The sequence below is a fragment of the Diceros bicornis genome, chromosome 28 (genome assembly GCF_020826845.1).
Source record: "Diceros bicornis minor isolate mBicDic1 chromosome 28, mDicBic1.mat.cur, whole genome shotgun sequence".
In the NCBI taxonomy this organism is placed as follows: Eukaryota; Metazoa; Chordata; class Mammalia; order Perissodactyla; family Rhinocerotidae; genus Diceros; species Diceros bicornis.
This window is the reverse complement of record NC_080767.1, coordinates 30,102,628-30,174,716: the sequence shown is the minus strand read 5'-3', so window position 1 is coordinate 30,174,716 and position 72,089 is coordinate 30,102,628. Positions and strand designations below refer to the sequence as shown.

The window sequence follows — 72,089 nt, the reverse complement described above, 5'->3', positions numbered from 1 at the left end:
ATTAAGCCCACTGTTACGACCTACTGCTCAGAAAAAGATTCCTTTCAAAATATGACTGTTCATTGATAATGCACATGGTCACCCAAAAGCTCTGATGGAGATATATAAAGAAATTAATGTTGTTTCCGTGCCTGCTAACACAACATCCATTCTACAGCCCATGGATCAAGGAGTAATTGTGACTTTCAATTCTTATTATTTAAGAAATACATTTCATAAGGCTATAGCTGCCATCGATAGTGATTCTTCTGATGAATCTGGGCAAAGTAAATTGAAAACCTTCTGGAAGGAGCCACCATTTTAGATGCCATTAAGAACATTCATGATTCATAGGAAGAGGTCAAAATATCAACATTAACAGAAGTTTGGAAGAAGTTGATTCCAACCCTCATGGATGACTTTGAGGGGTTCAAGACTCCAGTGGAGGAAGTAACTGCAGATGTGGTGGAAATAGCAAGATAACTAGAATTAGAAGTGGAGCCTGAAGTTGCGACTGAATTGCTGCAATCTCATGATAAAACTTTAGCAGATGAGGAGTTGCCTCTTAAGGATGAGCAAAGAAAGTGGTTTCTTGAAATGGTAACTACTCATGGTGAAGATGCCATGAAGATTATTGAAATGACAACAAAGGATTTAGAATATCACATAAACTTAGTTGATGAAGGAGCAGCAGGTTTTGAGAGGATTGACTCCAATTTTGAAAGAAGTTCTACTGTGGGTAAAATGCCATCAAACAGCATTGCATGCCACAGAGAAATCGTTCATGAAAGGAAGAGTCAATCAATACAACAGACTTCATCGTTATTTTAAGAGATTGCCACAGCGACCCCAACCTTCAGCAACTACCACCCTGATCATCAGCAGCCATCAACATTGAGTCAAGACCCTCCACCAGCAAAAAGATTACAACTCAACGAGAGCTCAGATGATGCTAGCATTTTTTAGCAATAAAGTATTTTTAATTAACATATGTACATTTTTTAGACATAATGTTATTGCACACTTAATAGACTACAGTATAGTGAAAACATAACTTTTATTTGCACTGTGAAACCAAAAAATTCATGTGACTCACTTTATTGCAATATTCACTTTATTGCAGTGGTCTGGAACTGAACCTGCAATGTCTCTGAGGTACACCTGTCTGTAGTCAAGGTTCCATCACTCTGTCAATGCCTGGCTCTGCTAATCCCAGCTTGGCTTCTTCCCTCACAGTCTTTCTCCATGTGGTAAATAAGATGGCTGCTGGCAGCCCCAGGCTCACATTCTCTCAGCTTGGAATTTCAGCAGAAAGAAGATGACTCACTCTCTAAGTTCATAAATCAATCCTTGGGAAGACTATAATTGGTCCTGCTAGGAACATGTAACCATCCCCAAAAAACCTCCAAACAAGGATGAGCTACTCTGATAGAGCAGCCTGGGTCACACACCCACTCTGTGGTCTAGGTATGTTGGGAAAATGGGGGGGGGGGGCGGTGAAGGAATTCACAGTCCCATGTGGTTCACGTGGAGTTTGAGAAGAGTTTCCCAAAAGAACCATAAAATTAACAAACCACTGTGAGCAAACAAAAACCACAGCTATGTAAGCCTTTTGCAGTAACAACTAAAGTAACTATATCTGGATAACCCACTTTTCCCAGGAAAAAAGACAGGCCTACTCTGCTAGGGCAATTCTGATTGCCTTTCCAGTGTACTTTGAGAAAATGGAGAAATTACACAGTATTGCTAGTTTTCCCATTTAGAAAACCTGGGCAAATGTCCTAACTCTGAGACTGAAAAGCCAGCCGTGTGAATGTAGGCAATTCCCTCCTACTTTCTGGGGAGTCTTGGGAAAGGAATTAGAAAGAAGACCAGCACTCCCATCTCAGCTCAGAGAGAGACTTGTCTTGTGACTTTTTATCTTTCATTTTTTTCTTTTTTTGTGAGGAAGATCAAAACTGAGCTAAAATCCAATGCCAATCTTCCTCTTTTTTTTTTTTTTGCTGAGGAAGATTGGCCTTGGGCTAACATCCATGCCCATCTTCTTCTACTTTATATGTGACACTACCACAGCATGGCTTGACAAGTGGTGTGTCAGTGCTTGCCCAGCATCCAAACCTGCGAACACCAGGCCGCCGAAGCAGAGCGTGCACACTTAACTGCTGCGCCACCGGACCAGCCCCATCTTGTGACATTTTAAAAAATCACTTTTCCTTTCTGGGTCCCTATTTTCTCATCTAAGTGAGGGTAAGAGATTATCTCTAAGATACTTTCAACTTAAAAAAATAAAAATAAAACACCTGCAATTCTGATTCTTCTGGACAAATCTTCCCAGTATAGCTCATAATCTCCCAAGCCAGACACTTAAATTCCATCTCTGGTGCTAAGGAAGGTAGAGTAGAGAAGCGGAGGGTTGTGTTCACAGAGTAGGCCTGCAGTGTGTATGGTGGAAAAAAAAAGTCCAGAATCACGAGGTGCAGTTTCCAGGAAGCACCTCCAGGACACGGCAGAGCTTCAGGGCCACCCCTGGGGCCTGGTGGGCAATTCATACTTCAGCACCCACCAGTTCAGGACACTAGGACTGAAGGTCCCACCAATATAGACAGTGTTAATTTCATCTGGTGACAGCACACAGTCCCACATGTTCACATCTCCAATGTGTCCCACCAAAGACTGGTTTTCTATCAAAGCCTCCAGCAAAGAATCCTGCTCCTGCCAGGATGATGCTTGCCTCTGTCCCTACAGAATCCCTTCTCCAGACTCCTCCTCACCATGGGCTTCCCATCTACCCAGTGCTCTGCAATCTCCAAAGAAGAATCCCAGCCCACCCCAGAGGTGCTTTGGACCAGGGATCTTGAAATACATATCAAAATCTCCCACTAACCCACTATACACTTCAACCTTATCTTTAAAGAAGATCTCATTTTCTTGCCCCAGGATGTTGTATGCCTAGAGACTGCATCACAGGTGAGGTAGTACAGAATCTGACACACACTGTGAAGGCCGTGGTGGCTTCTCTAGCTGCACCTCTAGCATGGCAAAGGAATCATCTGACTCAACGGAGAACACAAAGGCTTTCCTGCTCACGTCTGTGGGAAAGAAAAGGAAATAGAGGAAAGTTTGATAACTTAGAATACAAATATTTCTTCTCTCACTTCTCTACAAAAGTGAGAGCCCTCCCCCATGCTAAGAGTTCTCTGGATTTGCTTTGAGCCACCTCATTTCTGTCAGACCATACCACAGGCACAGCCATGGGCAACCTCTACCTTCCTGGACAAAAACATTGAGGGTTGATGGGCACCAGGAAACCCAGCAACAGCTTCACCACATATACTGGCTGCTGCACATGAAATCAGGACTTGAGGATGTGTCCATGAAGAGGATGTCAGAGGTCGATGTCCCAGGGCCTGAGGGACTTGGGTGCTACCGTCTCAAGACAGACTCCTGTCTGGATTTGTATACACAGCAGTGGGGGCATCACAGCTGGTGTGTAAATGATTTCCTAGACTCACCCCCTTGGGGCCTGGAGTCAGGGCTCCAGGTCCAAAGGCAGCAGGATTATTTCAGAAAAGAGAAAGTGGATAGAGTTACTTATTAAAGGCTCCTGTGCCTGCTGCAGTTCCGACTCTGTGAGAAAGTTATTGGAAACCTGGGGAATTAGGAGCAGCCAGATGTGTTTCCGAGGTTTTGCTACACTCTACCCATGTGGCCAATCTTGGAAGCCCAGGAGGAAAAACCTGAGTCTTCACCTCTGTTTTATGGAATAAACATGCCTCTCTTCACCAAAGGCTTTGACAGGTACAGCCTGGACACTGACCCTACAGATAGGAGGAGGGAATGATCCCTAATGCAAATAATGTTTCAAAGCTGCATCATGGGTCAAGATTCAAAGTTTTATCAGAAAAGCAAACAGAATCGTTCCCCAACAGGGAGGTCCATGTGGGTTAGGTATTAGAGATTCCTGTGACCCCAGAGCTCCAGTTCCAGGTGTGCAGATTCAAAGTCAAGGAAGATTAAATGTCTCAGGGTAGGACAGAAGGAAGTCTCTGTCTCCATATTATGGCATGAATTCCCCATTTCTCCACTCCTAGGGCCATAGGGAATAACCTGAACAGAGAGCCCATGCTTCAGGGAAAAACACAATTGAACATCAGAGTTAGAAAGGACTAAAGAGGTCATCCAGCCCAACACCTCAGAGACATCAGGCAACTTGACTGAAACCACACAGCCTGGTGTTCCCGATGGTTCCAGTGCCATTGCCCTGACACTACAGGTACTCTGGCCACATTCCAGACCAGGATCCAGGAGCTGTGGTGATGGGGGTCTCCTCGAGAATGCTCACTAATAAACCACAGACCTGAAAGTACTCTTGCTTCATAACCATCTCGCCCAGTGCTCTTCTTTATAATTGAGGACCCTAAGGCCCCAACCAACAGCCCTTACATTCCTCTCACAAAACTCTATAGACTCAGCCTATTTCACTTTCTTCTTCAAAGACCTACTCAGTCTCTTGCGCTTCTCACTCAACTAGCTACAGAATCAATGTGTCTCATCTGTTCCACTCCACTTGCTTGCTTTTCCCTCTCCAAGTAAATTCACAGACTTTTCATTTTAGGTTTTGTTTTTGTTTGCTACAATAAACATTAATGAAACAGATACGAAGAAATAAAAATAACTAACATGAGAAGTTGCATGAAACCTGATAAAGCACTCATAGAAAGAGTTGTATAGATTCTTTCCAGATTCTGTCTTGGCAGGCATCATTCTTTATAGTTTTATGATTTGGTCCTCTCCAATAAGGTCACTTCATTATCTTTGGCTATAGGACTCAAGAATCATCTTACCTCCCTTCACAGGGAGGAGGGCTTGGGACTATGTACCTATGGGCAAGCTACTCCAATTTCCAGGAGATTTATTAACCGCAATATTAAATATCAGATACACACACACACACAGATTTAGTATTAAGCCTGTTCAGCATGAAGTGCAGGGCTACCCTATTGGTAATTTCTACTGAAGTCCACAGTGGTCAATTCTGTAAACTAGTTTGTTCACTCAAGACCCACATCCCCACATTCTAGCTTGCTTTCCTAATCTATCATACCTGGAAAGATCAAAGCTACATTTCTCAGATCTTTTACTTCTAAGGTTCCACATATGACATAACTTTAGCCAAGCGAGAACACTCACAAGATACTTGGGTGCACAAAGACTTTCCAAGGGAATTGATTTGCAGATCAACATCCATGTGAGTCTTTGCTGGAACTGAGCCGTCTTGAGCACACATTTGTTCCTGAGGCATCTCATAGGCTGTCCTTTCCTATCTCCTGTTTCATGATAACAAATGAAAGGCACAGTCCCACGAGAGCTAACAGACTGATTAGCTTTTAAAGTATACACCTTTCTCTTTCTTCAAATGTATGGAGAAAGTTTAGTCACAATGTCTAATGAAGTTAATGGAACGATTTCTGACTTTAATATATGATTCTGATTTCCTTACCTCCAAAAGCAAACCCCAGAGTTTGATACGTGTGTTCACACACATTTGCAAAAGAAATACCATGCTTTTTATGGTTTTGCCTCATAAAATTTTAGTCTCACATTACATCGGATTGTTACAAATTAAGTAATGAGAAAGAGCACAGTTGATATGATATCTGATTTTTATAACTTATTATAAAAATTAATAATAATATTCAATCTACATCATTCTAATCTGGACTTCACTGCTTTTGGTAATCTACACCACAAGATTCTTTCCATAATTTATTTCTTAATGGTTTTTATAACAGCCTTTGGAAATACAAATCAAAATAGTAAGATGTAGTCCTTGAAAATATATTAATTATTCATAAACAAAATATATATTGTTATTGACATATATAAAATTAAAATTCAGTCGTATATTAATTACAATGAAAGATATTGTGATGCAAATTTTTCCAATATCTGAATAATTTAATATTATTAAAACTTAGTAAAATTTCACCTTTTGATATAAACATTTTTTTATTAAATGTTGTGATGGGTTGAACTGTTTCCCCCCCCCCAAAAAATAGATATTGAAGTCCTAACCCCAAGTACCTAGAATGAGACCTTGTTTGGAAATAGGGTTGTTGCAGATGTAATTAGTTATGTTAAGATGAGTCCATACTGAAGTAGAGTAGACCTCAATCCAGCAAGGCTGGTGTTCTTGAAAGAAGACAGCCATATGAAGACAGAGACACAAAGGGAGCCATGTAACAACAAAGACAGAGACTGGAGTGATGAAGCTGCAAGCTAAGGAATGCCACAGATTGCCGGTGAACCACCAAAAGCTCGGAAGAGGCAAAGAAGGATTCCCCCACAAGTCTCAGAGGGAGTGTGGTCCTGCTGACACCTTGATTTCAGACTTCTGGACTCCAGAACTGTGAGACAACAAATTCTATTGTTTTAAGCCACCCAGTTTGTGGTACTTTGTTACAGCAGCCCTAGGAAACTAATACAGATGTATTTCACACAAATTTGATTTCAGTTTTGAATTGTACTGTCACTTTCTAGTAAAAGAAGTTAGCATCTTATATCTTTTAAATTTTTAAAAATTTGCCAATCTGTGGCTAAGATCCCAATAAGGAGGAATCAGAGTCTTGAAGAAAACAGACATGAGGATTCCCTTGGACATCATAAAGCACCATTTTGGGAGTTTTTATAAAAGAATCAAGCTCTAATAAAAATATAATGGAAGTTTTTCAACCAAAGTTCTAAGGACTATGGAAGTAGAATTGAAAGCAAACACTCATACTTAAACATAATGAATCTTACATATAACATGTATTTGTGTCTAATAACAACAACTCTGCTTTGTGGTGTTCATCATAAAACACTGTCACATGACAGTATGAAAACATTTCTAATGAAATGTACAGTAATTTATTTACAGAACATTCAGACTCTAAAAATAAGTCAATTAATTCTCTGTGAGGAAAGCTAAGGGTGCTGGTAACATTATCAGTAAGCTTAACATTTAAACACAGTGATCAGGGTTGGCTTGGAGAGCCTCGTGAGAATTAGTATTGCTCACTACTGTCACTATTTTTCCAGTGAAAAATAGAAAATCCTACATAAATGTGGAAAAGGTTATGATATCTGGTACATTGTTGATAGGAAAAGGATGTTACATGCCAGGTCTGTCACTGCCATTAAATCAATTTCCTATTCTGACATTATTGTAATTTGTATAGTGAATGAAATGATCAAATAATAACAGGAATGATCATAGCAAACAGTTCTATAGCACTCACGGTAGGACAGACACTGTTCTAAGTGCATTCCCATATTAACTCAGTCCTTACAATTCAGGATAGGTCCATTATCCCCATTTTACAGATGAGGAAACTGAGGCACTGAGAAAACTGTTTACCAGAATACGGTAAAGATTGTGGTAGACAGATTTCCTATGCCTTACAGATAGGAAAATCCACAGACGTTTCCAGTTAATAAATTGTGTCCACATTGACAGAGAAGAAAATGCATGCAGAGTGCCTTGGTGACGCTATTTTTAAAATTTGGAAAGTTTTATTCACGTTGATTCAGCTTATACTTGAATGGGACATAAGGGCATCTACACGCAAAATTGTTGTCCAGTCCAGCTCGTGGATGTGTGACTTGTACAGTCACACAGGGCCCTGCCTCAGAAGCGCCCCACCGGGAAGAGCCTGTGCTGGCTTTGAGGCTCTGTTTTTGCCATCTTAAAATACTTAATTTCTGAACAAGGAGCCCCACATTTTCATTTTACACTGGGCCCTGCAAATTATGTAACCAGTCCTGATTGTTACAATGACTATGCAGAAATTAAGTTGTATTTCTTTTATCCATGCTTTAAAATTTGCTTTAGCTTGGGAACATGATTTTATTTATAAACAAGCTTTGGTTTCAAAAAATGGAGCTCCGACTTTAGAGAGTATTGGATGTTGCCATTTAAATTGTAAATATTATAAAATCAATAGAGTTAAACTTGCATCTTTTTAAATTGATGTGTGAGGAAATGGGATCATCCCATCCCCAGCTAGTCGCTGCATTCAGCCGTGAGCTGGTTGTCATGGGAATGTATAATACCATGTTTATTTGAATTGATTATGAAGTCAGACTTTTTCTGACAGAAAAAGAAGTTGATTTGGCTCATTGGTTTGACAATGAATAGTGGCTTTGCTCATTAAATAAGGTAAACATATGTTTCAGTTTGCCCAGAGCAGTCATTGTTTATTCCTGGTGTCCTGGCGTAATTAGTAGCCCACCATCTTTAGGTTACATGGTGGATAATTTCCCTAAATTGACTGAGTTAAATCTCCAGAGCTAAGATTTTTACTCCCCCCAAAAAAGTGCGTGATAAATGTATGTTATCAAAATTAACAATGCTGTATTAAAATTAACATTCAAATTTTTCTAAACCTTTCTAAGTATATTGGGTTGAACAGATACTTCTAAAAGGCACCAGATAAGATTAAGAGTCATTTGATAAGTCTTGTTAAAGTCTTTTCCGTATAATTCAGAATAATTGAAAATCGAGAATCAAATCCTTTTGCAAGTCAGGTGTTCTTTTTATTTTTTTGTTTTCAACAAACTTAAGGAGTATCTAATCAGCTGATAGAGCATGATGTGCAATTTTTATGATAGATAATTTGTGATTTGGGGCATATAACTTGGAAGAAGATAAAAGAATTATGGATGGGGAATAGGGGGGTGGGGTTGTTGACCCCAGGGTTTTAGGAAGTGAAGCAAAGCTAACCATCACATTTCATTAAATGAGGAGGAGAGTAAGACTTTCTGTACTCTCTACCTTAAAATTTAATCCCCTCCACTTAAAACTGGAAGTGAATGGAGTAAATTTCTATTCCTTAATAGAGCCCAGAAACTAAGGAAGTGCTAAAAATAAATTAATGATAACCCACAATGATAGGGCTATGTCAAAGGGACACCACAGCCAGCTGAAAAGCTCCCATTAGCCAAAGCTAGAAAAATTTGAGCAGCAAAATAAAGTAGCATTGGATTACAGCCCAAAGTATAAAATATCTATGAGTTCATATTGATATAAATAAATGATTGAGTAAATAAATATGTAAGAAGAAGAGACAAATATCTCATGCAGAAGAATTTCAAATAATTGTATATATATACTCCACCCTCAAGGAGGGGAAGCAAAACTCCCCACTCCTTAACCATGAGCTGCACCTAGTGTCTTCCTTCCAAAGAGTGTGGAAGTTTGGCAGGGAGGAGAGTAACTTTACAGTGAAGAAACTTGACAGACACCACCTCTGCCAGGTGGTCAAAGTTAACATCAACAGTCACAAATCATGTTGATAATCTGTACTTTTGATATAATGTGGTGAGATGGCACTTTACCTCTGTGATCTTCCTCTCCAAAACCCATACCTGCAGTCTAATCATGAGAAAAAAACAAATTCCAATAGAGGAGCATCCTACAATATACCTGGCCAGTACTCTTCTAAAGTGTCAAGGTCATCAAAAACCAGGAAGGTTTGAGAAACTGTCACAGCCAAGAGGAGCCTAAAGAGACTTGACAACTAAATGTAATGTGGTACCTTGGATGCAATCTTGGAACAGAAAAAGGACATTAGGTTAAAACTAAGAAAATCTGAATAAACTATGGATTTTAGTGAATAATAATACATCAATATCGGTTCATTAATTGTAACACATGTGCCATATTAAAGTAAGATGCTCATAATAGGGGAAATTGTCAGGGGTGGGGGAGAGGATATGGGGAATTCTGTAGTATCTTCTCTATTTTTCTGTAAATCTAAAACTGTTATAAAATACAAAATCTATTATAAAAAATAGTGATAATAAAAATAAATTCAGCTTAACAATCAGAATATCTATCATTTCATTATCATTATTAAACTGGGACAAATTTCTACCTTTATATCCAACAATAATTTATAGAAAACACAGCATATGGAGGAATATATTAAATTATGCCACAGGGATCCAGTTTCTATAATAAATGAACTGTAAGGGAAAAGGGTGACAAATGGGGGGCCTATAAATTAAAAGAGATTTAGGAGACATATAAACCAATCAAATGTGAAGGCCTTATTTGGATCCTGATTTAAACAAGAAAACTTCCCCATCCCGCTTTGCTCACTGCCTCACTTGGGCTTCCTTGTTCACCTGCCTAATAAACTATCTGTACCCAAGCCCGTGTGACAGGGACTACTTTTGGAGAAACCCAAATAAAGACACCCATAATTAAGAGATTGGTTAAATAAACTACGGTATAGCCATATAATAGCTTACTGTATAATAATTTAAAATAGTGAGTTGTTAGAGCTATATGTGTTGATATGGAAATATCTTAAGAAACTTCCATAAAATATTATTCTCTTTCTATAAATGAATTAAAATAATACATGCATATGTGCTAGTATATGAATAATCATTTTTCTGTATGTTTACATAAGAAAATTAACAATGATTACCTCCGGGTAGTGGAACTTCTCATGTAGCAAAGAATTGTTGTGCTGCCAAACTGGCCCTCTGATTTAAAAATAAATAAATAAATCCCTGACTTGTAGCATTTGCTGACCTCCGTGGTGTAAATACTCCCACCATGTCTGATTTCAAGCTACCAGTGACTTAACAACAGCCTCGCAATAATTCCTGAATAACAATCCATTCTTGTGAGCCAGTAGGGGTCAGCTCCAACACACCACTGGGTGAAAATGTGCACTCTTTATTTTATAACTTTACATGCTACTTGAATTTATATAAATTACACTTTTAAATAAAAATTTTGCTTAAAAACAGAAGAAAAAACTGCTGAACACCATTGCTAAGTTTTCCATTTCCAGTTCTTGGTTACACATAGCCGTGGAAATAAGCCCAGGCCCACATTCCCCGGCCACAAAGGAAATCAGTCAGCAGAGTTCAAGATGAAGGAAATGTACCCTTCCTATGTTTTTCCTTTCTCGGCTTTCATAAGAACCTGTGTTTGTGAACAAAATAAAAGGGAGAAGAAGAAGAAACGTAGACATGCTGTGGAGGCTTCTATGGGTACCATCTTGTGGTCTTTAGTTTATTAAGATGGAAGACACTAGAAGGTGGGACCATAAACAGAAAGAGAAATGAAGAGTACTGGGAAATGTGGACAGGGGCATGACAATTTATGTGCATTTTTGTGACCCTGATCATTTCTTAAAACTAATTCAGAGCCATTTTCTCTTAGAGTGGCTACTACTGCCAGAGCATAAATCAAATAATTCTTAAATCTGCCCTAACCCTCCTATAGTTTTTCACGAAAAAATTGTCTTCTTTCTGATTACAAAAAGACTCAGTACAAAAGAGCATTTAATTAGAAAACAAGAAACCTGCATCATCATCCTAACACAGACACTCTTGTGCTGCAAAAGTCCGCACAAGTCACTTAACCTCTCTGGGCCTCAGTGTCCTCATTTACAAAATAAGAACTTTGAACTATAAGGTTTCTGAGACGCTCTTCGGTTTTAAAAATCCTGCAATTCTATTATTTATGGTGACCAACCCCCCCTTAAAGAAGCTCATTCTTCTCAAGAACTAGCTTAGATCCTCTGAAGTCCTTGGGTCAAATAGAGAGAGGGAAGAGCCAGCCCCTCAGGGTGGATGACAGTGGTATGGCATCAGAATCTGAGACAGAAGTGGGACGAGCAATGTCCAGGAGGCACCGGAAGGACCCTGCCCTCTGAGAGGACCAGGACTCCAGGACAACAGCTGGGGCTTGGGGAACACCAGCATATGCCTCGTACGTGAGCGCCCCCCAGTCCAGGACATTAGGACTAAAGACCCCACCACCATGGACAGTGTTAATCCCTTCTGGGACAAACAGTGCCTCACATGTCTGTATCTCTATTACCTCCCTCCAAAGACTGGTTCTTAAAAAGTCCCCACCAAAGAAACCTGGATCCTGCTCTAAGATCATCTTTGCCTCTGTCTCCTCAAAATGTTCTTTCTTTAGGATCTTCCTCACTAAAGCATATTCATTTGAGCAGAATTCAACAATATCTGAGGTTGGCTCTGAGCCACATAGATATAAAATAGGAACACAGGATCCTCGTGACTCTTGAAGGGTCACACACACACACACACACACACACACACAGAGATGGTATACCTAAAGGGGATGGTATTATTACTGTGGTCCCTGGTGGCAGAGGAGAACTAACTTTAGCTTACAGCAAGATTGGAGAAGACTCAGACACGGGAAAAGGCCAAGAGAAGCTTCATTAACTGTAGTTTAAAACCTCATAAGTATTAGTTGACTCTTTAAAAAGTCTAAAAGCCATTCCCCTGAGGTTTGTGGGAGAAACAAAACAGTAAAGAAAGTAATTCTCTCTAAGAGCAGAGGCCTCACTCTGTCACTAGGATTGTTAGGGAGCATAAATCCCTACCAATAATCACAAAGATTTTCATGTCACTTTTCAGAGCACAAAATGCTTTTCAGCATATTACCTAATCTGATTTTCACAACAAGCTGTGAGTTATTCTTGTCATAGGAAAAGAAGTGAGGAGTGGATCAGGAGACCTGAGCGCAGGACTGGACTCTGCTGCTTATGAGCTTGTGGCTTAAGTGAGTTACTGCCCTTAGGGCCTGTTTTTACCATCATTTGCCAGAAGAGGAAACTGAAGCTCAAAGGGGATAAGTGATTTGTCCCTACCAACAAGTGATAACATACGACAGATTGGAAAGAACAAAGACCTAAAGCAACAGCTTCTTCATTATGGGGTGTGTCATTAACATAAAAATAATATCCAAAGGCTGAGATGGGCAGGGTGAGCAGAAAGTAGGACTCATGAGGTTAACGAGATAGGAAACCCATCACTGAAAAATTAACGAGGGTTAGTGTTCTAGAGAAATGACTAAGTGTGTGAATACCAGTCCCAGTAGAATCTATAAAGAGCAAAATGAGGGGGTGATTATGACTCACACATGTGATGTCCCCTGAGCCCCAAATCTGAGGGACAACCTTGAGGCAGCCAAAGAGTCGTAGGTCCCCACATGCCAGTCATAGCCAGTCATCAAGAGTCTCATGAAACGGGTCATGTAGACACATGTTCTAGTTCTTCTGGGTACTTTGACTAGTTAAGAAGAGCAGAGACCTAGAAGTATACAGTGCAGACACCCAAGGACTCCCTGTTTAAAATAATCTCTTCTAATTTTTATCCTAAATCTACTGCTTAAAAGTTTTAAGTCATGCCTCCTACTTCTGATGGAACAGGAAATGGTGCTTTTTATGCCTACGTAATCACTTCCTGGCTAGAGATTTCCATCACATTCTTCTCAGTCTTGCTCTTTTACAGCCTGAAGAGTCCTTGGCAGAGGAATCATTTACCTGAATACTTGTGTTCCCAGAGAACTCCCTCCCCCACTCTATCATGCTGAAGCCTGAAGAAGGGGCTTTTCCCAAAAGAAAAAGGAAGAACTGGAACCAGAGCAAGAATTTCACCATAGCCATGCCCCAGGTACTCTGACAGCAGCTGAGATAGTGGGGTGGGAAGAAGCCAAGGCCACTGCTTTGTACCCTCTAGGGTGCATCATTCACAACGTATTCCTGTATTGGGCAGTACGGTATAAGCCCATCTTTCCACTTCCTGTTTTCCTGTTACAATCTCCCTATCTTGAGTTTTATTTCTTCTGGGTATTTAGGGGGAAAGGTGAAAGGCAAGTCAAAGAAATTAACGTGTATTTTTTTTTCAAATATAGCCCTTTGGGAAGTATAGCCGGTGTGACTCAGCTTTACACTAGGAAATCGTAAGTTTGCTGCTAAGGACCCCACCCCACCCTCTGTAATGCAGAAGTAACACTATGACATGATTTGGTGCTGACTCAGAGAAGGAAGAACCATTGGTCCCAAATGTCTCTGCACCACCTAACTATTGGTTTCTGTGTACAATGTGTTGTACTTGTTTAGCCTTTCTCCATTAACATTTATAGAATGTGTTTTATGCACTTCAGAGAGTCTGGTCCACTCTGCTTTACACAACTGGACAAGTCAAAAGGAAAATGCAAAGACTCATCTCAGCATTAAAAAAAAAAAAAAAAAGACAGTTATTCCACTTATGCAACAACATGGCCAAAAGATAATACACAGAATAAACATCGGCTGAGGGATATGGTAAGTGTATGCAGTCAGTGTGAGCTCAGAAAAATGGTGAGGGACTGTGTCAGTAAAAACTGCATCCAGCTGTAGTAACAAAGAACCAAATACAGTGGCTTAAGCAAAACTAAGACTTCATTCTGTCACATAAAAGAAGTCAAAATATAGAAGGTCCAGAGGGTGGTATTGCAGTTACACAAAATTATCAAGGACCCAGGTCCCTCTAACTTACGAATCAATCATTTTTATTAGGTGGCTTCTACTCTCAAAGTCACAAGACAACTGATAAGATCTGACCATCATATCCATTTTCAAAACTAGGGCGAAAAATATAAGGGTTAAGGGCAAAAGATTACCCCCAGCATTCTGCCCCATTTCAAGGAACCTTCCCAGCAGTCTCACCCAACAACTTTTGTTTAAATCTCATTAGCCAGACTTAGTTACATAACCAAATGTAACTGCAAAGGAGGCTGAGAAATGTAGTCTCTTAGCTGCCCATAGCACCACCTTGAAGAAAACCAGGGTTTATGCCTAGGAAGAATGGAAAAATAGACTGAATGGGCAAAAAAAAAGTGCTGTTACAGCAATATATAATCTGTGTGAAATCAGTGAGCTGGGTTGTGTGATCTCATCTGAGCTCAGTGCAGAGTGGATGTGAAATCGTTGAGATGATGAGAGTGTGTGCTGTTGGTGTGAGCTTACTAGGACAGTGAGAAATATACAGAGCCAGGTGTGAGACTAACAAAGTGGTGTGTGGTATATAATCTGTGTGGGCTCAGTGAGATGGTAAGCGATGTGCACAGCTGGTGTGGATTCAGATAGCTATAGTGTCCATTTGGCCTATACTGTTGAACCTTCACTAAAGCCTTTATACCCATTTTGCAGCTTTTTGAGAACATCAGTCCATAAGAGCTACCCAGCAAGATCAGGGAAAGGTGGACAATACCCCGCTGTCCCATATGGAAGCCAGGCTTACCCCTCTATGTATAAAAGTGGTTTGTAATCAGGACCTGCCTTCATGGAGACAGATGTTACATTTACAGGTACAGGTGGCCCGTCCTGTCAGTTCCAAGCAGACTCCACTTTGCTATTATCCTTCTATGGCCAAGTTTCCTCAGGTTAGCAGGCTTCATACATCACAGCAGGCAGGTTTACACACCTCGACCCAAAGCCGGAACTGGTAACAAATTACCTTGACATGTTGATTGCTTGCCTTATCTCACCCTGGAGGCCTCCAGAGTCCTCCTTCACATCGCCAGAAACACTTCCAATTACTGCCTTGGTTTATCAGGAACTGTTTTCTTGGTGTTCCTATTCTGCTCTCTACGACCTTGGTTGTCTGAGTGATAGATCCTTTGAGTTGTTGCTGCATCCCTCTTAGATTTGCCCCTGCTTATCTCTGTCTCTGTTCCTATAAGATGTGTTTTATTGCCACACAGACTTGGCTTGTGGCCTCTACTGCATCATCCAATACTAACTGTCACTCAAGCAACTCTAGAACACCTATACGTGCCCTCTGTAACAGTGAGTTCTGGAAAAAGAATGCCAAATGCATATTTGACTTCTTGAGTTACACAATGGGAGGAAATCTTTGCTCAAGGTTTCAAAGGACAACAGAGAATTGCAACATAAACTGGGAATAGTGCTTGGTTGTTGATCCAGTGAATGCCAGGTTGATGATGGGAAAGAACAATCGATGTGTCATGGGCTTGCCAAGCACTGTCCCAAATCCTTCCTGAGGTCAGCATTCCCAACCCCACCAAACCCTTCAGCTCAAATAGCAGCTACCAGTGCAGTGTAAACTATGACGTTGTGGAAATCAACTGCTTTAAAAGCCACACCTAAAATTGCCTTATTTTAATTAGAAATGTGGTTGACAACATGCCCTTAAAATCATCATGAACTCTAAGAGATGACATTGACTCATCGACTTATCTGTCATAATCAGTTATAATTTTAGAAATAAGCACAACGTGAACTCTTAAGAACAATGGTCTGAAAGAATTGATATTTGAGAGCCCATCCTATCTTAATTTGCAATGTTTCAATATATTCCCAGAAAATGGTGAGAAATTAATCTTGCGTTCATTTGCCCAAGAAATTACCCATGGTTATATACTCTTAACAAACCTGTGAGACAAAGTGCCAGAGCTTTGCTGGGATCAGATATTGAGTTTTGTTTCCCCAATTAGGATCTTGAAATGGGTTAGTTATGTTGGATGGGAAATTCCCCTTCCTTTAATACTATCCTATTGAGATAAGTTGGGATTTCGTATATATATACATCATATCATACATACAAATCTAGGCTCTGTGGGGAAACTGACCGTTGTCCACCTTTAGAATCAGGAAGAAGCAGTAGAAATTATCCCCCACAAACCCTCTATTAAATATCCTGCATCACAGAAACATGTCTGGTCTTCCTTGGAGAGGTGGACTGATCCCAATTTCAGGACACCACAGGAACTGGATATAAATTTGGAACACTATGTTACAATTTATAAATGCATAGCTAACTCAAAAACTGGAAAGAATAACAATAATTGCCCTTTGATTACAAAATATTTCTTCTGTTCAAGCATTCTTTGAATTCTTATTACATATAAAAACAACTCCATGATCAAAAAGACAATGAGAATTGTGCCAGATGCTAGATGACAATGTGAGATTGTCAACTTCCACAGTCCTCTTGTGTACTTGCCTGCTCAATGAGATTGAATCTCCCTATTGGGTCAGGACTGGTACAGATGAGGTACCCCACAGCCAGGGTGGGAAGCCAGGCAGAAAAATAAAACAAACCTAAGAGTGACAGGTAGGGGCTGGGAATGGGAAAGCCAATAGGGCTCAGAGCCAAATGAAGAGTTAGGAATCAGATATATATCAGGGGTCAAGATTAAGCTCGCAGGTTAAAAACCAAGCCAGCAGTTAGGAACCAGGAAACTCAGGCACCAGAGTCAGGCAGTACAAGTTAAAGGGCCAGAAACCAAGTAAAAAGTGACTACAGCAGATTAAGAGGCATCGTTACAATGGCCTTGATGCTGAGGTACCTGCCGTTTCAGGGAGGAATGCTTTTACCCCAGTTCTGTGGGAGCAATCCAAGATGTTACCATTCTTGGTTGTGCAGGTAGAAAAAGCAGAGGATCCATGTGAAAAAGGATGGAGTCAAATGACAGAGGTACAGTGTTTGGAATCATACTGAAAAACACATCATGGCACCTCTATGCAGTGCCTGATGGAGGTCAGAACTTTTAAGCTAGTAATTAACCACATATGTCGCATGAGGATTTGGGGGTACACTGGCCAGGAATAGCCATTAAGGGTCAGGGAAAAAAATGGAAATGGAGAAATTTCACTTTGACACTTTCCCAACTCCCTGTCAGTTCCATTTTCCTACCTCCTGGCACCCTTCCGTGCTGGTTCTCAAGTACCAAGCAATTCCATGCTGCCCATCTGTGGTCCTAATCCTTCCTTGGAGGCATGGCACTCAGACCTCTCCATTCCTCAAAGTTTTCCGAGTTAAAAAAATACTTTTTTTTTTTTTAATTTGTAGGGCATATCATAGATGCTAAGAGGAAAGCAGGTATATCAAATTAACCTAACTGAGGTATAAATGATGACTATGCCTAGTGCTCCTTAAGGTATTAGAACTTGAAAGGAAGAACTAATTAACACAAAAGAACCTCTAGAGCTCTGTCCCTAGCACTCTAGATGAATAGGAGTTAAAAAAAAAAAATCTGTCTCTCTTTTAAAAAAGTTACTTAAGCATATGACTTAAACTACAGCTTTTTAAAAAATTGTTGGTTTGCCTTCACAATAAAAAAATACTTATTAATCAAGATCCTAAGGACTCTGTTCAAAAACAATAACTGATTCATCTCCCTTTTTAATCAGATATAGTTCTAGGAATAAACACAGACAATCTGAATTTTAATGATTTCTCAAAAATGATACTGAACATATAAAAAAATTCAGACATTTCTGTTTTCTAGGACAAGAGATAAATTTTCTTTTTTTTTTGAGGAAGATCAGCCCTGAGCTAACATCCATGCTAATCCTCCTCTTTTTGCTGAGGAAGACCGGCTCTGAGCTAACATCTATTGCCAATCTTCCTCCTTTTTTTCCCCAAAGCCCAAGCAGATAGTTGTATGTCACAGTTGTACATCCTTCTAGTTGCTGTATGTGGGACGCCGCCTCAGCATGGCCAGAGAAGAGGTGCATTTGTGTGCGCCCGGGATCCGAACCCGGGCCGCCAGTAGCGGAGCGCACGCACTTAACCGCTAAGCCACGGGGCCGGCCCCGGACAAGAGATAAATTATTACTGCACAGTGGAAAGAGCATGAACTCAGTATTGCCTTGGCAAGTGCCTCCTCATCTCTGGTCACAGTCTCCTCACAGAGATAATAATATATACTTTGCAGAGTTCTTGTGAAGATTACAAATAATGCATGTGAAATATCTAGCACAAACCCCGGCGCATTGCAGGTGTTCACTGAATAGTAGCAATTCTTAATATTAGCTCACTTGTCTAAGGACTTTCCAATAATCTTTTACTGTAAACATTTCTACCTAGACAAAAGGAGAGAGCGTATGGCAGGAAGAGCATCAGGGGTAGCAGTAGAAATTCCTCTGTAAGATCCAGGAAACAGGGTAACGACCCCAGCTTTGTCACCAGTGAGCTGTGTATGTCTTTGCAAGACATTTAACTTTTCCGGGCCTCAGATTCCTCATCTGAAAAATGAGAGATCTGAACTACATAATAACTTGGGTCATTTTCAGATCTGGGGGTCTCTGCCACTAACTGATTCCCAGGCAGAGAGAAGGCTGGCAAAAGGTTGTCCCTGCCTGGGGACAGCATATCCCTAGATGATCAGAGGTTTACCCAATGGACCTCTGCAATAAACAAAAATTAAAAAAAGAAAAAAGAATTAATACCTCCCTTCCTATGATGCCACAGTCTTGTTGACCCACTGTGGATGTGCTAATCTATAACGAACATCTCCTTGAACCCCTGAAAGAATGTACCACTGTAATGCTTGAGGTACGTATTTTTGTTTTCAAATGGTATATAACTGCTGAAAATTGCTGTTCTCCAGAGCATATGTTTCCCTTGTGAAGGCTGTGACTCCCAGGCTATAGACCTTATTTTGGTTGAAATAAAACTCTCCTTTCCTTTACTATAGAATTTTTATTGATTATTTGCATGGACACCCTGATAATGAGCAGTCATTCCCTTTTCCACATTATGTTTACTTATATGCCAAATCTTTGAAGACATATTTAGTAATTTCAGAATCTCCAACTCTTCCCACCATTAATGACAAACTAATTGCAGCTCATAAATTTGTTTACAGGTTATTTTCTTCATTATAAGTCTATGTAGACAAAATTATGTGTTTAATAATTACTTAGCTTAGTTATTTTATTTTCACCTTTAGTCTAATTATGGGATTAGTTTGAAATATACTTACATTTATTTCTTTTCTTTTACTCTATTTTGCTTTATTCCTCACTCTCTCCTATTTATTTTTAGTACGTAAAGGAAAATATAGTCAAAACTATATAAATAAATATACTCATCTTCCAATCTTCTCTAACCCACTCCCACCAACTTCCTGTAGACAAGCAATCTCATTAGTTTATGGTTTATTCTGAGTATGTTTCTTTTTTGCTCAAATGGGCAGATACATGCTTATTTTATTTTCCCTTCAGTTTTACACAAAAAGTAGCATGCTATAGATGCTTTTTATGCTTGGGTTTTTTCCATTTACCAATGTATTATGGAAATCCTTGCAAACTGATTCATAGATATCATTGTCATTATTTTTTCACAGCTGCAAAGTACTCAATTGCATTGAAATTCCATAGAGATTCCCTTTGGAGTCCTTGAATGAGATAGGGGTGATTAATGTACTAAATGTCACTGAATTGTATATCTCAAATGATTTCATGTTATGTATATTATACTACAATAAAAAAATTTAAGAGAAAACAAGAATTAATCTCAACATAAATCACAGAAAATAATTATAAAATAATGGTAGTTTATGAGTAATAAGTCAATAGAGGGGTAATGGAACAAAAAATATATATTTAATTAATCAAAAGGGAGAAAGAGAAGACAGAATAAATATGAAACAGACATCTCAAATAGAAAACCTATGGTAATGGAAACTATAAATGCAAATATATTATGATGACATTAGATGTTACTAGATCAAATTCTCCAGAAAGATAACAAATGTTTATTTGCATAAAAAGAGCAAAATTCAACTTTACACTGTTACAGCAGACACTTCACGGATATAAGGACATAGAACAGATAAAAGTAAAGTGATTGAAAAGAAATACAAATAAACACTAACCAAAAGAAAGTTGGTCAATTTATGCTAATGACAGAAGAAGCAAATGAGATGTTAAGCTAGGAGCCATTGCTGGAGATAAAGAGAAATATATTCTAATTATAAATGCAGTAATGTGCTGAAAATGCATAAAAAATGAATCTCTCTCTCTCCTTTTTTTAAAATGCCTTGTTTTGTAGTATGTCCCAATTTCCATAATGTCATTATTCCCATTAGGGTTCATTTAAATCAGGATCATCAAACACGATCAATCAAACATGATGTCATTGAATGTGAAGATGGGAAAAAATTTGCACAATCGGCTTGAAGTCATAGCAGAGAGATTCATTACACCACTACATAAAAGAATCAGTCCACCAGGAGCAGATTGTGATGCTAAATCTGTGTGTGCTAAAAAACATAGTATAAAAAATACATAAGCAAAAACTGACATATTGAAAGGGAGAAAAAGACAAATTCACAATAATAATTGTGTGACATGATTTCCATAAAATGTTGTGCATATCTTACGAGATGATGAACAGGTAGAAAAATTAATAGGGGTAAAGAATATTTAATAATTCAAGTAGCAAACTTGACCTAGTTGACATATTAATGACATATTAATGACTATACATGACAGCAGAATGCATATTCCTTTAAAGTTATACAGAGTGGTCAATCATACAATAATATTAGAAAATACATCTCACTGTGTTCATGACTACAATAAGAGGATTTAGTGATTGTCACTTACAGAAGTTAGCCCTATTGACAAATATTTCTAGTGCCTGTTTTATATCTCTTTTCCTCAAGTTATAGATGAAGGAGCTCAGCATGGGTGTATCTTCTGTATAGATGACTAAAACAATTATTCTTGCCATTGGAGCCCCATGATGAGGAGAAAAAGTAAACACCTGCAATGATCCCATAGTTTACAGACACCACAAAGAGATGGGAGCCACAGGGAGAAAAGGCTTTAACTAGTTTCTTCGTAGAGGGGACTCTCAGGACGGTGGTCCCTATACAGATATATGGACCCAAGATACTAATCAATGGGAAGATGACAAGCATTGCTCCATCAGTGAACAAGATCAGTTCATTGAGGGAAATGTCTGAGCATCTCATTTTCAGAAGCACAAGGAGATCACAGAAGAAGTGGGCATGGTATTGTCAACACAGAAGGACCGTTGGACCAAAAGAAGGGTGTGCAATAGGGCATGTGCACACCTTAAGAACAAGGACTCAACTATCAATGAGCCATACAGACCCTGCCTCATAACAGTTGTGTAGTGGAGTGCGTGACAGGTGGCCACATACCTATCATACGCCATCACTGCAAGGAGATTGTCAAGACAGGCAAAAACTATGGAAAACAACATCCCACATAGGGGATGGATTGCCGTCTAGTCTACATGTTCTTGAGCATCTTTGGAACCATGACAAATGAAAGGGAAATGTCAGAGAAGGCCAAGTGGCTGAGGAAGAAGTACATGGGGGTGTGGAGGCGAGAGTCCAGCCTGATAAACAAGATGATGAGCAGGTTCCCCAGCACCGTGGTCAGGTACATGCCCAGGAACAGGGCAAAGAACAAACCCTGCTGCTCTGGTCGGATGGGGAGCCCAAGGTAGAGGAATTCAGACATTCTGCTCGGGTTCTCAGACCTCTTACTGCTCTTCTATATGCTAGGGATGAAGAAGGCTTGGGAATGTCACAAACCTAGAAAAGATGATCAGGACCATCACATCTCATACTGTAATTCTGAGGGAAAACAAGGAATATATATATATTTGCTGAGGAAGACTGGCCCCGAGCTGACATCCGTGCAAATCTTCCTCTACTTTTATATGTGGGTCTACTTTTATATGTTGCGGAGCAATAGTGTAGGTCCACCCTCGGGATCTGAACCCGTGAACATGGGCCACCAAAGCAGAATGAACCAAAATTAACCACTATACCACAGGGCCAGCCCCTAACAATGAATTTTTAAATACATTGCTATTAATTTCTCACACCCATGGATGCATGCATCTTCCCTCTATCCCAGTCCGGCTCCAGGAAAACATCACACCCAAAAGCAACCAACAAGACGTCTTTGCACAGAAGCAATTGAATGTTCACTGCTTTCTTGAACCATTATTTATTAAACATTGAATCTGAACATGGACCTCTACTAAGGACTGAGGAATGCAGCAGTGAACAGAAAGACAAGGTCCCTGCCCTCTGTGAGTGTAGATCTTGATGAGCATAGAGGGATGATTCACTACACCAAATCAGAGCCAAATCATAATTCAATGTGGCAGAAATAGTAGAATAGCCTCTGCAAACTGGTATCAGTCGTTTCTGGCTTACAGTAATGTGAGACTCCAGTGCTGTGGCCGCATTGTTGGAGCATTGTCACACTTTTCCTGTGAACCTGGCTGGGTCCCAGTGACCTAGAGCTGTAAACTCAGAGTCATTTTAGAAATGAGTGGTCATTTAAAACTGTTTGATGCCAGAAAACTCCCAAGCCAGAGTAGTCCACATACTATCTTTCACAAGAATAGTGGACTTTTTGGTGAGCATTTGGGTACTAGGCTAAGGACTTTACTTACATTTCCTCTTTAAATCCAGACATCAACCTCTCATTCCCAGATTTTTAAAAAATCTATTGAGCTGCCTAAGAATTAATGTTCTTCCCCCTATAGTAGCTCTTAGGAAATAGAAACACAAATGATATAAATTCTATATATATACAAAGTATATATACCTACTACCATTTTCTGTAGGTTAAAAATTATAACAAATTGACTAATTTATGCAGTTCTACCTAATACTACTGTGTGATCAGAGACCACCCTCTCAGCCACTACCCATGGAAACTTCCCTCATCATTGGTTAGGAGCACCAGACAACCTGTGTTGCTTTAGGGTTGCAAAGAAGCCAGTGTAGTTCAAAATGTTTTTGGTTCTCTGCTAGATTGTTCCCATAATTGATATTGATCTATTTTCCAATTGCAAACAGACTCTCACAGTCCGTTATCATTTATTCAAAAATAAATATTTATTGAGGGCCTGTAAGTTTCATGAGGTAAGTGTAAATACCTCCATTTTATAGACTGAAAGCTGAGGCCAAGGAGTTAAGTGATTTCCCAAGGACTCTCAGATATTGGTGGCGGTTCTGCACTCTAACTTCACAAAGCATGATGCTAATTTGTCTTTACCTGGAACATTAAGTGAAGAGTTGAAACTCTGAGTACTCAGTCACTCTCAGGTATATGAAAATCATAGCAGATCCTTTTTAGAAACAGGGAGTTGCTTGGAGCTTTGGGTATCTCAGTCAATGGTGCTCCAGAGGAAGGGCAGTGAAGGAAATATTTGAGTCATGGGGGAAAATGAGAAGCCCCCAAACATACATACAAATCACCCCCCCAACACACACACACACACACACACACACACACACACAGACACTACCGATTTGAGGACTCCAGTCACCTGTGACCAGTTCCCAGCCTAACGGAAGGAGAGACAGTATGTGCTTCAGCTCATAAACACTCATATACATACATACAAGTCATAAATAACACACAAAGTGAGACATACACAACACACTACGATGTACCACTCACCCACAAATGCACTCACAATGCACATCAACACGCCTGCCACAGGACACACCCGGTAAACATGCAACTCACCACATATACATAACTCATCACTGTACAAACACATGGTCAAACACACACACGGCCACACACAATGCAAAAACCTCACAAGAAACTCGCACAAACACACATGCACACTCAGCCACACACTCACTACAAGCAGCACTCACACTCCTGTTTCTGAGAAGCGTGCTTTGGCCCCTTCTGTCCCACACCCTTCCCGGGAAGGCAGCCAGTGTGAGGCAGTTAAGCCTGTTCACACAGGCAGTCATTAAACCACCAACAACCCATGCATGTGGTAACATACACATGGTAACATACACACAGACAAAAGCAAGAAATACACATTCCTGCTCTCACACATGAGTGTGCCACCCACAAACACAGCTGACACATACACCAGCACCCTGGTCAGCAGAGGTTTGAGCCCTCTCTGACTTCAGTTCCTTGGTGAGGTCAGGCGTTTTCTTCTCCAGCAGTGGAGATAATAATCTCTTTCTTGATGCTGGGCCCTCATTCACTCAGTTGTGACACCCACCCAGTGTGGGAAATGTCCCTGTCATAACAACAGAGGGTAAGCATTTATTATCACAGGCATGAAACAGAAGTCCCTTAATCACACATTAAGAGATTGACAACTTGGTGTATATGCACTAAAATGGAGCCCAGATTGGGTCGAAGTCAGCAAAAGAATCAGGCTGTGAGTCGCATACATAGTAGACACACACACACACAACTATCAAACAACATGAACAGAAGCATACACAATGCATGCAGACACACACCCATGAACACAAAATCACACAAACCCACAAACACACAGGCAGATCCATCACCAAGTGCAGATTTCCAGCTCCCTCTGACCTGTTCTCATTGTTGTTGCGCTCAGACACCTTCTGCTCCAGGGTGTTGCCCAAAACCTCAGCTTCTCTTCAGGAGACTCAGTATCCAGACAAGCAGAAGATATCTGTGGCCTCTCCACTTCTACAGATTCATATTCTTTAACCAGCTCCAGAGAAATGAATAAAAAAATAACAGTTTAATTACCAGCAAGAGAACTGAAACAACATCCCCAAGGTTTTGGCTAAAAAGATTTATTTTAAATGTTATTTTGAAATGATCTCAGACTTAAAGTTGCAAAAATGATACAAAAAAATTCCTACCTAGGCTTCACCCAGATTTCTCTAATGGTTAACATTTTAGTCTGTTTACTTATATATGTACGTATATTTCAGGCATAGATTTTTGGCATGTCTACCACACGGCACATTATCAGAAGGCATATAGTGTCAATTTTTCCAATTACTGGTGATTTTATCCTTGGTCAATTGGTTAAGGTGGTACCTGCCAGGTTCTCTACTGTAAAGTTACTATTTAACCTTTGTGATTAACAAGAATCATTTTGGTAGATATTTTTAGACTATATAACCATAATTTTTTTCCTTTTGAAATCTCATTCACTATATTTAGCATCCATTTGTGATTCTTATATGACTAAATTATTGCAAACGTCATGGCCAAAGGATGAGTTTCTAATTCTCTCATTTCTTCTATGTTTATCAGTTGTGTTGGCTTGTAAGAAGAACTTTCCACCAGCTTCCACTTGTTTGATTTTTTATTAATTTATTCATATTATTATGGACTCATGGATTCTTGTTTATTTGAGTCATAATCCATTTCTGGTCTTGTTCATTTTGAAGCTCACATTCTTCCAGATTTGGCCAGTGGCAGCCCCTTCAAGCCGGCTCTGTGTCCCCATGGTCTGTTGAGCACTTTTTATTTTCAGGCTCAGAAAAATTTTCTTGGATAATCTTATATCCTGGCCCCAGCTTGGAATAAGCCATTTTGCTATGTAATCTTGGTCCTTTTTAGAGGAGAATGGTAAAGAGCAAATTTGGCATTGAATGTGTTCATTTCTTTCAAGCCCTCTAAATGATCTCAGAGGATACAGCCAGGAATTATATATAAAAGAAACACTAGTAGTAGAAACTAGAAACTAATAAAGTAAGGGTATGCTTACCATAGGAGGGGGTCAGGAGTGGAACAGAAAGAATGGGGGATGGGAACAGTACAGATGTTGATATATAATATATAAATTTCAATCTATTTATAGATTTTTAAACCATGAGCTCAATTTGATATCTCCAATTCTAGTTTGACACCACAGAGTATTTTTTTTTTTAACCTCTACTTTCCCATGTACATGACACCTTTCCCCTGATAAGGAAATTTTTAATAAATATATTAAAGTATATGCTGTGGGCCTTTTGTTCCAAACTTGATTTGGCCTGAATTTTATTTGAACCAAAGAAGCCTGACTTACGGCCTGTCAAACATACATAGTACATGTGCTTTAATCAAGTAAAGAATGTACTTTTTAATGATTAGAATAAATGTCTCCCTTTCTATGATGCCAGGGGTCATGTTAACCTACTGTGTACATGTTAATTGTAAAGAACACCTCCTTGAACACTTGAAAGAATGTACTCGGGTCATGCTTGATGTATGTATCTTTGTTTTCAAAAGGTATATAACCATCCTGAAAATTTCTCTTTTCCTGAGTGCTTTCCTCCCTTGCAAAGGATGTAACTCCAGGGCAATAGTCCTCAGTTTGGCTCAAATAAAACATTTTTCTTTGCTTTGCTATAGAATGATTATTGATTATTTGCATCGACATTTCTCAGTGAGACAGACAGACCACCTGGAGCCTTCTTAGAACCAGCACTTGGTACCAGCACAGGCCCATGGTGCCCTTTCAGCTTCACAGCACTATTCAGATGTTTTGGTGAGTTCTCCTGAAATCTGGACTTCCTTATTTGAGTTGACAGTCCTGACTTTTATTTGAGCTGCTTCCAGACATAAGATTTAATATCTTAAGGGTGCACCGGTAGTTTTCCTAGGTAAAGGGAACCTAGGGGGAAATTTGGAGTGAACTGGGCTGGCTGAACTTTCAATTTGGCTTTAAAAATTAGAGAAGATTTATGCTTATAAAGTCTGAACAAATTCACTGACAGCAAAATGAGAGGCTGAACTCATTCAGCTCCAAAGGAAAAGGACACTTGTTCCTTCCAGTTGTAAGGCATTCTCAGGCAACTGAGAATCTAGTGGAAGTTTCTGAGGTCAATCCCCACAATGTGCAGTGGTCCCATAGGGAACTCCTTTATGAGCATTCACATTAAGTAATTGATGACTCTTCCAGGGACACCCATGTAAGGATCGGTCATCCAGTGTTCTGAGCCCTTAGAGTAGATTTAGATGGCTGGCAGGAGAAACTGAGACATGTAAGATAATGTTCATAGCCTTTTAGGAAGTGACACTCACATGCAGCACACTTTTGACCCACTACACTGCCCTTAGGAATTGTTCAGACTTTATATTAAAATGAAACTAAAAGAAAATGGGAAACTGCACTTCTAAAGCCGACAAGCTCCTGGACGGACAACCACCCACTGGAGCACCAGATGGTCTTATGTACAATATGTACAGAGCCTTTACTTGGAAGTAGTTAACAAAATGTGAAAATTTAATAAAAGATAATTTAGCTCTTAGATGGCCAATGGGGAAACCCTACTCTAAGTCTTCTTTGGCAGAAATGCCTTTTTCGGGTACTCCAGCTGGCTACAGGTATAAGAAATATGAGGAGAATAGCTGTATATGGCTCAATCTTTCGATCAAGACAATCTGGGTTAATTTAAAATTACAGTGGCTTCTTTGGGACTCCCTTGAGCTTCCAGAAGTTGTCTTTTTGTACACCAGATTTGATAACCTTGGAGCAGACAGATTAAATGCATCTTTAATCTCTAAAGAGTCAAGTGTGCCACCTTCCAGCACACCTACTCAGAAACTAATTGTTCTGGAAGTTGTAAATATTTACAAATAACGTCAAAATCTTACTAAGGTGGCTTCATATCCTGAGAGCTTGGCTTGGTAATCGGTAGGCTGGGGGCTACAAAATGTGGTCGGAAAAATTGTGGGTTGCATCCCACTTACAGTCAGATTTGGTTAGACAGAAATGTGAGTTGAACTGTATTTGCGGCTAAGGTCCTAACAAACTGCCACCAGCCTCAGGGAAATTACTTTGGCCATTAGAAGGAACATTCCATTTATATAACATCATTTAAGAATTGCACTTAAAAACAAAGGCTTAAAAATTCCAAAAATAGCCTTATTGAAAGTTTCATAGCAAAAGCTAATAAAAGATTAAGTTATAAGAAGTGCCTAAAATAAAAGACTATACAAACGTCTCTTAAGTTAATGGTTTTACAGACACCCCCATGTCCATCTGTGAAGGAGGGGTTCGTATGAGAACCTCCCAGAGCTAACAAGACTCTGAGAGATTTTCTGGGAAACTGCTCAGTTATTCTCTTACACAGTCAGGGAGGAAACTAAAATTAAATTTAATAGAGTTGTTTAATACTACCAGAAATGTTTACTGTTTGTCCAGGCTGAAACTTGACAAAATATTTGAAAGGATTTAGCAACTTATGATCAGAAATTGGCCAAATTGGAAGCTAATATTCAGATCCTGATAGGAATTTTTATAGGCCTTCTTCGCTAAGTTAAAATAAAACTATGTACCCAGAGGGAAAGCAACAAATTAGGGATGACATAGTTAGATAGGTAGATCAAGCTATGATGTCATTTACGTTACAGCTCAATTTCTGAGGAATTGAGAGAAACTGTCCTTATCTTACAAATCTTTGCAAAACTGGAAATGCAGCTCTAGAAGCAAGTCACACTCCAACCATTCCCTTTCACCAATCCCAAACCCTCTCCTATTTATCTCAAAAAGATCATAACCTCTCTGGGAACTGTTATCTAGACCATCACCAATTCACAAGCAGAAAATTTTAGTTTATTCTATCTGCCAGGAACATAGTTTGCATCCAACTATTCTTTTATAAATTAGTGAGTTTTGTATTGTACCTGATTCACAGCAAAAATTTAAGAAAAACAATTTAAGGTCTCTGCTTGCTTCTGTCTATGTATCTATGTAACTCTGTACATGTGTGTTATATATTTGTGATATTTTTCAACCTCCACGTGATATAATTTCTAAAATGGTTCTATTCAATTGGCTTAGAGTAAGTGCTTACATAAGTTCTTTCTATATGTAATATAAACTAACCCAAATATTTTTCAGGTTAACATAATATAAAATAATCCTTGGTAAATGAAAGCTTATTTAAGTTTGTTGATTTGATTGAAATAAAAATGTCTTAAGAATTATCAGCATTGCATATGATGCAGACATGCAACCTTCATTCATGTTTATTAGTCAAATAAGCTCATGTTATCTCTGTTACAAAATTTGTCAGCAAAAATAATAACTTAGAATGATAGCTGATTTTGTCTAGTGTTTCATGAAGTTTTTGTAGGAAATCTAAACACAAATATTGGGAACAAATAAACTAATTACATGTAATTAAGATAAATGTTTTTGAGTGAATCTTTTAATAATAATTATATGTTATAGTATATGCACTTAAACATGACTTTTTAAACTTTTAATAACTTGAAAACTTAGAGTTTTGCTAAATTAAGTAAAATGATATAAATTTATTAAGTATCTAGGTCATTTCCACATGAGATAAAATATTAGACATTAATTATTAAACATTGATTTATCTACATTTGCCTACTTATTACAGAGAAACTAGAAAAATACTTGGGTTTACTAATTGACGTGTTTTGTGCCACCCTGAAAAATTTTCTGAGAGAGAGCAGGTGTTTCCAGATAATATGTATAAGCCTAGGTAATTAATGTAAAGAATAAGGGTAACATCTCTGTATTCAAGGAAAGTAAGATGTATATTTTCAGTAAAAAGGTATAAGGAATGGAGATATTTTTGTTTGTTTGTTTTGTTAAGAGAGCTAAATTTGTCCTAAAGTACTAGGAAGGCTGGAAAACATGGGACAAATTCTGAATGTAAAATAGAAATTTATAGAATGTTTGTGGAAGAGAAACCCTGAGGAAAGAGTTTTGTGCATGGTCAAGTTGGCTAAGATTGAAATGAATTTAATTAAGTAAATGATTTCAATATCAAGGGTAAGCTGGTGCAAAAATAAGAATTTTGATTTATTTCTCTTACAAGGATAATTTTCTTTGATATTTAGTCTGCTCCTGATAAAGAAACTGTGAAAGATTTTTTTCTTTACCTTTGAGTAGTCTACCAAAACAGCAGGAATTTTATTTTTTATCAAAATTAATTTCCTGTGTTGTTTTTATCAGGTCTTTAATCACAAGAGCTAAGGTTTTTCTTACAACTATTTAAATTTCTGTATTTGCCTGAAAACCTTTAACTGTCACCATGGTTAAACAGATAACTAAGCATTGTTTCACGATGACCTATGACTCTATTTGACCAAGTGTTCTAAAATCTTTAGATATTTTTGACAAACTGCCCAAAATTCAAATTCAAAATGAAGCCTTTTGGGGCCAGCTTGGTGGCATGGTGGTTAAGTTCGGTGCACTCTGCTTCACTGGCCTGGGGTTCACGGGTTCAGATCCCAGGCATGGACCTATACCATTCATCAAGCCATGCTGTGGTGGCAACCCTCATACAAAATAGAGGAAGATGGGCACAGATGTTAGCTAAGGGCCACTCTTCCTCAAGCAAAAAGAGGAAGATTGGCAACAGGTGTTAGCTCAGGGCCAATCTTCTTCAAACACACAAAAAAATAATAAAATGAAATAAAGCATTTCTTTTGACCTAAAAGTAACTGAGAGGGCTGGCCAGGTGGTGTAGCAGTTAATTTTGTGCATTCCACTTTAGTGTCCCAGGGTTTACTGGTTCAGATCCTGGTTGCAGACCTACTCTCCACTCATCAAGCCATGCTGAGGTGGCATCCCACATAGAAGAACTAGAGGGACCTAGAACTAGGATATACAGCTATGTACTGGGGCTTTGGGGAGAAAAAAGAAAAATAGGAAGATTGGCCACAGATGTTAGCTGAGGGCCAATCTTCCTCAACACACACACAAAAACAACAAGAACAAAATAATAAAGAAATAAAACAAAGTGAGAATTTCAGCGAACCCCTGGGACTTTTCAAATAATTTGTTTTCACTTCCTATAAAGAGGGAGATATTAAATTATGGGGCATGTTAAATTGTATGGAAAGCATTGTAAAATAAATGATGATAAACCTCCTTAAGTTATATAGTTTGGATAAATGTTATTAATATAAGAGTTTTACAACATACCTAAAATTTTTTATCTCTCTTGGTTATCAGTGATAATTCTAGTTATTATTCTAAAATTTCATGTCACAGAAATAACCAAATTTCCTTGTCAATTGCATTATAATGTTAAGTCCTTTGTCATCTATAGCTATTGTTTTTTGTGTGTGTGTATGTGAGGAAGATAGGCCCTGAGCTAACATCTGCCAATCCTCCTCTTTTTGCTGAGGAAGACTGGCCCTGGGCTAACATCCATGCCCATCTTCCTCCACTTTATATGGGTCACCGCCACAGCATGGCTTGCCAATGGGTACTGTGGGAGATCAAGATTTGGCCACCCTGAAATCTATCTCTTTACCTTGGTTGTTTTTTTCAGGGACATTTGACTTTTCTCACTAACTGTCTAAAGAATTTGACATGGTGGCTCTTTTTTAGAACAGATTTATCATGACTGTTATAAAGATAATGGAGGGTAAATGTTATAATAGGAAAGGCACCAACAAGCCCTTCTTATCAGAAGTTTTGTCTCTCTGGCCATATTTTTTGGATGACCCTGTGAGGAGTTGCCAGACAATCATTTACATTTATAAGGGAAATCTCTATTTGTAAAGGTATCTCTTTTTCTGTATTGGGAAGAGGGGGGATGAGCTTATTTTTAGAGACTTATTAATGTGGAAGGTGAGGCCTTGGGACTGTATAATAAACTTTATTCTTGTTTATTGTGCTTTAGTGGTAATCTCCTGTAACTGACTCCCCCAACCCCCAAAATCCTCCTTTCTCATTGGCTGAACATAGTATTTAAGATGAGAATTTCTGTTATTGTGTTGAGAAATGCAGTGTCCCTGCTTTCTCCCATGTATACAGGTTATTAAATTTGGTATTATTTTCTCCTGCTAACCTGTCTTGTTAATTATTTGGCCAGCCATAAAAACCTTAAGGAAAAGGGCAAAGGGAGATTTCTCCCTCTTCCCCCGACAGTTTTGGCGAGCCAGCCAGGAGCCACACTGGCTGGCAAGTTGCCTCCTCTGGCTGGAAGACCTGCCTTCTCCCTGGACTACTGCAGATGATGAGATACGGGAACGCCTGACGAAAGCTGGCAAAAAGGTAAGACTTCTTACCATGTCAGCCTCCTGGAATCTCTATCTGCGGAGTCCAGCGAAAGGATATGGTGAGAATTTTTTTCTCTTTCTAAATTTAGATTGGCAAGAAAAAATATTTGGGAAACTAGTTTCTTGTGCTTTTAGTGACTCTTGGTTTAAATTTAGTAAAATACTCTTGGTTTTGATCTTGATCCCTTTTCCTCCCAGAGGTAGTCTCTGTTTTTCTCTTTTGTCTGTGTCTTTCGTCATAAGAAAAAAATACCATAGGGTAAGACACAGGCATGGGCCCTATAAGCCTGCTGTCCGGGCCGGCCCCACAGACTGGTGAGTTTGCGGGTCTCACCAGACCGGCGTCTACAAACTTTGCTGTGGGTTAATATGCATATGAAGTGAAGGTCATTGCCAAGGGCATCTTGGAAGCCAAAAAGGCCGCAAATTTGGTGGGCACGGGTCGAGCAGTTAAGAGCCATTAGGGCGCTCGCCACTTTCAGAAGACTCCCGTGACAAAATAAGTTGGGTCACGGAATGGGGTAAATGACACAGGTCCCCCGCCAACTGCAAGAAAATGTCCGTGCAACAACGAGGTACTCTGTAAAGCACACAGTCCCCAACCCCGCGGCACCTCCCCCTCTAGGTATTATTCTGGCTCCAAGAGACCTAAGGCGTGGCTAAAGCTGTCATTGTGCACATAAAAAAAAAAAAAAAAAAGATGAGGTTTTTCCTTCTGTCTTGTTCTGTGTCCTGAGAAAACTTGGCTTTGTGACAAATGAAAATATTCTCCTTGGTCTCCACCATACAGAAGGTGCATTTACCGGGGTGCACCTTGGTGGCCAGTCGAGTAGACTGGGGTTCCGAACTGTCTCTTTGTCCAGCTGTGCCAAGCTCTCGGGGGAATTTGTCATAAAGGGCGCAGTCCGTAAGGGCTTTTGTCGTCTTAACCTCCGTTGCTTGTTAGTGCTAAAAAATCCCATTCCAATATCGCCTGCCCGGTGTCACAGATTAGCGGGTCTGTGACTGGAGGCGTCCCACACTATTGTGAGAGACCGGAGACACCGTTTTCACTACACCATCCTTACCACCTGTGCAACGAAGGTCTTTACTTTTTCTGAATATCTTTGGGAGTGAATTCTGTAGATCACGGGGGCTACATCATCTGCGCCCTCACCAGGGACGTCTCTTGCGTCCATGGTAGATTTATTCTAAGCGTGGAAAGTTACCTCCGGGTCTTTCCTTAAAAAGGCTTATTGGTTCGAGTCACTATTAGAATAAATATACAAATGAAGATCCTACTCGTCAATGGCCAGACGACGGATCCTTTGAATTAGAAAAACTTCTAAATTGGGGGAAAAAAAAAATTTTTTTTTTGAGAACTCTCACATAGTTGTTTAATTGGTACCTAAGAAAAAAGGCCAAAAAAAAAAAAAAAAAAGGAAGGGAAAAATTTGACTAGCCTTAAGACCTTGACTCAGGTTACAATTAAATTGAGAACATATAAAAGTGTACATGTTGATAAGATTATAAAAGTTAGAATGTTTGAGCTAATTTTATATAGAGGTTATATCAACTTTGCCTGAGTATGTTTTAAAATGTCTGACTGGGAATGCTTCCCTGGTCCAAAATTAAAAGACCAAGACCTACTGATAAAAATTTTAATGATAACTATGTCTAAAGGTATAAGAGGTGATGAAATTTACATAAAATTTTATAAGAAAAAACTGATGTTATTTCTATTACAGAACTGGTTAACAAAAATAATAATTTAAATGATGGCTAATTTTATCTGATGTCTTATAAAGTCTTATAGGCAATCTAAATAATTATTGAAAATAAGTAACTAAATAGTTGTAAAAAAGATGAATGTTGGGTAAACTTTAAACAATAATTATGTGTTATGGTGGTTACAGCTTCCAAACTCTTTTTGATGACTTTTAGAGTTTTGCTAAATTTTATAAAATATGAAAAAAATTCTCTGAGTATCATCATTTCCAAATAACATAAGATATTAGACATTAATTGCTAAATATACATTTGTCTACTTTTGGCTTTTCATTACAGGAAAACTAAAAGGTGTTTTGGGTCTATTGGCAAACATGTGTTTTATTAAAAGATTGTACTATAAAGTAACATATTTCTAGAAGTTATAAAGTGTTCATAAATTTTCCAATCCACAGAATGCTAATATAAAAAAAAAATTTATAACTGCTTACTTAGTTTTTACTTAGAAGTCAAAGTCTATAAGGGTTAAAATTTCTAATTAATATATGTGATTGAAGCTACTAAATATTAAAAAAAAATGTCTGTGTACAGAAAAAGTAAGATGTATAAAAAAGGTACAAAAATTGGAAATATTTTGTTTGATTGATTAAAAAAGATAAATTTGTCCTCAAGTACTAGAAGAGAAAAAAAAAGACATGGGACAAATTCTAAATGTAAAAAGAAAGTTATAAAAGGTTTGGGGAAGAAGAATTCTGAAAAAAGAGTTTTTACATGGTCAAGTTGGCTAAAATTAAAATAAATTTAATTAAGTAAATGAGTTTTAATATCAAAAATAAGCTGGTACAAAATTATAATTTAGTTTTATTTCTCTTAAAAAGATGATTTTCTTAAACTTGATAAAAAAGTTATTTTCTTTACCTTTGAATAAGTCTACCAAAAAAAAAAAACAAAATAAAAACTGTTAAAATAATTTCCTGTGTTCAAAAGACTGAGGTCTCTCTATTAAGGCTTTTTAGACTGTTAATGCTCTGTTTGCTTTGACTTTTTATATTTCTGACAATCTCCCCAAAATTCATATCTTAAATAAAGTCTTTTTTTTTTACTTTTTTTCTTTGAGAATTTTCAAAGGGCCCTGAAACTTCTCAAAGAAATTTGCTCTCTTCCTATAAGGAAGAAGACAAAGAAACTTACTCTCTACCTATAAAGAAAAAGATACTAAACTTATTAGACTTATTCAATATGTTAAATTACATAAAAAACATTGTGAGACAAGTAATGATAAGCCTGCTTAGGTGATATTTTGTGGGTTAATGTTAATGATATAGGCGTTTTAAAATTATATAACATTACTAAAATGCTGATCTGTCCTGATTATCAGTCATAATTCTGGTTATTATTATTTTAAAGTGTTGTATGTCACAAAATTAACCAAATTTCTCTGTCAGTTGCCATTTTGAGGTCTTGTTGTTTACAGATTTATTTCTTTGCTCTAATGCTTTTACAAAATGTTTCAACTTCAAAAAATTCATAGAAAGGTCTCTGACATTTACACTGGAGTACAGGTTTCTGACAAACTTTCTGATCATAAAACTGAACTTAGTAAAAAATTACAGAAATCTGATAGAGAAACTGACTTCATGAAGCTGCTAACAAAAAGACTGGGATCGAGAATAGATTACACAAGACTGAATAAACTGATAAAGATGATTATAATTTTTATGATTTTTCATTTAAAATATTGCTGAATTTTTAATGTTTTGTTTTTTTCAGATTTAAAGAAAACTTTTTCTTGTTTCTCCTGCACTAGCTATGACTTATAACAATTTAGTAAATGATATTTTTATAAGTACAATGAAAATATATATCTTTTTCTCTCTACCTGATCCCTCCAAGATTTAAAAACTCTTAATAAGTGAATACTGTTGTTTTCACGACAATATAGTTATTTACATAAGTTCAATAAAAATCTGTTCTCCTTATAACAGGACACAATTAAAAACGCTGGTTATATTACCAAGGTTGTGACTAAAACATCATATTTGCGATATAACCATACAGCTTTTGAAAAATGAAAATTAGACTTTATAGAATAAAGCCACGTAAAAATATTGGCCTGGTACCTTATGTTCCAAGCAACACTTACCAAGATATGTAAAGAATGTCACTTATCTGGCAGGTACAAAGAACCTCGAAATATTTTGGGGAAACCTCAGAAGAAAAAAATTCACCCAAATCTATAAATATTACAGGCGAAGTCTGATGACAAAATCCTTGGCTTGGCTTTCCTGGCCTAGAGAGGCCTTTAAAGTTAAATCTGAGATTCCTTATAAAAAGTTCCAACAAAACAGATTTAAAAAAACCTATGTGATCAATTGCTATTCTTGCTGTACTTATGTAAATAATTGGGACAACTATATTAAAACTAGACATTTTACAAACTAGTTAGTTTTAATTTGGCTATCTTTGATAAAAATGAGGGTGATTTTAGAAAAAAAATTATATTTCAATAAAAACTATAGTATACATTTGCGGATATTAGATCCTAGTTTTGTTAATTGTCTTTTAAGGTTTTTTGTTTTATATCTGTTGACGGGACTAGATCCTGATTTCTTCTAGTCTCCTGAAATATCTGGCTACAGATGTCCAAACTAACGTTTTTGATTTTTTTTCCATCATTTTCATTTAAAATCACTGAAAACTGAACCTGCTTTTTTTTTCCTAAAGCCTTACAAACTGAAGTTGATAGACTCGATATAAACTTAAGAGATGACTTGATGACACCATCAGAGACATTTTAAACTACAAAAGATACTTTGCCGCTGACATCTAAAAATCTTCTTAACTGGCTGTTCTCTTATCTCAAACTCGTTTCTAATTTGCTCCAACCATTAACCTTGTTTTTCTTTTGTTTACATAAAAATGCTTCTATTAAATTCTTGATTGCTTGCTTCCATAATATAGGCGTAACCTTGAGAGCCCACCTACATCACCACCTTCCAAAATAAACTTAATTGAACTGATCTATTATCAAGACAAAAAAATATATTCAGTGAGATGAAACAGCCTACCAACTCAGCTTCTGGACTATGAAACTTCTTTAAGTTTCAAAAGGACTGTGAAACTTTTAGTTTCAAAGGCGGGACTGTGGGAGATCAAGGTTTGGCCACCCTGAAATCTGTCTCTTTACCTTGGTTGTTTTCTCTAGGGACATTTGACCTCTCCCACTAACTGCCTAAAGAATTTGACATGGTGGCTCCTTCCTAGAACAGATTTATCATGACTGCTATAAAGATAACGTAGGGTAAATGTTATAATAGGAAAGGCACCAACAAGCCCCTCTTATCAAAAGTTCTGTCTCTCTGGCCACATTCTCTGGATGACCCTGCAAGGAGTTGCCAGACAATCATTTACATTTATAAGGGAAATCTCCATTTGTAAAGGTATCTCCCTCTCTGTATTGGGAAGAGGGGGGATGAGCTCATTTCTAGAGACTTATCAATGTGGAAGGTGAGGCCTTGGGACTGCATAATAAACCTTACTCTTGTTTACTGTGCTTTAGTGGTAATCTCCTGTAACTGATTCCCCCAACCCCCAAAATCCTCCTTTGTCATTGGCTGAACATAGTATTTAAGACGAGAATTTCTGCTATTGTGTTGAGAAACGCAGTGTCCCTGCTTTCTCCCATGTATACATGTTATTAAACTTGGTATTATTTTCTCCTGCTAACCTGTCTTGTTAATTATTTGGCCAGCCATAAAAACCTTAAGGAAAAGGGCAGAGGGAGATTCTCCCTCTTCCCTCGACAGTTTGTTGGTGCGTGCCTGGGATCCAAACCAGCGAACACCGGGCCGCCACAGCGTAGCACCAGCACTTAACTGCTTGTGCCACCGGGCCAGCACCGATACTTATTTTTACCCTGATGATTTTGCAAAATGTTTCATCTTCAGATTCATGGCAAGATTCGCTTACTCTAGAAATCAGGTTTCTGATGAGCTTTCATATCATAAAATTGAACTAGGTAAGAAATTGCAGAACTCTAATGGACAAACCATTGGCTTCATAAAACTGCTAACAAAAGATCAAGATCAAATATTAATAACATAGGACTACATAAACCAAGGAGAATGCTCTAATGTTTTGTTTTTCCATGTTTAAAGAAATCTTTTCTCTTAAGACATCAATAATTTGGTAATACATGCCTTTGTAAACAAAGATGAAATATTTATTTTTCTCCCTTCCTGATCCCTCTGGGTTCAGAACCTCTGAGTGAATATTCTTGTTTTCACTTATATAAATAATCAGGGCAAGTTTTCTTTTCTTTTCTTTCTTTTCCTTTTTTTTTTTTTTTTTGGTGAGGAAGATTGGCTCTAAGATAACACCTGTTGCCAATCCTCCTCTTTTTGCTGAGGAAGATTAGCCCTCACAGATGTGCCCATCTTCCTCTATTTTGTATGTGGGACATGGCCACACATGACTTGATGAGCCGTGCATATGTCCACGTCTGGGATTCGAACCTGCAAACCCCGGGGCAGCCGAAGTGGAGTGCGTGAACTTAACCACTACACCACCAGGCCGGCCCCCAGGCCAAGTTTTTAATGTAGACACATTAGTTATACTGTGATTATCTTTGGTAAAAATCAGGATAATTTTGGAGAGAAAATCATGTTGCACCTTTGTAGATGTTGGATTCTAGTCCTGTTAATTGTCTTTGACATTTTGTTATATATCTTTAGACTGGACTCCCCTGGAATAAGATATCGCCTTTGGTCTTGCCAACTACTTGTTGTGCCCCATTTGGAAAACATGAACTGACCCAACATGGGATGGTCACTGGCAGATCAGTGTCTGCTGGTACACAAACTTCTGTGATCCCTTGTTGTCTTTTGCTAGTATGACCAGCTACTGTAAGTCTCTAATGTCTTATACTCAAGCCTATCATCAAGATAAAGAAGTTTCCTGGATTCAAATTTATAGGATCCTGTAATTCACATAAGTGTTAAATCACAGCTTTGGTACCTAAACTTATAACAAGTTACACCTATGATGTTGTTCCAGTAGTAGGAATAGAAACCACTTTAAATTCTACCAGAATTCTCCCTTCTGGTGGGAGATGGGCCTTATTATCAAATAATTTTTACTAGACTCCTATAACCACTCAAATCTGTGAATTTCGACAAGCTATGTGGCTATGCCCCCAAACAGCAGCAGAACCTTGAATTTTCCTCTAATTGGCCTATAACAAGCACACCTATGCAAACAAATATACGGTATGTGGGTGAAGTCAAAATTTTGTTGAGAAAGTTTATAAAATACCTGTTTCATACTTTCTGACCTGTATTGTAATCAAAGAACTTTTTATTGTAATTTTACTGCTGTATGGTGTAATACCAGCTTTGCTAGTCAAATAGAACTGCCTAAGATAATAAGACATATACTAATATTGATATTGATGATGAAATGTTTTGGGAATTAGAACTGTATCCATTATAAGATGTAATTTCAATGAAATCTAACTGGCCTGAAAAATCTTTACAAGTGACAACTGAAGAAGTTGTTACTATATTAAACCAGTCTTCCCAAACTTATTATAAAATACACATAACAGTGGATAAAGGAGGCAAACAAATAATTTAGTACAAAATTGCCAAAATACGTGTAACGGATGCTTTGGTTTCTTCTCTTGTCTCTTTAAATCCGTGTCTACCTCACATTAGCTACTTTAAATACTGTGATTGGTTTATTATCATTGTTATTAAGCCTGTTCTATAGATGTTACAAACAACGTAATCAGAAAAAGTCATACAAAATCACACTTACAATGTTTGTGCAACAATTCAACCTAGTTGAAAATATATATAACCTATGAAATTACTTCCCCTGTCAGTGTGTTCCTCTGTGATTGTCAATTATATTCAGCTATTTCCCCCCAGAGTGGATTACTGGGTAGGTCAATTGAAATAAAGCCCAGCTGCAGGGACATGATGGACCCAGGGCAGGAAGCAACCACCCTGGCATTGAGTGACAATATTTAATCATCGATGTTTTCTATTGAAAGATTAATAATCAAAAGGAGGAAATGATATGGAAATTTTTATATATTAAAATATATGAGGAAGTCATTTTGGTTTGAACTTGGTTTGGCCTGAATTTTATTTGAACTAAAGAAGCCTGACTTACAGTCTGTCAGACATACACTGTCATCTGCTTTAATCATTACCATAAATTAAGAATATACTCTTTGAAGATAAGAATTAATGCCTCCCTTCTTATGATGGCAGTACTCTGTAAAGATAAGAATTAATGTCTCCTTTTCTGTGACACCAGGCTCATGTTGACCTGCTGTGTATCTGCTAATATGTAATGATCATCTTCTTGAAACCTTGAAGGAGTGTACCCCCTGATGCTTGATGTATGTATCTTCAATTGGAAATGGTATATAACTGTGCTGAAAATTGCTCTTCACCAGAGTGCCTTCTTCCCCTGTGAGAGGTGCTACTCTAGAGCTACAGTCTTCAGTTTGGCTCCAATAAAACTCTCTTCTTTTCTTTACTGTAGAAGGACTACTGATTATTTGCATCAACACCTTGATAGTGAGGAGTCATTCCCTTTTCCACAATATGTTTATTTGCTGAATATTTGAATACATATTAAGTAATTTCAGAATCTTGAACTCATGCCACTGTTAATGACAGACTAATTGTTGCTCAAAAACTTTGTTTATGGTTTTTTTTATTGTGAAAGTATATAGACAAAATCTGCATTCAAGAATTACTTAGGTTAGTTATTTCATGTTCCCCTTCAGTCTAATTACTGTGGTAATTTGATATATAGTTAGATTTGTTTTGTTTTATTTTACTTTGCTTTATTCCACACCCTCTTCCATTCATTGTTTAGTAGGTAAAAGATAATATATTCAAAATTATTCAAATAAATATACTTATCTCCCCATCTTTTCTACCCCATTCCCACCTATTTCCTGTAGGTAAGCAATCTCCTTGGTTCTGATTTATTCTTCTTGGTTTCTTTTTGCTCAAATGGGAAGATACATGTATATTTCATTTCCCCTTCACTTTTACACAAAAAATAGCATGCTATAAATGCTTTTTTACATATTGTTTGTTTTTGTTTGTTTGTTTATTGCAGTAACATTGGTTTATAACATTGTATAAATTTCAGGTGTACATCATTATACTTCTATTTCTGCATAGATTACATCATGTTCACCACCCAAATACTAATGACAACCCATCACCACACACATGTGCTGAATTATCCCTTTCACCCTCCTCCTTCCCCCCTTCCCCTCTGGTAACCACCAATCCAATCTCTGTCTCTATGTGTTTGTTTATTGTTGTTATTATCTACTACTTAATGAAGGAAATCATATGGTATTTGACCTTCTGCCTCTGACTTATTTCACTTTGCATAATACCCTCACATTGTTTTTTTTTTCCATTTAGCAATATATCCTGGAAATCTCTCTATGTTGAGTCATAGATATCTTTGTTATTATTTTTTCACATCTGCAAAGTACTTAATTGCTTTGATGTTCCATAGGATTTCTTTTTGGAGTCCTTGACTGAGATTGTGGTAAGGAACAAACGAAATGCCACCAAAAAGTATACCCCAAATCGTTAAAATGTTAATTTCATGTTATGTATATTTTAGTACAATGAAAATATTTTAAGGAGAAAGTAAGTAGTAATCACAACATAAAGCATAGAAACAAATAGTGAAATAATAATGTATGATTATTAAGTTGATAGATGGGGAATGGAATAATAAAATACATACTTAAATAATAAAAAGGAGAAAGAAACAAGAAAAGAAATATGAAACAGACGTCTCAAATAAAAAACGTAATAATACGAAAATATAGATTCAAATATACCATGATGACATTAGATATTAATAGATCAAATTCTCCAGAAATGTAATGATTGTCAATCTACATAAAAAGAGCAAAATCCAACTTGACACTGTTAACAATGGACACCTCACAAATATAAGGACATAGACAAGTTTAAAGTACAGTGATGGAAAATAAATTCCATGTAAATACTAACCAAAAGAAAGATGGTATGTCTATACTAATATCAAAAGAAGTAGAGGAGGAGCCAGTCTGGTTGCATAGTGGTTAAGTTTGCACTCTTTGCTTCAGCAGCCTGGGTTTCACAGGTTCGGATCCCGGGTGCAGACCTGTGCACCGCTCATCAAACCATACTATAGCAGGCATCCCACATGTAAAGTGGAGGAAGATGGGCACAGATGCTAGCCCAGGGCCAATCTTCCTCAGCAAAAAGAGGAGGATTGGCAACAGATGTTAGCTCATGGCTAATCTTCCTCACACACACAAAAAAAGTAGATGAGATATTAAGGTAGGAGCCATTTTAGAGACAGAGGAATATCTCCTAATTATAAATGCAGTGATGTGCTGCAAAATGCATTAAAAATGACTTTCTCTCTCTGTCTTTTTTTTTTCTTTACAAAGTCTTGGTTCATAGCATTTCCCAATTTCCATAGTGTCATAATTCCCATTATGGCAGATTTCAATCTACCAACATGGTGTCATAGAATACGGAGTTGGGAAGAAATGTGCATAACCGGTTCAAAGTCAAAGCAAGCCAGCTTCAGCAAGGTACAAAATAAAAGATTCAGTTCACCAGGATCTGTTCATGATGCCAGATCTGTGTGTCATTAGTAATGTAGGATAAAAAATACATGAAAATACTTAAAAACTGACATATCTAAAAGGAGAAGAAGACAAATCTAAAATTGTTATTGAACGACATGTTTTGTGTAAGATTTTGTATACATCTTTTGAGATGAATAACCAGAAAAAAATAATTACAAATAAAGAATATTTAACAATCCAAGTAGCAAACTTGACATAATTAACATGGTAACAACACTATACATGACAACAGGATGCATATTCTTTCAAGTTATATGGAATTGTCAACCACACAACAATTTTAGGAGATACATCTCACTGTGCTTGTGACTGCAATAAGATGATTTAGTGAATGTCACATAAAGAAGGTATCCCATTGGCAAATATTTCTAGGGCCTGTTTTATATCTCTGTTCCTCAGACTATAGATGAAGGGGTTCAGCATGGGGGTAACTATTGTATACATGACCGAAGCAATGATATCCTTGTCATTGGAGCCCCATGACAAAGATAAAAAATAAACACCTGCAAGTGCCCCGTAGTATAAAGACACCACAAAGAGATGAGAGCCACAGGTAGAAAAGACTTTAAAGAGTCTTTTGGTGGAGGGGACCCTCAGGACGGTGGTCCCTATATGGATATATGACCCCAAGATGCTACTCAAGGGCAAGAAGAAAAGTGTTCCTCCCTCAGTGAAGATGATCATCTCATTAATGGAAATGTCTGAGCAGCTCATCTTCAGGAGCACAGGGAGGTCACAGAAGAAGTGGGGGATGGTATTGTCAGCACAGAAGGACAGTTGGATCAAGAGGAGGGTGTGCAACAGGGCATGGGCACAAGAGAGGAACCAAGACCCAGCTACTAATGAGACACACAGCTCTTGCCTCATGATGGTGGTGTAGTGGAGTGGCTGACAGATGGCCACATACCTGTCATATGCCATCACTGCAAGAAGGAAATGGTCAAGACAAGCAAATATCAAGAAAAAATACATCTGAGAAATGCACCTCATATAGGGGATAGATTGTTGTTAAGTCTTCATATTCCTGAGCATCTTTGGAACCGTTACAGATGAAAGGGAAATGTCAGAGAAGGCCAAGTGGCTGAGGAAGAAGTACATGGGGGTGTGGAGGCGAGAGTCCAGCCTGATGAGCAGGATGATGAGCAGGTTCCCCAGCACTGTGGTCAGGTACATGCCCAGAAATAGGGCAAAGAACAAGCCCTGCTGCTCTAGCTGGATGGGCAGGCCCAGGAGGAGGAACTCAGACACGCTGCTCTGGTTCTCAGGCCTCATAATTCTCTTCTATATGCTGGGGATGAAGAAGATTTGGGAATCTCAGGAACCTACAAAGGATGATCAGCACCATCACATCTCATAAGGTAATTCTCAGGGAAAACAACAACTTTTTAAATACACTCATTACTTTTTCATGCCTATGGATGCATGCCTCTTCACTCTATCTCAGTTGCCTCCAGGAAAACATCACACTTAAAAGCAACCAACAAGACCTCACTGCACAGAAGTAAAAGCATGTTCATGGTTTATTTAACCAATATTTATAGAACATTGAGGCTGAGCATGGACCCCTACTAAGAAATGAGAATGCAGCAGTGAACATGAAAGGCAAGGTCCCTGCCCTCTGTGAGTATAGATCTTGATGAGCATAGAGGGATAACTCACTACAAGACAGAGCCAAATTGTAATAATTCACCGTGGCAGAAATAGTAGATGATCCCCAGCAAACTGGTATGAGTTGTCTCTACCTTAAAGTAATGTGAGACTCGAGTGCTGATGTCGTGTTGTAGGAGCATTGTCACACTCCTCCTGTGAATCTGGCTGTGTCCCAGTGACTTATTGCTGTAAACTCATGCTCACTCTAGAAGCGGGTGGTCATTTAAATCTGCTTGATCCAAGAATAGCTCCCAAACCAGAATAGTCCTCAGAGTATCTTTCATAAGAATGGTGAGCATTTGACTACTAGGCTAAGGACTTTACCTTCACTTCCTAGTTAAATCCACACATCAACCTTACATTCCCAGATTTTAAAAAATCTTTCCAGCTGCACTGAGAATGAATGTTTTCACCTATTTTAGCTCTTATGAAATAGAAACATAAATGATATTAATTTAATATGTAAATATGTAAACTATGCATATTACCATTTTCTGTAGGTTACAAAATGTAAAATATTGACTTCTTGTAGTTCAACATAATATTACTGTGTGATCAGAGTCAGTGCTCTCAACCACTACACATGGAAACTTCCCCCATCATTGGTTAGGAGCACTAGACACCTTGTGTTGCTTTAGGGCTGCAGAGAAGCCAAAATAGTTCAAAATGTTCTTAGTTCTATGCCTAGATATTTTCCTTCATATCTATTGATCTATTTTCCAATTGACAAAAGTCTCTCACATTCATTATCATTTATTCAAACAATAAATATTTATTGAGAGGTCTAAGTTTCATGACGCAAGTGTATTTTCTTCAGTTTTTAGATTGAAAACTGAGACCAAGAAGTTAAGTGATTTTCCCAAGGTCACATCGTCATTAGTGGGGGTTCTGTACTCTCACTTCACACAAGATGACATCTCATGTGTCTGCCTGGGAAATTAAGTGAAGGGTTAAAAAACTCTGACTCACTCAGTCACACTCAGGTATATGAAAATCACAGCAGATCCATTTCAAAAACAGGGAGTTGCTTGGAACTTGGGTTATCTCAGCCAACAGTGGTCCAGATGAAGGGCACTGAAGGAAATATTTGAGTCACAGGGGAAAATCAGAAGCCCCCAAACACATACAAACCACACACAAACACACATACACCCTCTTGATTTGAGGATTCCAGTCACCTGTGACCAGTTCCCATCCTAAGGGAAAGATAGCCAGTATGTGGATCAGTTCATAAACTTCATATACAGATACACATGACAAAAATAACACAAAAAGTAAGACATACACAACACACCACGATGTACTGTTCACCTGCAAACACACTCACAATGCACATCAACACACCTGACACACGACACGCCCTCTTAAACACTCAATTAACCACATATACATAACACAGCATTATATACACACACCATCAAAAACACAGAAGGCCACACAATGCAAAAATCCCACAGAAATATCAACAACATACATGTACACCCAGCCACACACTCACTACAACAAGAGCACACACGCTCCCACTACTGAGAGGAGTGCTTTGGCCTCTTCTGACCCACACCCTTCCTGGGGGAAGGCAGTCATCCTGGGGCAGTTAAAACCTATTCAGTTACAGGCACAGTCATTAAACCACCAACAACCCATGAATGTGGTAACATGTACATGGTAACACACACACACAAAAAAGCAAAAAACACACTTGCTTGATCTCACACACAAGTGTGTCACCCACAAACACAGCTTGCACACGCTGCCGAGCAGAGGTTTGAACCCTCTATGATCTCAATTCTTTGGTGAGGTCAGGCATCTTCTTCTCCAGCATTGGAGACAACAATCTCATTCCCACTGCTGAGCTCTCATTTGCTTAGCTGTGATGCCTGCCCAGTGGGGGAAATGTCCCATCATAATAACAGGGGGCAAATATTTACGATGAGAGGCCTGAATCAGGGGTCCCTAATCACACCTTAGGAGGCTTATACTTTGGTAACGTGCACTGAAACAGAGCCCAGATTGGGCCTAACTCAGGAAAAGAATCAGGCTGTGAGTCAGATACATAGTCCACACACACACATGCAACTATCTAACAACATGAATACAAGCATGCACACAGATGCACATACACACACACCCATGAACACAAAGGCACACAAGCCCACAAACTCTTGGGTAGACCCACGATCAAGTGCAGATTTCCAGCTCCGTCTGACCTGTGCTCTTGGCTGGTGACCTTCTGTTCCAGACTGTTGCCCAAATCCTCATCTTCTGTTCAGGAGAGTCAGTATCCAGATGAAAAGAAGAAATATCTGGCCTCAGCACTTCTACAGATTTTCATGTTCCTTAACCAACTCCAGAGCAATGAGCAAAAAGAAAAAGTTTTAAGTAACAGCAAGAGGATAGAAACAAAGTCCCCAAGCTTCTGGGTCAGGGAGGAGCCAGCATAGGCTAATTGACCAATTTCTTTCTGCCCTTGGGGAGCTGCGTATCCAGGAGCTAGAGGGGATTGGAGTCCCAGGGGATGGTGTTTCTGATGCCAGCAATGCCTTTGTTCTTGGGCATGATTCCAGCTGGGACAAGGAATTTTTATTAAAAAGATGTCATAATAGCTTGTTTACAATGGTGTTGGCATTCTAAGGGACACTATTAAGGGACAGTGAAGCACTCAGAGTTAGCAGCAGTGGGAAACAGGTACAAGGGGAGGGAGTGGTTATGAGAACCTGGTGAGACATGTAGGGGTAGGAGAGGACCCCAGGACAGGACTGTGGACAGTCACCATCAACCTAGGGTTCCGCAGGGAGGAAAATAGAATAAATGCCCCAACCTCTCTCTCCTTCTGCATTTGATCTCTTGCTTGTGTTTCCATTGGCCAAATCCAAAGGGCCAGGGAACCCAGTTGATGCAGTTCATAAAGTCAGGCTCCTGAGAGAAAACAGGCTGGAGAAAGCTAGAGAGTGGACGTGGAGGGGCCAATAGAGACTATCTAGCACACATTGGTATAGACAACATTTTCTGGTTAACACATTTGTGTGTTAATTTGTGGATGGCAAATATGCTGATACATTTTATTCTACAGACATGGTTTTTTTCTTGGTGTAAAATTGCCTCTACAGTTTCACTTTAGAGACTGTAAACTCTTAAAGAGGAGGGATGACATTTTATAGAATTACCTTTCTGTGCCCTGCCCATGGTTCAGCAGTTCATATTTGGTCTCTGACAGGACCTACAAGAAGAATAATTTAGAAGATCATAATTGTCTGCCTGGACGCCAACTATAAATTTAAAGGTAGACCTTTAGGATATTCTATTCTCTCTTACTGAGTAATTATGGGCAAAGGATTTTTTTTTAACTTTTTATTTAGAAGTCATTTCAGACTCATAAAAAACTAAAAATTATACAAAAGTTCTCATATATGTTTCACCCACATTGCCCAAAAGTTAGTATTTAATCATGTTTGCTTTATTATTATGTAGGTATGCACATATCTCAGACTCAGCCTATAGATCTTTGGTCAGTATACTGCAGTACATATTATAGGAAGGCAGCTGACATCAATTTTTCCAATTACCAGCAATTCTAATCTTGGTCAGTAGATTAAGGTGGTCTCTCCCAGGTTTATCTATTTTAAAGTTACTATTTTAATCTTTGAAATTAGTAATTATAACTTGAGTAGATATTTTGCAGTTATATAAACTTGTTATTTCTCTTTAAAATTTCAACCACCATATATAACATCATACTTCATAAGAATCAGGTGATTCTTGCCTGAAAAAATTATTGTAATTGTGGTGGCCAAATGGTGATTTTTCTCATTCCATCAATAATTCTACATGTGTTTGTTCTCTGTAAGAGAGAAGTTTCCCTTCTCCACCATCTATTTTTTTACCAATTTATTTATATCATTATGGATTCATAGATTCTCATTTAATCTATGAGTCATAATTCATTAGGGTTGAGATTTTTTTAATTGTTTTATTGAGGTCAAATTGGTTTATAACATTGTATAAATTTCAGGTGTACATTATTATATAGCAGTTTCTTTATAGACTGCACCATGTTCACCACCAATAGTCTAGTTTCCATCCATCACCATACATATGTGACCCTTTACCCATTTCACCCTCACTCGCTTCCTTCCCCTCTGGTAACCACCAATCTGTTCTCATTATCTATGTGTTTGTTTGTTTGTTGCTATTCTTTTTGAAACACACATTATTCCATATTAAGAATTTGGGAGCCCCTCTTAGCTGGCTGCTGTGTCCCCATGATTCGTCGAGCACTTCCTGATTTTCAGGCTCAGCAAAATTTTCCCAGATCATCTTTGTATTTTCTGGCGCCAGTCCTGGAATAAGCCATCTTTCTAAGTAACTTGGGTTTGTTTTAGAGAAGAATGGTATTTAGAGAGAAAATTTGTTAGGTGTGTTCATTGCTTGCAAGGCTTCCTATATATGTATATATATATATTTGAAACACAGGAATTATAAACAAGAAACTAATAAACTAATAGTAATGCTTACTCATAGGAGGTGGCTTGGGACTGGGGTGAAAAGAATGGGGGATGAAAATAGGATAAATGTTGATATATAATACATAAATTTCAGCCTGTTTATATAAGTGTTAAAAACAATGAGTTCAAACTGACACCTCCAATTCCAGTTGACACCACAGAGTTCTCCCCAGCCACTCCTTTTCCATGTATGTGACACATTTCCCTTATAGTGAGGAGTCATTTCCTTCTTCAATAACATTTTCCTTATTCACTGAATCCTGGTATACATGTTAAGTAATTCCAGAATCCTGAACCCATGTTACTTGGATGACAACACTACAAACTGTAGCTCAATATTTTTTCATAGTTTCTTTTTTTCTTTATTGTGAGGGTGTATAGACAAAATATTGTGTTCAGGAAATACTTGGCTATTGTGAATAACGCTGCAATGAACACAGGGGTGCACGTAACTTTGCAAATTGGTGTTTTCAAGTTCTTTGGATAAATACCCAACAGTGGAATAGCTGGATCATATGGTAGTTCTATCCTTGATTTTTTGAGGAATCTCCGTACTGTTTTCCATAGTGGCTGGACCAGTTTGCACTCCCACCAGCAGTGTATGAGAGTTCCCTTCTCTCCACATCCTCTCCAACACATGTTGTTTCCTGTCTTGTTAATTATAGTCATTCTGACGGGCGTGAGGTGATATCTCATTGTAGTTTTGATTTGCATTTCCCTGATATAAGAAACGATGAAATCCAGCCATTTGTGACAACATGGATGGACATTGAGGGTATAATGCAAAGTGAAATAAGTCAGAGGGAGAAGGTCAAATACTGTATGATTTCCTTCATTAAGTAGTAGATAATAACAACAATAAACAAACACATAGGGACAGAGATTGGATTGGTGGTTACCAGAGGGGAAGGGGGGAGGGAGGAGGGTGAAAGGGATAATTCGGTACACGTGTGTGGTGATGGGTTGTAATTAGTATTTTGGTGGTGAACATGATGTAATCTATGCAGAAATAGAAGTACAATGATGTACACCTGAAACTTTTACTATGTTATAAACCAATGTTACTGCAATAAACAAAAAATTAAAAAAAAAAAAGAATTACTTGGATTTGTTATTTTAATTTCTCCCTCAGTATAATCATGTTATGCTTTTGAAATATAGTTAATTTGTTTTGTTTTATTCTATTTTTTTGTTTCTCATTCTTTTTATTTACTTATTTTTGAGCAGGTAAAAGATAACCTGGTCAAAACATACAAATAGGTATACCCATCTCCCCATCCTTCCACACATTCACACTCAGCCCTTGTAGAAAACCAAACTCATTAGTCTCTGAATTCTTGTGTGTGTGTGTGTTTTTTTTTTGCTCAAATGAGCAGATACACGGATATTTTCTTATTTCTCTTTCATTTTTACACAAAATGTAGCATGCTACAGATACTCTTGGACACATTGCTTTTTTTCATGTACAATATATCCTGGAAGTGATTCCATATAAATTCACAGATATCTTTGTTAGCTGAAGAATAATAATATAAGAGCTGTCATTATAAATTATAAAAGTAGAATCTATTAATTGCTTTAGATGATGGACTGGTGTGAAATAATTGACTTTAGTTATTAACACCTTAAGAGAGAATATTCTTTAAAAGTTTAGATGCCTTGTCTGAAGATTTGAAGGAAGTTTACTCAACAAGACAAGATGAAGAGAGAAGGGAAGGGCCAGAGGCCTGGGAATGGTTATTGACAGGTTAAAGAGGCAGGCTTGTTGTAGCAGAGACTCCTCTGCAACAGGAATAGCCTACAAAAATGATTGCAGTCTCTCATATGACTTTAGAAAAACAGTTGCCACCCTGGTCCAAATACCATGCCCAGTGTAGCATATCGACCTGGGTTATAGAAGTTAAAAGAAAAAAAAATAAAATACTATCTCAAACGTTTCACACCTGGAGACTTAACCCCAATGGTTCACGGAATGAGCCTGAATTCAAATGCAGAACACCAATATTTTTGCAGGGAAAATTGAATAATAGTGTTGGGCTCAGTCTAGGTAAAAAGTTTACTCAATAAGGTATTAAAAATAGAAACTTAGAATGAGGGTCTAAACAAATAAAGTGAAACCTCATTTTAAAACAGTAATTTCACTGTGGGAATGTGGCGGATTACAGGAGAGATGCTGCAAATCAGATTACATCAGAGGAAAACAAAACCAGAGTATTCAACCCAAATGGATTTAACTGTGAAGGCGACACACAACTGTCCGTTCTTGGGAGGAGATTGCATATGACTGGCTCTGTTTAGGTATGATCCATTTCATTCATTCAGATTGAACTGTAAAAATGGAGGAATTGGTGAAAGGGATGTTCAGTCTACCAAGGTGTGAGTTTGCTGGTGAAGGAAGACCAAGGGGAAATGAGGCAGGATTGACAAATGTCTAACTCCTGGCAACTACTTGCATTCTCTTGAACTGACTATGCAGTTACAGTACTCCATACAATTTTAATTGTTTCCTGTTTTTAAAGTATGTATAACATCATTGGAAGATTTTGCTGCTTCTTTTCCAATTATTATGACATTAATTGATGTCATTAATCTAGTTGCATTAGCTAATATTTTCATCACAGTGTTGATTAGTGAGCATTCTGGTGTTGATCCTGATCTTAAAGAAAATTGCCTCTAATGGTTCCCTATTAAGTAAGATTTTGGCCATATAACTAAGGAATATAGATTTTATTATGTATAATAATATATGTTATATAACATACATTATAAGATGTATTTATACGGATCATATATATTTCATGTAAAATGTATCTTTTATTGAGAGAGGATCTACCAATTCTTTTTTTCTTGAGTGTTATCAAATTCTGTCAAGGTCTTTTTCAGCACCTATGGAAAGACTTATATTATTTTGAACGTAAGATTTACTAATATGTTGCATTATATTAAGGATTTCCTAATATTGAGCCAACTTCAAATCCCTGGAAAAATCTCGCTTGGTTATAAGTACTCTTTTACTAACGTGATGCTGGATGTTGTTTTCTGGTATTTTAATGAGTGTGTTTGCATTAATACTCATAAGGCCTATCAAACTGAAATTTTATTTTTGTACTTCTTTATCATGCTTACACATCAATATTGCATTTGTTTCATACATAAAACAAATTAAGATTTTTCCTTAATTTTCAATGCACTGGCGTTCAAACTATCGGATCTTTGACCATTAATAGAATTTCCCATGAAACCATATAGGCATAGTTCTATTTTATGGAGTAGTTGCTTAATAGCTTTATCCATTTATTCTACAGAAATTGATGTGCTTAGACTTTCTCTATCGTACGGAGTCAATTTTAGTAATATGTACTTCCCAGTAAAACTATTGAATTCAACTGAGTATTCAAATTTATTTTCACAGAAATGTGACCTTAGGATTACTCAGATAATCCTCATAGGATATTGTTATTACTGGTGATCTTTAGTTCAGTCAATATTTGTTTTCATATTTTCCAATCTTATGAGTATCTCGGAATTTTCAAGTTTCTCCTATAATCATTTTTCTTCTGCCTAAAGAATTCCCCTTGGTGTTTCTATAAGTAAAGGCCTACTGGCAATTTCTTTTGTTTTTGTTTTTCTGAAAATATCTTTATTTCCTTTTCAATTTTGAAGAACATATTTGCTGATGTAGTATTCTTGGTTTTCAGAAATTTTATTTTTTTTATTTTTCCACTCTACTAAAGATGTTACTCCCTTGTCTCCTGATTTCCTTCAATCTTTTGTTAATGCTCTTGTTAAAAAGCCATCTCTTGGGTCTGACCTGGTGGTGTAGTGATTAAGTTCGTGCCCTCCGCTTATGCAGCCCAGGGTGTGCAGATTCGGATCCTGGGCCTGGACCTACACACTGCTCATCAAGCCGTGCTGTAGCAGGCATCCTACATAAAATAGAGGAAGATGAGCACAGATGTTAGCCCAGGCCCAATCTTCCTCAGCAAAAAGAAGAGGATTGGAAATCGATGTTAGCTCAGTGCTAGTCTTCCTCACCAAAAAAAAAAAAAAAGTCAGCTCTCATTCTTATCAGGGCTTATTTGACTGTTATGCTTGTGTACACACAGTTCTCATTCTGAATCCTCAGCTCTTCCTCAAAAACTTGGTTGCACTCACTCTTCCAGCTCCTCCAGCTTCTGAGCATCCCATGTGGGCCTTGATAACTCAGCACTGTGTTCTAATTATCACCCACACCTGTGCCCAGCTGAGAGCGGCAAGATGACGAATTTGGAAAGGACCTGCTGATAAATGTTTGAGAATAACGCAAGAAGAAAGAAAAGTTTTCTTTAAGTGAGTTATGACGTGAGCAAAAGACAGAAAACATTGGAGAGAAAAATAAAACAAGTAGGAAAAATAGGAGCATCTTCTCACCAGGACAAAGACATTCATTTTACATATATATATATATATATATATATACACACACATGTATACATATAAATATATATATATACACACATATATACACACGTACAGACATGCACATATATATAGACATTCATTATATCTAATTTTCACTTCCACTTAGAAAACAATAGTCATGGTTTGTTGTATTTCTTCCCTCCTCCCTTTTTCTATTAATGTCTAAAATGTATACACTAAGTGCATAGTTCTAGAATGTTTGGCCTGATGAATTTTTACATATGTATACATCTATTGTAACTACCACCTGGATCAAGATGTAGAATGAGAAGTTTTTCTCACATTCCTTTCTTAGAAGTAACTAAAATATTGAATAAAACAGCAAATTTTCAAAATCATGTCATTTCTACATATTTATTAAAGATAGACAAACTCATATGAACACACACTTTTAATCAAATCATGTTAAGAAGCATTGAAAGTTTATTGTGAGAAGGTTAGATTTTTAGAAATTGGAAATTTGATTTAAGAAAGAAAAATTTTCTGTGATACTCTTTTCAGCTGCCTCCTTTTGCTGACCCTGCGAAGCCAAGGAAGAAAGGCAGGGTTGTCTTCGAGATGGTGGGACTGGAGGAGCTTCCTTCCTCACTCCTGCCGGTTGGCATCCTCACTCCTTCCTCTCCTCATCAAGCCCCTATGCATGTTGGAATAAGGCATCATGTACTCTAAAAATTGCTAAGAAAATGTCAGAATCATTGAAGTCAGTCTGGTTAATGAAAGCTTGTATACATCTAAAAATTGCTAAGAAAATGTCAGAATCATTGAAGTCAGTCTGGTTAATGAAAGCTTGTATACATCAGCAGAGAGGGACATGGGAAAGGGCAAACCCCCTGAGCTGTGGTGTAGCCCAGTTTCAACTGGACACTCAGATTGCTTGCTCAAGTTTAATAGTTTCCTTGTTTGCTTGAAGGTGTTATTGTTATAGAATGAGGATTGTGACTTAAAGAATTTAACCCTTTTAACAAATAATTCTAAGGCATGTTTAATATCTATATTCCTTGGGCTGTAGATGAAGGGGTTCCACATAAGGGAGATTACCATATACATCACAAAAGCAATTATGTCTTTATCATTGGATATGGAGGACGAGGAGAAAAACTAAACACATGCAATGGTCCCATGGTATAAAGACACCACAAAGAGATGGGACCCACAGGTTAGAAAAGGCTTTAGAGAGTCTCTTGGTAGAGGGAACCCTCAGGACAGTGATCCCTATCCGGATATAAGAGCCCAAGGCACTACTCAAAGGCAGAATGGAAAGCATTCCTCCCTCAGTGAAGATGACAAACTCATTGAGGGAGATGTCTGAGCAGCTCATCTTCAAGAGTGCAGTGGGGTCATAGAAGAAGTGGGAGATGGTATTGTCAACACAGAATGGTAGTTGGACCAAGAGAAAGGTGTGCAACAGGGTGTGTGCAACAGGGTATGTGCACAATAGAGGAAAAAGGACCCATCTGCTGATGAGACACACAGCTCCTGCCTTGTGATGGTGGTGTAGTGGAGTGGGTGACAGCTGACCACATACCTGTTATATGCCATCACTGAAAGAAGGAAATTGTCAAGACAACCAAACAATATGGAAAAATACATCTGGGAAACGCACCCTGTGAAGGGGATGGACTTGTGATTAGTGTTCATGTCCATCAACATTTTAAAGACAGTGAAAGATAAGAAAGAGACATCAGTGAAGGCCAAGTGGCTGAAGAAGAAGTACATGGGGATGTGAAGGCGAGAGTCTACCCTGATGAGCAAGATGATGAGCGGGTTCCGCAGCACTGTGGTCAGGTACATGCTCAAGAACAAGGTGAAGAACATGCCCTGCTCCTCTGGTGGGATGGAGAGCCACAGGAGGAGAAATTCGGACTCAGTCTGGTCTCCCTCCTCATGCTGCTCTTGTCTCGGCTGGGAATAAAGGAAAGAGAGAAAATTCAGAAACTATAATTAGCCATAACTTCATAGTAATGTGCTTTTTTATGAAAATTATTAATTTTTACTAGACTTCTATTTATTTTCACATCTTTTGATTCATGAATCACAAGTCTGCCTCATTTGAACTCCAATGATACATCATACTCTCACAATACCTAATAAGATTTCCTTCCATGGGCACTAGACGGCATCTTTTCCTTTTTTCCACAAATATGTATTGAACAACAAGCCTTGTCCCAGGTGCCGTGCAAAGCACAGAGTACATAACAGCAAACAACAAACGTGAAGTCTCTATATTCAATGAGTTTACATCTTCATATCAAGGCAGGTCAATCACCAGGAATTTACTATGGTAAAACATGAGACGGGCACTAGGAGACATATATCAGTCATTTCTTCTTAAAACAGATGTAAAATATTCTAAATTGGAGTAGAATAACTAACGCATTGTTGCAGGATTACAGTGGAATTGAATGGATCCTAACTGATCAAAGATATTTAAGACTGGCACAAGTATTAGCTCAGGGACAATCTTCCTCAAGCAAAAAGAGGAAAATGGGCAACAGATGTTAGCTCAGGGCCAATCTTCCTCACCAAAAAAAAAAGGGGGGGAAATGAATTTCTTTATCCCTGAGAACATTCCTTGCTGTGAAATCTACTTTTTCTGATATTAATATACCCATTTCAGATTTTTTATTAGTTTTAGCATGGTATATAATTTTCAATTCTTTCACTTATAAATTATTTGTGTCTGTATATTTACAATGCATTTATGTTAGGCAGCATAGTTGAGTTTTGTGCTGTTTTTTTTTTTAATAAATATGACAATCTCTACCCTTCATTTCCATATGGTTAAGTTTAAGTCTGTCATCTTACTATTTGTGTTCTATTTGTCCCATATGTATATTCACATTCTACCTTCAAATGATATTAAACAAATTGATGTATAGTCTAGGAACATTAAAGTAGTATATTTATTTCTCCATTCTGGACTTTTAGCTGTTGATTTAATGCATATTACTTATATATAAATTATAAAATCCACACTACCATGTTATTATTTTTCTTTAAAAAATTATCTTTTAAAGAAGTTTAAATAATAAACAATCTTATATATTTACCCACATAGTCACTATTTCTAGTGCTTTTCCTTGCTTTGCTTAGTCCCATATTTCCATCTGATATTAATTGTGTTCTTTTAGAAGGGCTTCCTTTAACAATTCTTGTAAAATGCAGGTCTGCTGGTGATTAATTCTCTCTATTTCGGTATGTCTTAAGTTTTTGTTATGCTTTAATTTTTGAAAATATTTTTTCATATTATGAATTCAAGATGGGTCAATTTTTTCTACCAGTGCTTTAAAGATGTCCTTCAACTGTCTTCTCCTTGAATTATTTCTGGTCAAAAATCTGTTGTCCTTATCTTTGCTCTTCTGTATGTAATGTATTTTTTCTCTGGCTGCTTTTAAGGGTTTTGTTTTCTTTATTTTTGGTTTTGAACAATTTGATTATGATGTACCTCGCTATAGTTTTCTTCAGTGTTTTTGTGCTTAAGATTCATTGACCTTGTTGGATCTGTGAGCTTATCACCTTCATCAAACTTGTAAATTTTCAGACATTATTCCTTCGAATATTTTTGTACCCTCCTCTCTCCTTCAGGTACACCAATATACATATATATATATATATATATATATATATATATATATATATATATATATTAAGGTACTATAATTTATCTAACATAGTCACTGTTTGTCTTATTATCACATTTCTCTCTGCACTTCATGTTGGGTATGTGGTTATGCTCTCTCCTTTACCATCTATTCCTAGTGCTCACTATGATGCCAAGCACCGAGCTAGAACTCAATAATATTTCTGGAAGGAAGGAAGAAAGGACAAAAGGAAGTAAGAAATAACAATTAAAATATTAATTAATATTTATGACTTGCTAATTATGCACTAGGCACTTAGTTGGTGCAAGAAACAAGTTTGGCATAACGAAGCCATTTCCCAGAGACTAGTACACTGATAAAGTTAATAAGAGGTGAAATATGAAGAGGTGAGGATCTTGAAGTTCATTCTTTTAACAGGCAAAATCAGTTAAAGTTAAAAGCATAAGTTTTCATCAAATAGATTTGTGTTTGAGCTCTGGTGCAGTCATATTTTCTTCAGTTTCCTCATCAGTAAAATGGAAAACATAATGCCATCTGCTTTGTAGAGTTGTGGTGAGAATTAAATGAGCTAATTCATATAAGAGCTTAAAGAATAATAAATATGGTGGCTACTGTTACTTCTGTTGGAAATGATGCATTTCTGTAGCTTGTTCTAAAATATAATTCCTCATTCTTAAGATAAGCAATTCTTGTACCTTAAGAAAATTGAGATGAAAATGTGTCATGACAGTCAATGCTACATATCAAGTTAGTGGAACAGTAAGAGAGAAAAGGAAATCTACAAAAACCCAAGCAAGCGTGCCCCAATCCTCACAGAATGACAGTAAATAACACAGGGATATCTGTCTATCTGGAGATTTGGTGCAGGTATATTGAACATGGGTTGCAGTGTAAAGAGATGGGAAAACAGTCTCCAATCAGGTAAAAAAGGGAGAACAAATTTGATAGGAGTATTGGGAAGTTGACAACAAGGATGGTCAGCATACAATGTCTCAAGGAAGGAAATTTAACAGAATCTTTGGTGAATTAATAACCTGGCTGACTCTCACTTATAATAAGAGTTCACCCTCTTGATGAGTCTTATGAGGGCCATTTCATGTCCTTGTTCTTGAGGATATAGATAAAAGGATTTAGCATGGGAGTGACGACCATGTACATTATGGAGGCAATAGTGTTGTTCTTTGAATTGCTAGATGATAGAAAAATATATAGTGCAATAGTTGTCCCATAGAATATACACACCACAGAGATGTGGGAGCCACATGTGGATAAGGCTTTGCAGAAACCTTTAGTAGAGGGGACTCTCAGAATACAGACTCCGATAAGGACAAAAGAGAACAGGATGCCCCTCAATGGCAAGAAGACAGAAATTATCCCTAGAATGAAGATGAGCTGGTCATTGAGGCAGGTGTCTGAGCATGAGAGCTTGAGCAGGACAGCAAGGCCACATAAGAAATGGAGAGTGGTCATGTTAGCACAGAAGGACAGTGGGACTAGTAAGAGTGTATGAGACATTGCAATGGCACAAGAGGACCCAGGACCCAAGAACCAAAAAAACAAACAAGTCTACCCTCATGATGGTGGTGTAGTGGAGAGAGTGACAGATGGCCACATACATGACAAATGACATCACTGCAAGAAGAAAGCTATCACGGCAACCAAATATTATAAAGAAATACACCTGTAAAATTCACCTTGTGTGAGTGATAGATTGGCACTGAGTCTGCATATTCACCAACATCTTAGAGACAGTGACAGATGAAAAGGAGACATCAGTGAGAACCAAGTGGCTGAGAAAGAAGTAAATGGGGACATGGAGGTGAGTGTCCAGCCTGATGAGCAGGATGATGAGCAGGTTCCTCAGCACCGTGGTCAGGTACATGCCAAGGAACAGGGCAAAGAACACATCCTACTGCTCCAGGGAGCAGGAGCCCCAGGAGGAGGAACTTGGACATGTTGGTCTGGTTCTCTCATCTCCTGCAACTCCTGTCTCTTCTGGGAACTGAAGAAAGTAGGAAATGTCAGTCAACATGCCAAAACACTACAGTAATATCCTTTTTAGTATGAAAATTCTTAATTTGAGCTATCTTTCTGTTTATTTCTCACAATTGTCGGTGCATGAATCTGTCTCCTTCTGGCTCCAATGATACATCAAATACTCACATTAATTTATATTCTTTCCAAAGAAACCTAAGGACATTTATTCTTTATTCAATACATATTTATTGAAAAACAGCTTTTTCCCATATTGAGTATATAGTAGTGAACAAGATATGGTAAATGTCTGTGTTAACAGAGTTTACATCTTTATAACTAGGCAGGTTCAAACCTAGGTTATTGATCACATGCGAAATGGGTACCAAGAAAGAGGTATCAGCCATTTTCTCTTAAAAGGGATGTGAAACTCCCTAAGTTGGCACAGAACTAGTAAAGCTTTGTCACAAGCTTTCAGTGTAATTGGCTTGATCATACTTGTTTTGAGTCATTTAAAATTCTCTGTTACCAAAAGTGTCCAATCCAGGTTTCCAAACCAACATTAATAATAGTGCCAGACACTATTACAAGTGTTTTACATGCACATTCAAATTAAATCCTCACCATAGCCCTAATAAATGTCTATTATTGTAATCACTTTAATTATGGGAAAACAAAAGTGTATATTATTTTCATGTGCAAAGGTACACAAAATTAAGTGTGACAGAAAGAATCACAACATATGTCTGTCTCACCAGAATCCAACTCTTAACCACTCTGCTTAGAAATTACACCCTCATTAGTTAGAATATCGAGAAAAAATGTATTATGTCTGCTATCTTTGTCCAAAATGTCTTTATCTCCCTAATTAACTATCTCTCTATCTCCCTACATAACTAATGATGACTTAGCTCTTTGATGGTGGATTTCAGATTCAATATTTATTTGGAACTTAAGTTAGAGGTAAGGATTACCAACCACATACCCCTCAAGAGTGAATCAAGACTGACTTTCTCACTCAAGCACAAGAGTAGGACAGGGGGTCCTTCTCAGGCACTAGGAACTTGCTCAGGGGCACTGGTTATATCAGTTCATGGCCACTGAGGAGGACAGCGACTTGACCCTTATGGGGAGGCCTGGCTGCTCACTGACATAAGCTGTGTCAGTCCCCACCAAGAAACCAGAAGAAAACAACAGGACCAGAACCAACCATGAACCTTGATTCAGGCAGGACCTTGTGAAGGAGGCAGCTGGACCACGAGCTGTGGAAAGGAGGTGATGTGTGATTTTGAAGTGTGAGAGGGAGGCTTTGGATGGGCCTGTTTTCTCAGACTTCTACATGTCCTCCCCTAGACAATTGTGAAATAAGGAAGCTCCAGGACACAAATATTGTGTTTGGGAAAAGATAATAAAATATCTCTTATTTACTGAGCACCAATGAGCCAGGCATGGTGCTGAACGATTTGTATGCATTGCCTCATTTAATCCTCAAAATAGCGTTGTGAAGTAGGAATAGTTACCCTCCTTTACCAGTAAAGAATCTGAACCTCAGAGAGCTGAAGTCACTTCCCAAGATCGCAAAAACATATTGGCCAGACTGAAGATTGGGCACCAGTCTTACATACTGCAGACACTGAGCTCATATCCGTTAGTGTATGACACCTGCCCAGCAGTGGAAATACACATGAACATATGTGCGTAATGCAGTAATATGGCCACTGTTGAAAAACAGTTAAGGACTCATATGAAGTCATAGCTACCAACCAGAAGGCCCTAAAACATGTACATGAAACACACACACACACACACACACACACACATGCTTGCCCACTTAAAATGCTGATTTGTGATTTCTTGCCATCTGTGACCTATAGCGATGCTAAAAAAAAAAGAACAATAGTAATAAGGGTTAGTTACCTAAAGAGTCATAAAAAATGAAACTTACAAATAATACACAAGTTTGGACACACACCACACAAATAACCCACAAAACCACATATAAACATTATTATAATCTCAAAACAAACATCAAACACCAGCAACACACAAAAATCACATATGTGACATATAAACTCATAATCTAAATATAGACTCACATGCGGAAAAACACATAGTAAAATAACAAAAAACACAAGGTCACACACATCACACAAAAACTATACAAGAAACATACTATTGCACACACATGCCTCTTCACAGTCAGTCAACAAACAACACACATGGTCACACATGTACGTTGTCACTGCAAAATGAGATATCCCATCCCCCACAGACCTGCACCCAACACAGGAGAAGTCAGTTAGTGAGTGAAATTGTTTGGGCCCCATTCACTCACAGGAACCATAACATAAATACTACCTGCAAATAAAACAAACACATACACACACACACACACACACACACACACACAGACAAAACTCATGAAGAAAACATACATATACTCACATTACACAAACAAAGAAACACCACACAGACCCAGGTGGAATACATATGCAGGCCTCTAGACACAGAGAAACACCTCACCCACCTAGAATTCCCAGCTCACTCTGACATGTGCCAGTCCTTGGTGAGCTCAGGCACCTTCCAATCCAAACAGATTCCTGAATCCATAGCTTCTGTTGAGAACACCAGGAAGAAAAAAGTAAGAGGAAAGCCTCTGTAAGCCTACAAACTCTTGGGCTTTCTGTGTCTGTCTTTGAGCTCCAGAGCAATAGGCAGGAGGATACCATCTTACAAACTTCAGAGAGGGTTCATAAAAACTCCCTAAGCTCCTGCTAAGGGAAGGATCAAAGTAGACTAATTGCCTCCAATTCCTATCAGAACTTGAGGAGGAGCCTGTGCAGAGCCTGGAGGGACTGAGCTACAGGAGCCACCTGAGAGGGTGCCACTGATATCAGGGACAGCCTGGGCTCCTCTCTGCCTGCTGATAGTTCCAGCAGGGAAGCAGAAATGGCTTAGTCATCCTCCATCACCAATGTTGTCAATGCACTGGGTCGGCCCCTCCCAATAGCACTTATGGCCCAGGAATAGAAAGTCTGGTTTCTGTAAACTCCATACCACTTATACTTGTTACCATGAGAGTAGAAATCTAGCTTTAACTTTACATCCTGCAGGATCCTTCTCTCCCTTGGCAGAGACTTCAGGGCATAGAGTGGTGTCTTCTCCAAGAGAATGTAGAGTAGGGAGATTGAGTCCTTGGGCTCAGTACTCAGAGTGAACTGGTCTGGGCTCTGCCACTCACTAATTGCTGGCCCTGAACAAATAAAGTATCCTCTCAGTCCTATTTCATCAGCTGTCAAGTGCAGATAATAATTGTATTTTCATTATGAAGACATCACTGAGATTAAATGAGATGATTCTTGCTAAAGCACATAATAAATGCACAATAAACATAAGCTCTTGCCATTGTTATCTTTGTATCTTCCAAAAAAGATAACTATATCTAGAATTACTGATATTGATATAGGATTGATGTTGAATGAATGACTAAATTAATTGAGTGACGAAATCTTCTGACCTTAGTATTAACCTAAGAAAGATTTGAATTATCCTCACAGAATAACAATAAAATTATGTGATTCAAGTTTCAGCAGATCAGTCAATCCACTTTTACTCTCCTTTTGTTTAACACATGGTAACTGACATCTCTGTTGGCTGGATAACTGCAGACTCCCTCAGTCCCAGAGAAAGCCTCAGGCAGAGAAGAATGCAAACACTTCCAGTGAGAAGCTGTCAGCTTGATGAAAACCATCTAATGCAACATCCAATAAACTCAAGTAGGACAGGGTGCTTCAGGCTGGGCATCAGCTACAGTTCCTACCATGCACTCCCCACATTTACTCCTGCCCTTCACTGAGCCTGGAGAAAAGTAGCCAGTCATATACTCTTTAAACAGAATTTAGTAAGGAGAGTTAGTGGAACAAACTACAATCTTTGCCGCTACAGCTGTCCCAAGGCTGAAATTGAAATTCATCACTGCCTTCCTCTAACGTCTGTATTGATTTCCTTTATCCTCCTCCAACACGACCGCTTGTCAAGGTTGCTTCCCTGATGGAGACCCAGATCTTCATTTGTGAAATGTCAGAGCTCTTGATTATCCTACTCTGTTACCTGTTACGTGGCAGAGCTGCAATTGCCTGTTTAATGTTATCACTGGTCAGGGAAGCATCTCTAGTTCTTCATGAGAATTAGGGTCAATTATGAGTAACTCCTTTATTTGCCTCATGTTTTCTCCAATTATGAGAACTTAAGAGTAACTCCTTTCTTTGCCTCATGTTTTCTAGAGTGAAGAACCTAAAATTTCCAAGCAGCCATCATACTTTAAGATCAGAGAATGATCGCTATGTTCTCTGTAGAAGCACATCCAGCTCAATCAAAGACCAAGACTTCTAAATCCACAGAGCCTAAAATTGCAGGAGTGGGAAGCACCCATGGCATGAAACACACAAAGGGATGGATCATAGACCTAAAAGTAAAATGAAAAACTATAAAACTCCTAAGAGATAAATGAGAGGAAAACATAGATGATTTTGGATATGGCCATTACTTTTTAGATACAACACCAAAGGCACTAACCATGCAAGAAATAATTGATCATTAAAATTAAAAACTTCTGCCCTGCAAAAGACAGTGTCAAGAGAACAGGAAGGCAAACCACAGACTTGGAGAAAATATTTGCAAAAGACACATCTGGTAAAGGACCATTACCCAAAATATACAAAGAACTCTTAAAACTCAACTGTGAGAAAACAAACAACCCAATTTAAAATTGTCCCAAATATCTTAACAGACACCTCACCAAAAAAGTTACAGATGACAAATAAGCATATGAAAAGATGTTCCACATCATATTACATCAGGTGCATGCAAATTAAAACAACAATGAGATACCACTACATACCTATTAAAAAGGTTAAAATCTGAAGCATTAACATCAAATATTGGTGAGGATGTGGAGCAACAGGAACTACTGTGCATTGCTCGTGGGAACGCAAAATGGTACAGTCACTTCGGAAAGTAGTTTGGCAGTTTCTTACAAAACTAAACATGCTTTTGCTATACAATCTAGCAATTGTGCTCCCTGGTGTTTACCCAAAGCAAATGAAAACTATGTCCATAGAAAAACCTGCACACGGATATTTATAGTGTCTTTATTCATAATTGCCAAAACTTCTAAGCAATCAAGATATCCTTCAGAATGTGTAAATAAACTGTGGCACATCCAGACAATGGAATATTATTCAGCATTAAAAAGAAATGAGCTCTCAGGCCATGAAAAGATATGGAGGAGGCTTAAATGCATATTACTAAGTGAAAAAAGCCAATGGGAAAAGACTACCTACTGTATGATTTCAATTACAATGATATTATGGAAAAAGCAAAACTATGGAGACAGTAAAAATATCAGTGGCTGCTGGTGGGGGGCGGTGCAGGTAGACAGGGATGAATTTGTGGACCACAGAGGATTTTTAGGGCAGCGAACATATTCTGTGTGATATTATAACGATGAATGCATGTCATTATACATTTTTCCAAACCCACAGAGTGTACAATATCAAGAGTGAACTCTATGGTTTGGTTTGTCAATGTAGGTTCATCAATTGTAACAAATGTACCACTCTTGTAAGTAATGCTAACAATGGTGGACACTATTCATGTGCAGGGGCAGGGAGTATTTGGGAAATCTCTGTACTTTCCTCTCAATTTTGCTGTGAACCTAAAACTGCTGCAAAAAAGTGAAGTCCCCCTAAGAAAAAAAAAAAAAGACCCATAGGAACGAGCACAAAGTGTTTGGATCTTTGTGTCTCGTGTCAATGGCCACCAGAGTGATGATAGAGCCCAATCCTATTGCCACACTTTTGTTAGACTCGTTAGACACAGCAGTTTGTTAGACACAGCATAGTACAGTGGCCATAAAATGTGTCTTAGTGCTGTCCTGATAAGTTCTTACAAAAGGCTATTAATCAAATATGTGTGACTGAAGGACTTTTTGAACACTTGGAAAAAAGAGATGAATATCTCCAAACGTCCGTTCATATTTTGATATTGTAATTACAGGAGGGTCATTTGATAACATAGGAATAGTTCTGGGGCTATACATTGAAGATATACAAATGTATTGCTATGGTAACTTCTAGGTACCAACTGTCTGAACTCAATTGTTCTGATTGTGGAGGAAAAACACCTTGTATGTACTCAAGTGAATCAAGAAACTGTTTCTGTATAGCTCTATAAGGAAATATTGTTCAGAACTTAAGTCTTGAAATTATTTTTGTTTATTTGGGGATCTGGGACCTTATAGTGACAGTAGATAAGTTTTGCTACCTTATGATCCAGTTAAATCATATAGATAATCATGGGATTAAAATATTCCTATACAGAATATAAAAGAGAGTGTGATTATTAGTTCTAGGATTACAATTAGTATCCTTGGGGGTTATAGATATGGCTATAAGATCAAATGTTTCCTCTTCCATAAAATGGTAGCAAAGAATAACTCACACGCACTTAGTATAGTTTGAAAATTTGCTAGACATTTGCTAAAATATACAAGAAGTAACAAAAAATACACTATTCTTGAAATGGCAAAGACAGTATGCACATAGAGAGAGGGGGAAGGGAAACGAGAGAAAGTCTGGCTAAGCTGATTGACCAGAAACTACCAAAGTGGCCAGACTGAACAGTGTGCCTAGAGCAGGCTAACCGGGTTATTAGTGAAAACTATGGAATACCTGAGAACTCTTGGACATTCATCTGTGGAGAGCGTCTCTGTGTAAACTTTGTCAATGTTTTTTCATTGCCACTTCTGGTTGAGGTAAGCCAGACTGCACCATTTCTCTCATCAGAATTGCTCAAGATGAGTGACAGTTGAACCCCTCTCTTAAAGTAGTTGAATCAATGAGTTAGAACACATAATGTGCTCATAACATTGTCTGGCAATGTGTAAGTCCTCAGCAAGCATGAGTCATTTTATTGTCAGCGTTTATAGACTCATGAACTTCAACTGCTCACACATGCATACACCATTTTTTTCACTTCCATTGTGGCTGATGACAACTCCATATTGTTCAAACCAAAACGTAGGAATCCTTGACTCCTATCTTTCTCTCACACTCCTCTCAATTCTTCAGCAGCTCCTGTTGGTTCTAACTTACAACTAAATACAGTATTCACTGAATTTTTACTATTTTCTCTGCTACCATCCTAGCCTCACTCTCATTTCTTTTTTTATTTTGAGGAAGATTGGCCCTCAGCTAACATCTGTTGCCAATCTTCCTCTTTTTGTTTTTTTCTCCCCAAAGCCCCAGTACATAGTCTTATACCTTAGTTGTAGGTCCTTCTAGGTCTTCTATGTGGGACACCGCCTCAGCATGGCTTGATGAGAAGTGAGTAGGTCCACGCCCAGGATCCGAACCAGCGAACCCCAAGCAACCCAAGCAGAAAGTGCAAACTTAACTGCTACGCCACTGGGCCAGCCCCTCACTCTCATTTCTGAACTGCACTGTTGCGATGGCGCCTAGGTGGGCTCCTTGCTTCCACTCAGACCCTTCTCCTTCAGTCACAACACAGCAGGGAAAGTGATCCTTTTTAAATCTGAATCACGTTACTCTTCTGCTGAAAGGCTTCCAAGGGTTACACAAATAATTCACAGTAAAAATCGAATTACAAAGCTTAAAGGACCTACTGCCCCTGGAACCTCTAAAACGATCTCCTACTGCTCTTCTACGTGCTCACCACCCTTCAGTCACTCTAGTCTCCTTTTGTTCCTGGAACATAGCTGGCACTGTCACATCTGAGAGCTTTGCAATTGCTGTTTCCTCTCCCTGAAATGTTTTTCCTGAAAATAACCCTATTCCTTGTTGCCTTTCCTTCTTTGCTCAAATATCACCTTCTCGGTGAGACCAGTCCCTATCATACGACTTAAAGTTGCAACCTAGCCCCCACATTCCTGATTTCTTCACACTGCTGCTTTTTATAGCACTTAAACACCCTGAAACTTACTTACATATTGTGTTTATATTTTCATTCTCTCCCCACTAGAATATAAACTCTGCAACAGAAAAATATTTTTGTCTGATTTGTTCACTTCTAGAAATTTGCATAAACACAGTAGACGCATAATATGTACTTGTCAAAAGAATGAATTACTTATGTATACATGTAGCTTTGTCTTATATGGAAATCAGTTCTTGCTGTTTGTGAAGCAGAGGATACCTCATTTTCATAACCTAGAGTTAAGCAGGCATAGGTAGGCTGTTCCCAAAAAGAAAGTCCCACACAGAAAAAAAAATACGTCCTACATTGGTTTAGGGAATTTGGAAATGAGACGCAATGCCCTGTGTTCCTCTGTTGAGATTTTGACACAGGCAAAAATAATTGTAAATATAATAAATCCAAAATCTTTGCAATATGTTTAGATTTTAGGAAACAACCAGAAACAATATATAACTAGCAACTACACTAAAAACACAAACCTTCTAAACTTTCTTACTTAAAACCCTTGGAGCAACACTTACTTTTATAACTATGGAAAATGATAGACAAAAGGACATAGAAACCAGAAAGTTTATTGCTCTCTCATTTATATAAATAGATACACACTAGGAATTATCATTAAATTTGATATTAGCCATTTTTATGACTTTTTATTTATCTAAACAATATTCCACAAACCTTGGTACTACTTAATGTAAGGGTCCAGATGTGAATTTCATTCTAAAGACAAGTAGCATTTCACATTTGAGAATTCTTATCTTTTCAACTTTGTACCAGTAAATCAAGGAGTAAGAAAGCATAACTTATACAAAATTCAATATTATTCAGACCTCTAATCTTAGTCTAAGATTATTTCTCTTCTTAAAGAAGAAACATATAACATGTAATATCTTCCTTCAGAACAAGAAAGTTTATGTATTTTGAAATCATAACAAGTTATTCATATCTCATTGGGTAGATAATGTTGTGTCTTAAGTGTTGATTTGACAAAAATGATAGTTGCTGGCAATGCCAGATACCAAGGGTTATGAAAGAAGAGTGAAGACAAGATATATACCTAAAGCTAAGGCAATAGGTTATAGAGATCATAACTCAGAAGTTTTAAAGTCAGTGGGTTTTAGAAACATAGGCAGGGAATACAATCAAAGCAGGGAAACATAAAGGAGTAGGGACCATTGAAATTTAGAGAAGTTTGAAGGGTACCAGAGACAACAGCAGTCACTGTACCAGTTAGCTTTTGCTGCATAACGAACCATCCCAAAATTCAGTAGCTCAAACAACGAACATTTATTTATATTACATTTCTATGGGCTAGCAATTTTGGATGGACTTTGCCCAATTGGATGGCGCTTATGGTCTGGGCTAGGTTCAATTGGTCTCAGAAGGGGCTCACTCATGCCTCTGTAATCATCTACCAGGTCACCTGGGAGCTGGTTGTTAGCGGGAGCATCTTGGTTCTCCTCCATGTGGTCCCCCATCTTCATGCTTGGACTAGTTCACATGATGGTCTCAAGTTTCCAAGAGCAGCAGGAACATAGTCTACCTAGACTTGGGAATCTCACACATCACTTTCACTGAATCTATTAGTCAAAGTAAGTCCCAAGCCCTGCCAAGAATCAATGGGCGGGGAGATAAACTCCGCACTTGCAAGTAGGGGCTGCAAAGAGTTGTGGCTATTTTTCCAATCTACCACAGTCACCTACACAAGTTTTCAAGGAGATGTCTCTGGAAGCATCACTAGCAAAATTAAGAACACGGGTGGGTAACTGTTACTTGGCAAAAATAATACCCCACCTATAAAGTATCCACAGAGCGAATTTCATGTCTTTATTCCTCAGGTTATAGATAAAGGGGTTTAACATGTGTGTCACCACTGTATAAATGTGGCAATTATGTCTTAGACTTTGAAATTATTCAATGAAGGAAAGAAGTAAATCATTGCAAGAGCCCCATGGTACAAAAACACCACAAAGAGGTGGGAGCTACAGGTGGACAAGGCTTTGTATATCCTCTTGAAGGAGGGGACTCTCAGGATGGAGAACCCAATGCAGATATAAGAGCACAAAATAGCACTCAATGGTAGGAATGCAAACACTCCCCTCTCAATGAAGATGACTAGCTTATTGAGAGAGGTGTCTGAGCAGGTCAACTTCAAAAAAGCAGCGAGATCACAGAAGTGAAGGAAGATATTCTCAGCACAGAGGACAGGAGGGACATAAGGAGAGAATGCAACAGGGTGTGAGTACAAGAGAAGAAGTAGGATCCAGCCACCAATGAGACACCAATGTGCTCCTTCCTCATGACGATGGTGTAGTGGAGTAGCTGACAGATGGCCACATACGTGTCATACGCCATCACCACAAGAAGGAAATTGTCAAGACAAACAAAAGTATGAAAAAATACATTTAGGATATGCACCCACATAAGGGATGGATAAGTGCTGAATCTGCATGTTCATGAACATCTTTGGGACAGTGACAGATGAGAAAGAGACATTGGAGAAAGCCAAGTGGCTGAGGAAGAAGTACATGGGAGTGTGGATGCAAGAGTCCAGCCTGATGAGCAGGATGATGAGCAGGTTCCCCAGCACCATGGTCAGGTATATGCCCAGGGACAGAGTGAAGAATACACTCTGCTCTTCTGGCTGGATGGGGAGTTCCAGGAGGAGGAATTTAGACATGCTGCTCTGGTGCTCCCTTCTCATTCTTTTTCAATCTCTGCTGAGGATAAAAGGAGCAGGAAATATCAGGGACTGAGATATGGTGGTTATCATCATCATATGTACATTACAGCCACATGCTTTTTTCCCCAGAGACTGAGTCAAAATTCAGACAAACCTCATATTTTTCTATCTAAATCTGTCTGCCCCATTCTGGTCACAGAGTGCATCATATTTCCAAAGGAAAACAAGGTTTCCTTCAAAGGAGACCAGTGTCAACTTCTTCACTTATTCAGCCCTGTTCCAGGTGCCATTCTTGGAACTGAGAATCAAACAGAAAATAAAATACTCAATCCCCTTCCCTTTTGGAGCTGACATTCTGTGAGTATATTATAGAGTACTTATCAAGAGCTGGGGCTTTGTAGCTAAGAGGCTTGAGTTGGAGTCCACCCTCAACAATTTACTACCTGGGTGGCCTTGGGAACTTTCTCTATGTACCTCAGTTCCTCATCTGTAAAATGAAAATAATATTATTACCTACTTATGAGGATGTTAGGAGCAATAAATGAGTGAATGCATGTGACAAATTTAGAAGAGTACCCTGCACATAGTAGGTACTCAACAATACTAGCTCTTATTATAGCAGCATGTGTTAAACAGATAAATGATGCATCAAACTCCAGGAACTCAAGAGAACAGAAAAGTGATACGAGCATCTGACAAGACACAGTTGCTGGCCTAAAAAAACTTGTTAAACTCTTGGAGTTTTACGCTCCCTGGGAAAGTACAAAGGCCAAGACCTGGACCCTGGGGATTAATTCCCTGATGGCAATGATCTTGGAAACATTATTTCTTCTTCACTTCACTCAACTTTGTTGTTCTCCACCTCAATCTCCTTTTCCCTCTCCTTCCCCTTCTCCCTTCCTCTGCTTTCTCTCTCTCTCTCTCTATCCAATATGACTAAACATATGCAGTGAGAGACTTGAAAATTTACCCAGGGACCTTCTCAGAGACTTAGGAACTTGCTGATGATGTAGGATTTGAGGTATCTATTAGAATTCATAATCGTGATTAATTATGGCTAATTTCCAAAATTTACCTTATCATTGATAATAGTTGATATTTAATGAGCTCCTACTAGGACATACACATTAATAACATTAAATTCAGGTTTCAGGAAACTAAATTTCAGGGTGGTTACATAATTAGTCCAGAGTCACAAAGGTAATACCTGATGCAGTCACAACTCCAGTCTATGCAAGTATGATCAGAGACCCTATTCTTCACCATTCCACTGGTCCTGCCCTCATTCATTTGGCAGAAAATCCTGGGCCTTGTTTGGAATTCTTTCAGGGCTTCAAAATTAACCCCAAACCACCCCAGCTTGGTTATCTACCAACACATATACTTACACGCATGATGATCCTTAATTTTATTATCCAAGCCAGGACACTTTTATGAGAGAAAGGAGAAGTTATATAATAATCATACCAGGACAACAGTTCTAAACCAAGACTTTCCTGGGAAAACCAGAATGTATGGTCACCTACTTACACCACTTTCTAATTTGCAGAGGACTTTTACTTGCATTTAATTACGTTAATCAGTAAACATTAATTGAGTGCCTATGAAGTAGACATTCCAACAGTTATTTCTTTCATGTTAGTATTGTGGAGACAAGTGTGAAGTCACTACCAACACATAGTAGTTGATGAGTCCTGATCTCAAACATAGGACTTCTGATAGTCTTTGCATTAGAGGCCTGGAAACTGCTTCACGGTGATTAAATCAGAGTTAGAGGTCACATACAGAAGCCCTAGAGAGGGAACTCAGTACGAGCCCATCACTCTAAGGCACAGGTGTCTGATAGAAGAGACTCTTGAAAGAACAGAGAAGGGCTCAGCCAAGCAGGTCATCTCAGTCGGTGGAGACTAGGAGGACAGAAGTGACTTAAACCTTCTGCTGAGACCTGCCTGCCCACTGGCATTTATTGGATCAGATTTCTTCTTGGAACACAAGCATCTCTGGGGGGAAATCCAGAAGTTATGTGTCAAGTAGGATCTTCACATTCGATGATCAGATCAGGAGGAACAGAATCTTATTGCAAGCCACCCCTGTGTGAAAGAGGCAGCTGGATGCACACTCAGGAAGGAAGAAAGGAAGCTGTCAGCTGGAGTTTGAAAGAGCCTCTTTGGATGTTCTTCTGCCTTCACACAAAATACTCTGCCTTGAACAGTCAAGAAATGACTAGTGAGTTGAGAATCTCATATATTTAAGGAATAATCATGATGCTCGCACCCATTTAATGCATGCTTATAGCATGCTACATACTGGGTTAAATACTCTCATCCTATTTTACAATGAGAACTTGTATCCAAGGAAAAGAAGTCCTCATGACCTAAGGATATTTTGAATGTTTCATACCTGTTTTTGAACAGCAGAAAAATGGGCAAGAAGATC

The 72,089-nt window shown here is 38.3% G+C and overlaps 2 pseudogenes; both read right to left on the bottom strand.

The window, feature by feature from the left end:
• Positions 1–21,195: 21,195 nt before the first annotated feature.
• Positions 21,196–25,851, bottom strand: LOC131393823 (olfactory receptor 1J4-like; annotated as a pseudogene).
• Positions 25,852–43,110: 17,259 nt separating this feature from the next.
• On the bottom strand, positions 43,111–44,076 carry LOC131393299 (olfactory receptor 1J4-like; annotated as a pseudogene).
• Positions 44,077–72,089: the final 28,013 nt, after the last annotated feature.